At 37.8% G+C, this 71,663-nt stretch overlaps 5 protein-coding genes and 1 long non-coding RNA gene across 7 annotated transcripts; 3 read left to right on the forward strand and 3 right to left on the reverse strand.

The window, feature by feature from the left end:
• Positions 1 to 5,670: 5,670 nt before the first annotated feature.
• On the forward strand, positions 5,671 to 7,687 carry LOC130710873 (transcription factor MYB1R1). Of its 2 annotated transcripts, none has more exons than XM_057560258.1 (3): positions 5,671 to 6,055; positions 6,178 to 6,386; positions 6,951 to 7,687. In XM_057560258.1, exons 1-3 carry the CDS (start codon positions 5,803 to 5,805, stop codon positions 7,353 to 7,355), a joined length of 867 nt encoding a protein of 288 aa, XP_057416241.1. In that variant the 5' UTR covers positions 5,671 to 5,802; the 3' UTR covers positions 7,356 to 7,687. The 2 variants fall into 2 exon arrangements, with proteins under 2 accessions (XP_057416241.1, XP_057416242.1); XM_057560259.1 differs by having other exon boundaries at positions 5,671 to 6,025.
• Positions 7,688 to 10,245: 2,558 nt separating this feature from the next.
• On the reverse strand, positions 10,246 to 11,295 carry LOC130714111 (uncharacterized). The gene is made up of 2 exons (XR_009011160.1): positions 10,917 to 11,295; positions 10,246 to 10,785 (listed from the first exon to the last, which is right to left on the reverse strand). It is a non-coding gene; the product is annotated as an uncharacterized LOC130714111 (long non-coding RNA).
• Positions 11,296 to 27,312: 16,017 nt separating this feature from the next.
• On the forward strand, positions 27,313 to 27,897 carry LOC130713044 (F-box/kelch-repeat protein At3g23880-like). Its single transcript, XM_057562847.1, has one exon. It carries the CDS (start codon positions 27,313 to 27,315, stop codon positions 27,895 to 27,897), a length of 585 nt encoding a protein of 194 aa, XP_057418830.1.
• A 583-nt stretch (positions 27,898 to 28,480) lies between these two features.
• On the forward strand, positions 28,481 to 28,978 carry LOC130713045 (uncharacterized). The gene has a single exon (XM_057562848.1). It carries the CDS (start codon positions 28,481 to 28,483, stop codon positions 28,976 to 28,978), a length of 498 nt encoding a protein of 165 aa, XP_057418831.1.
• An 8,195-nt stretch (positions 28,979 to 37,173) lies between these two features.
• Positions 37,174 to 40,766, reverse strand: LOC130713638 (serine/threonine-protein kinase AtPK2/AtPK19-like). Its single transcript, XM_057563418.1, has 5 exons — positions 39,965 to 40,766; positions 39,728 to 39,848; positions 39,355 to 39,528; positions 38,671 to 38,778; positions 37,174 to 37,630 (listed from the first exon to the last, which is right to left on the reverse strand). The coding sequence occupies exons 1-5, from the start codon at positions 40,546 to 40,548 to the stop codon at positions 37,346 to 37,348; spliced, it is 1,272 nt and encodes a 423-aa protein (XP_057419401.1). The 5' UTR covers positions 40,549 to 40,766; the 3' UTR covers positions 37,174 to 37,345.
• A 2,407-nt stretch (positions 40,767 to 43,173) lies between these two features.
• LOC130713637 (transportin MOS14) lies at positions 43,174 to 55,563 on the reverse strand. Its single transcript, XM_057563417.1, has 27 exons — positions 55,215 to 55,563; positions 54,823 to 54,900; positions 54,646 to 54,708; positions 54,434 to 54,481; positions 54,173 to 54,319; positions 53,783 to 53,914; positions 53,627 to 53,667; positions 53,166 to 53,257; positions 52,443 to 52,570; positions 51,957 to 52,032; positions 51,672 to 51,792; positions 51,480 to 51,579; positions 51,062 to 51,143; positions 49,531 to 49,613; positions 49,114 to 49,233; positions 47,781 to 47,832; positions 47,482 to 47,637; positions 46,788 to 46,911; positions 46,609 to 46,690; positions 46,433 to 46,521; positions 46,237 to 46,311; positions 46,061 to 46,115; positions 45,578 to 45,697; positions 44,703 to 44,795; positions 44,473 to 44,618; positions 43,921 to 44,098; positions 43,174 to 43,811 (listed from the first exon to the last, which is right to left on the reverse strand). Exons 1-27 carry the CDS (start codon positions 55,335 to 55,337, stop codon positions 43,533 to 43,535), a joined length of 2,883 nt encoding a protein of 960 aa, XP_057419400.1. The 5' UTR covers positions 55,338 to 55,563; the 3' UTR covers positions 43,174 to 43,532.
• Positions 55,564 to 71,663: the final 16,100 nt, after the last annotated feature.

The following is a 71,663-nucleotide window of genomic DNA, read 5'->3' on the forward strand; positions in this document are numbered from 1 at the left end:
AACGCTTCCTTAAGATCGCCGCCATGATCACTAGCCCTGGCGGACTTTACAATCATGTCGTCCACATACACCTCCATATTCCTGCCCACTTGTTTCGAAAAGATTTTATCCATGAGCCGTTGGTACGTAGTTCCTGCATTCTTCAAACCAAAAGGCATTGTCTTGTAACAATAATTCGCCTGATTGGTCATAAATGCTGTACTTTCCTCGTCCGAGGGATGCATCATGATTTGATTGTAGCCCGAGTAAGCATCCATGAGACTTAAAATTTCATTCCCGGAAGCTCCATCCACAAGCTTATCAACATTGGGAAGTGGATACGAATCTTTGGGGCACGCTTTGTTCAAGCTTGTGTAATCCGTGCACATCCGCCATTTCCCATTGGCTTTTTTGACCATCACAACATTGGCGAGCCATGTTGGATACTGCACCTCATGGATGAAGCTAGCCTTGATCAGTTTCTCAGTTTCTAATTGTACAGCCTTGTTCTTTTCTTCACTCATTCTTCGCCTTGGTTGGATGATTGGGGTCGCCCCTGGTCGTATGGCCAGTTTGTGAATGATCACGTTGGGGTTAATCCCTGGTACGTCATTGATGGTCCATGCAAAGAGATCCAAATTGTCACCCAGCAGGGTGATCAATCTTTCTTCTTGCTCCTTTGTTAAACTGCTGCCAATTTTTAAAAATTTATCCTTAATTTGTACTTGCTTGGTTTCCTCCAAAGGTTGTGGGCGGAAATCATCAGCATCGTCTCTTGGATCCAAACTAAATCCTTCTTGTGGAAAGATTTCCGTGATTCTGTGACTTTCTTTGGCGGCCTTACGCCCATAGAGCGCCACACTTCTTAAATAACATTCTCTTGCTGCGTTTTGGTCCACATGTAATACCCCAACCTTTCCATTGCAGGCTGGATATTTAACAGTCAAATGAGCAGTTGAAATGACCGCACATAGCTTGTTGAGGGTGTCTCACCCTAGGAGTACATTGTAATTGGCTCTGCACGCCAAGACCAAGTACTTCACTTGAAATTTCTTTACAAACTCTCCTTCGCCAAAGGCAGTTGGTATTTCCACATATCCCCGCACAGTGACACGGTCCCCTGTAAATCCTACCAAGGTTCCTTTATACGGCCTTAAGTCTGATTCTTTTAGCCCCAGGCGATCAAAGGCATCTCCATAAATGATATCCGCCGAAGACCCTTGGTCTAAAAACACTTTCTTCGTCACATAATTGTTAACCCTGATTGTTACCACAATTGGATCGTTGTCATGGGGAATCACATGCGCAAAGTCCTGAGGGGTAAATATGATAGGGGAGTGATTCACCCCACACTCGCTTTCGCTTGCCTCATGTACTGAGTGTACTGCCGCCACATAGCGTTTTCTAGCCTTACTTGAAATTGCACCCCCGCCAAATCCTCCTGCAATAGATGAACATTCCCCAACAGGATCACCCAACTCTTCAACTATCTCCTTGCCTTTGCCTTTGTCCCCTTGGGTGATCCTAGCGACCTCTGGCGTTGCTGTGTCTTTAACGAAGTTTGCCAAATGACCAGCCTTAATCAAACGATCAATTTCCCGCCTTAAGTTCCAACAATTATCTGTCGTATATCCCAACGCTTTATGGTACTCGCACCACCTATTGGTATCCACATTAGCTGGCGGCCGCCGTGGTGGTGGCGGATACTGTACAACGTTTGTCTGCCCAACTGCCCTTAAAATGGTACTCAAGGGTGCATTCAACTTAGTGAGTGGCGCTGGAGTTGGCGGAGCACCATGCTGACCGGTTGTGGCTGCCGTGGGACCTTGAGAATTTCTGTGCCATGTATTCTGAAATCCGGGTTTGGAGTTTTGATATGGTCCCGGTCTTGGTACACGGGGGGTTTGCGCTACCCTGGTTTCCTTCCCCGCCTTGGGTTTCTCTTGTGAAACACCGCCAGATTGAGACTGCTTGCGTCCTTCCTCTCTTTCTTGTTTCTTCTGATCATCTTGTTCAATCAATATGAATTCCTGAACACGAGCACGAAGATCCATCATATCCTTCGCCGGTCGCCTAGTTAGGTCTCGATTCAGATCACCTGCCCGAAGGCCATTTTTGAAAGACGCTAGGCAAACATCCGAATTGTCTTCCTCCAATTGAACCGCCATTTTACTAAATCGTGCCATGTAGTTCTTGAGCTTCTCCCCTGGCTGTTGATGTATGCTGATAAGATCAAACATTGTTGCCTTGGTAGTTTTATTGGCGGAGAATTGAGTTAAGAACTTTGTGGACAAATCAGTAAAATTGTTGATAGAGAAGGACGGTTGACGGATGAACCATTGCATCGCCATCCCCTTGAATGTTGATGGTAACAACCTACACTTCACCTCATCTGTTGCTCCTCCAATAACCATTTTCGTATTAAAGTAACGCAAGTGTTCCATGGGGTCTGAGTCGCCTGAAAAGGCGTCTAAAGCCATCGTTTGCAGATGCTTTGGTATGCCCACCCTTGTGATGGCGGGAACAAAAGGCTGGAACTCAACAACGTCTTCAGCCTCGAGCCGTTGTTCTTGCTTATAGTCTTGTCGCTGGGTTAAATACTCCACCTGGGCTTGCAATTGTTCATTCTGACTTTGCACTTTTTGCAAAGTATCCAACATTTGTTGCAAGGCCACCGGAGTGATTCCCGTCACTACTTTTGGTGCTTTTCTCGGAACGCTGCTTTTGTAGTCGTCCAGATTCACGTATTCAGGCGGTGCTGATCGTCGCCTGACTCCTGGATCTGATCTAGCGATCAGATCTGAAGGTTTTCCCAGAGCAGCCTTCACCAACGACACCGGTGATTGTGCCACCGAGTGAACTTCTTCCGACGAAGCCTCCTGCTCCGGCTCTTGTGGTACTTCGTGATTGTTGTGTCGTCCGCCGCCGCGGCCACCGTAACGACCACCCCCCCTCCGGCGATGATCTCGGCGGCCCATGCCACACGAACGGGTTTCCATGGATCTTTAAGCTCACCGTCTACGTCAAGTTGTAGATCGAGGTAAGACCCACAGACGGCGCCAATGTTCTGTACTAGGGAGATCTGACGTCGGAAACTGACAGAAAGTAAACCCTAGCAGAGTACTAAAAATATCACAAAAGGAATATTCTCATTAAATGTTCAAAAGGTACTTTTTACAAGGGGTTGCCCTCTCCTTTTATAGAGGGAATGATCATAACGTGGACTTTCACTGTACTTGGGCCTGACAACCGGGGCCCAAGCCTCTATACATATAAGACAAAACTAAAGGAATCTTCCAGCTGGCGCGTGGACCCATCCAAAAGAAGGGCGGGCTTCGACGTTGTTTCACCAACCCCGCCATGGCTGCTCTCGTTCATCTAAATGCTCGATTTGGGCGGGAATAAGGGATACTTATATCCCGCCCAGTCCAATAACCCTGCATGTTTAATATTTGATTGAGGAAAACAAATTGAACTCAATTGAACATTTTGCATAGAAACCGTTTGTTATTGCTTACCTCATGAAATAATCACTTATTTATTTAAAATAATCACTTATATATTGTTTAAGTTGTTTCAGTAAGCTATTGAAAAAAGCAGAAACCTAATTATCTATTTATGTTATTTTAAGTGTGTTTGTTTAGATTAAAACATATTAACTTTTTACTATAATTTTATGTAAGAGATTTTAAGAAAAGCATAAGTTGATTCGTGTTTGACTACTCTAATTAAAATCACTTTTTATTTTTTATCTCCTCTCATCTGTCATCATAGATTTTCATTATAAGCTAAAGTAGCTGTTTTAAATAATCTGTTTTCAGCTTCAGCTTCAGCTGAAACAAGCACAAAAAGTGATTTTTTGATTTTAAAAGTGATTTTTTGATTAAAAAGTGATTTTTTCAAAATAAGTTGAATCAAACGCGTTCTAATTGGTTCGTTTATCATTGCTTACAAAAACTGATTTTACTTTTGAAAAAATAATTGATTATATTTTAATTAAGTTGATTCGTGTTTGACTACTCTAATTAAAATCACTTTTTTATCTCCTCTCATCTATCATCATAGATTTTCATGATAAGCTAAAGTAAATGTTTCAAATAATTTGTTTTCAGCTTCACCTGAAACAAACACAAAAAGTGATATTTTGATTAAAAAGTGATTTTTGATTTTAAAAGTGATTTTTTGATTAAAATGTGATTTTTCCAAAATAAGTTAAATCAAACGCATTCTAATTGGCTTGTTTATCATTGCTTACAAAAAGTGATTTTACTTTTGAAAAAATAATTGATTTTATTTTAAGTTATTTTTTTGAAAAAGTAGATTTTCATTTAACTTTGTCTACAAAAATAAGTGCTTTCAATTTTAGAAGTGATTTTAAACTGTTTAAATACATAAAATTTTAAATATAAATTAGGGGTATTTTTGAACTTACAAAAGTTTTAAGAGAGTGTTATGTTTCGTTCCCTTCCGTTCCACCCTTTTCCACGGAACCAAAGTGTCCCGTTCCTCGAGCCTTTTGTCCCGTTCCGTTCATCTTAAAAACATGACAAACACAGAACGGAACCCATGTGTCATGTTCCGTTCCCTTCTCACCTGTCTACCAAACGCTACCCTAGTGTTTTTCAATATTGGTATTCAAGGCATGAAAGTCAAGATGTTATCTTTCTTGGTTGAGCTTTCACAATCTATAACTTATTTTTCTGAAAACCAATAAATTATTCTAAACCATTAAGTAATATCAAGGTTGTGAATATTCTCCTACTCATACATCACATTCACCGGGGAGAGTTGATGAGCTACGGAAAATGAAATGATTTGCAGGATAAAGGTCAGGTTCAAACCCTAGCGAATGAACTAATTTACTAACAATTAACAACTAATATTTTCCTATAAAAAAATCGCATTCACATATTGAACAACATCCTAGACACTCTTAACATATATTTACTTTTTTGTAGTTTCTTGGGTAAATTCACCTAATGAGTCAACCACTTTATTCATTGAAAATATGAGACAATAGCGCAAAAAATGATTGCTTTAGCATAATCATTAAACCTTAAACTCATAACCAGGGTTTTAAAAATCAAACTAAACAAGCGATTCAATTATTTAGACCAGAATTGGGTCCATGATCGATTAGATCAAGATTGTGAAACAATTCTGCAATAACCGATCCAACCAATGTCAATTGACTCAATATCTTCCCGTAATCGCAATGACCCAATTGCAAGAGCGGAGCTCTACAAACTGAGCTATATCCCTCGAGCCAAGTGGAGCATGCATGAAAGAGTCAAGTCGGTCTTCTATTCATTTTTCCTTGGCGCAGCTGGGCCATCTGGACTTGAACCAGAGACCTCGCTCGTGAAGTAAATCATCGCACCAATATCTTGATTGAATCAATGACTAAGCCGATTTTTAAAACACTTCAATAACTTTAACCCATCAAATTCTTCCACCACGAAACACAAATATGACTTTGAAATGTGAGTCAACCCAAGAAAAACCATAAGTCCACAACAGCAACAAATGAACCGAGGCTAGCATGCCACGTATGAAATAACACTCACAAAATCCACGTATTTTCTGTTAAAATTCAAAATAGATATTTGATATTTTTATTGAAAAAAATTCAATCTCCACATGGTTGCCACCTCATCGCCGTCTTCGACCTATATTTAACACCACCCACTCTCCCCTCTCACTTTCTCTCTGTCACATTTTCCCTCAATTTCTCTCCCTCTCTCTCCGAGTCACTGACTCACCTCGTACGGACTCCGATTCCCCGATTCCGAGTTGAGTTCACCTCAAGCAACGCGCGATCCGATGATGAATCGTTCCTCCGCCGCCGATGACTCCGCCGTCTCCGGCGAGATCATGCTGTTCGGAGTCAGGGTCGTGGTTGATTCGATGAGGAAGAGTGTCAGTATGAACAATCTCTCACAGTACGAGCTTCCTCAAGACGCCAACAATAACAACAACAGCAACAACAAAGACGTTATCGCCGCCGATTACGCCTCCGCCGACAACGCCGCTCCTCCCAGCTCCGGTAAGCAGCGCGACCGCGAGCGCAAGCGAGGTTTGATTAATAATCTCTTCGATTTTCACGCTTTTGTTTTCAATCTCAGTAGATTCGTAATCGGTTGAAATGGAAATACGATTGTTGATTTTTGAATTGATTGGATGGATGTTGTTGTTCAGGGGTACCGTGGACGGAGGAAGAGCACAAGCTGTTCTTGGTGGGATTGCAGAAAGTAGGGAAAGGTGATTGGAGGGGAATCTCAAGGAACTACGTCAAAACGCGAACTCCAACGCAGGTTGCTAGTCATGCTCAGAAGTACTTTCTCCGGCGAAGTAACCTCAATCGCCGTCGCCGTAGATCCAGCCTCTTTGACATCACCACCGACACGGTAACTCCATCATCTCATCTTCCCTCTCTCTGGTTAATTTCATTCCATTTTTTTCCCTTGTGTATCAATTAATTTATCAGCAATCTCTATATAGAAAAACTGAGAATGCTTTTTTGTGTGAATTATTGTTCAATTAGTTTTATTCCTAATTAAACTGAGCATTATGGTTATGGTCTTTAAAAAATGACATTGGATTTTCTCTGGTTTTTCTTTGACTTCTAGGTTTTAATCAATAGTCAAGGTGAATACTAATACTTTAGTAATATTGGGGATTTGTAAGAAAGGAAAAAAGGAAAAAGAAACATCAAAATTGAAATGAAAACTTCTGATATTATGTGTATCTTGTTATGAAATAAATTCCCTTGGGTAGTTGAAGATTAGTCTGGCAGAACTAGAAAGGGGTGATTTAAGGTTATTGTTCCCCGCAATTTAAGGTGATTTAAGGTTATTGTTCCCTGCAATTTAAGGTGATTTAAGGTTTGCCAAGGGTTAAAAGTTATTGAAACCTGAATTGGAGAAACAAAATTTTATGATCTGATTTATTTATTTTTGTGTGTTTATCAGGTCTCTGCAATTCAAGTGGAGGAAGAACAGGTCCAGAATCAAGATACCATGTTTCATTCACAGCCCATGTGCCCTGAAACTAGCAAAATCAGTGGATTTCCTATGATGCCGCCGGTATATCAGTTCGGTGTTAATGAGAGTCCAATGGAAGAACTCTCTCTGGGACAAGGAAACATGAAACCCAATGTGCCAACCAATCTATTCCATCCAATTCCTGTTGCCCCAGATCATAAATCTCCCGCCATGTCTGATATCACATCCAGTTCGAGTTCCGCTGTTGAGCCGCCAACACTCTCCCTCGGGCTATCCTTCTCATCTGATCAGAGGCAGACATCATCAAGACATCCAGCTTTACATTCAATGCCGCGTTTCAACAACGGAGATAGCATCATAAGTGTTGCTTGATAAAGATGAAATCATGAAATGATCATGATCCATATCTAGATCATCTTTGTTTCAAAGATTACTTATCTCTAATCTCATGTCACCGACCTTTTTTGGTGGGAGAAGAGGAAGAGCTTGAAGGAAAGGGCGATGGATTAGAGAAGGCAAGCTTAGGTGACTGTGTTTGATGATCCTTGTACAGACCGGGGACATGGTCCTGTCCTGTTTCTTCTTCTTGTTTGGTTATGTTAATGCTATCTATGACTTGAGATTCTTGTTTATTTGGACTTTTATGTTTGTAGTTGATGGATGTAACTGGAAATAACAAAGTACTTTCTGTTCATTGCTGATAACATTGGATGTGGACTACACAGATGTGTGGTTTGAGACACTTTTGGTGGATAATATCAAGTTGGGTTTCAATTTAAAGGTTTGGCAGCTTGAGCCATTCTTGTTAGGTGTTGGAGGAGGGCACGTTTTTCATTTGTGATGAATGAATATGACATATCTACGCCTACCCACTAATGGACGGTTGCTGTAGTAGCATCATAGTTGTCTCTTGTTTATGAACCATGAAAATATCCGGTTTGTCCAAACACCAACTTTGTTTATGTCGTTCTTGAGTTGCTATCTTCTGGTGATTTGGTGGTAGTCCTATGCATTGATCACTGAGAACGATGTTTCTGGTCTAAGAACCTTTGATCTATACACGTCTTTATTATAAAGGGACCACCCTGCATTAGTGATGCCAATTGCCATCAAGGAAAAAAAGAACATGCTAACTACCCAATTCCTCCTCCACAGAATAGAATTATAGGAATTGAAGTGGGGAGAGAATTATATGATAAATCATATGATAAGAAATGAAAATATATATGAAAAAAACGCGTGGAAAGGAAGAAAAAAATGTATGTGAATTAATCAAAACTCTGGCCTCTGCCATCTACCGGTTCCACTTGGCATATTTTTCATTTCGTTCGAAATTTAAGGTTTCTATCCAAGTTTTTGAATCGACTAATGCTATGTTTGACATGCCATTTCAGCTAGCTTATAACTTATTTGACTAGCTTAAAGCTTATTTGATAAGCTTAAAAGCTCTTTAAAAATGTTTGGTAAATGAGTTTATTTCAGTAGTTTAAGGCTATGTTTGGCATGTTTAGCTTATAAGCTAGCTGAAAGCTGAAAAGCTAGCTGAAAACTTATAAGCTAGGTGATAGCTAAAAGTTGATAAGCTAGCTGAAAGCTGATAGCTGAAAAAGCTACGTGATTAAAACAAAAGTGTTTGGTAAAACTAGGTATTAAACAAGCTGAAATTGTAAAAGGACATAAAAGAACATACTTGTATAATTATTTTTAAATTTAACATTACTTTATTTTCACATTAATACCTATATAATATTAAAATTAAAATTATTATCACTTTAAATATTTTTATTAACTCAAGTTATTTATCATCTTAAAAATATAATATTAATTTTTACTTGTTTTTATTAATATAATATTTTTAATACTTGTGGTGCGCAGCGGTGTGGTGAAAATGGTGGCGAGAGCTGCATACGTTAGTGTGAGGGAAAAATAAGTTTATTGCTTTTATAAATATATAAGGGTAATTGTGAAATTTTAATAAAATAATAAGAATAAAAATGAGAATAAATTTAATAAGCTATAAGCTACCTGAGATAGCTTATAGCTTAAAGCTTTAAGCTACTGAAATAAGCTCCTTCACCAAACACTTTTGAAGAGCTTTTAAGCTAGTCAAATAAGCTATAAGCTAGCTGAAATGGCATGCCTAACATAGCCTAAAGTTTTTTCAATAAGCTAGCTAATGTAGCTTATAGCTTAAAACTTATTGAATTTATTCTCTTTTTTATCCTTATCTTTTTAATAAAATTCTATCATGACCCTTTTATATTTATAAAAACACTAAACTATAATTATTTTTATTTTGAAATAATTACTATTCAATTGTTAATATAAAATTATAAAAAATATTTTGTTAACTTAGACAAATATACGCTTACTTTATTAAATTAAAATATAAAGTTATTTGTTTTATTCTATTTAAATTAATAAAAAACAAAAATAAATTAAAATTTAATGTTATTTTTTCGATGATAAATAATTTTAACTAAATTAAAATATTAAAAGTCTTAATTATTTTAATATCATATATGTATTGATGATATTTGCGTCCTGTAGTGGTCATTTTGCTGCTGATGCATCCAGGTTGTTTGTAATCTTTGCTTGAGTGTAGCTCTCAAGCTTGTGCTAATATGCTAATATATTTTCTCCTTTCTTAAATAAATATCATATATGTATTGATGTGTAAATAAAGTAATGTTAAATATAAAATGAATTATACAATACTTTTTTTGTCATTTACAATTTCAGCCTGCTCAACAGCTAGTTTTACTAAACATTTTTTTTAATGAGGTAGCTTTTCAGCTATTAGCCTTCAGTTTTCAGCTAATATCAACTTTCAGCTTTTAGCTAGCTTATAAGTTTCAGCTACCTTATCAACTTTTAGCTTATCTCCAACGAACACGATCTTCCTTTTGTGGAAGCAGAGGCACCACAACATTCCATATTTCCTCCTAAACTTGCATAGGGAGTGTCTTGTGTGTTAGCTTATCTAAATCATTCATGTAGTCCTTATCCAACAACTTAACCTTTTAAAATAATTGAGTATTTGACATGGTATCTAAATCTCTATACCAAGTGGTTCAAATTCCGATCTTTACCGCCTTCAATTCTTCTAATAAAACGTTGAATTAAAGCACATAATAGATGAATTCCATGCTTCTCCACACTCATAGATTAGTTATCAAAACAAATTTATTTGATTTGGTATCAAATATCAATGCAATCCAGTAAACAAAAACATGTTGGTCCTCTTTCTCCAAATTCATGCTTGGGCTTTTTAACAAAAGAAGATAATTTATTCTGGCGTTCCGTGAATCACAACAAATGATCAATAGTTCAATACAATTAATTTCAGTCCTGATGTTTGGATAAAAACATCAGCACGTGGTTTTGTTTTAGATCCGAGTCTCGAGAAAATAGACTACGTCTTTGGTGGGTCAGTTAAAAACTGACTCACGGTGCTACACATAAAATTTTAGATGTAGTGACAATAATACCCTCAATTTATTTATTCCTTGGACAATATTATCCTCATCTTCTTCACTGGTTTTCTGCACTGTGCTAGCAAATCTGAGAAAATCTGCTTCTTTTTCTCAACAGCTTATCCTTCTGACTTATGTGGATGATGATGACCTCATTCCAAAACCAGGTGATGGAGATGAATCTGATGGTGGCTTAGAAAACATAGATGAAGAAGAACAACCCTCTTTATTTTTTCTCATCCTTTTCTGTGATTCAAGGGATTGAACCAACTGCTCCAACTCCTTCATAAAATCTATTGCACCCCAATGATTGAAGCTTGGTCACCCTGTTTCATGAGAGAAAAAGGAAAAAAAGATTGGATTTTTAACATGAATAAAGCAAAAGAAGGGGATTTGAAAAAATGGGTATGTCAATTTGACTCCATATTTCAAGAAAGATAAGAAAATAGTTGCATACCCTTTGAATATATTGATTCTCCACATCTTCAAGCACCTCAAACCTCCCCTACCCAGATCCTCTTCCATGAGTCCCAAGAATCAGATCCAAAAAAAGCACTGAACTGAGCAAAAGTTTCAATTTTTTGTTTTAGTTTGGCATTCAGTTTGAGTGTTTTTTAGGCAAATTACCAGATTAAGTGTTACTAAGGTTGAGTGAGAAGATCAACACATAAGAGAGAGAAAGAGACGCGCAAGGAGACAGAGCCCAGAAGAGAGAGGAGGGTTTGTTGATGACAAAGATATTTTAGTAAATTCAAATTTCTACTAACTTTAATCTCAACCTGTCAATTTAAAATTAATATATCCAATGGTTGTGAATAAACTGAACTACGGTGGTACAGTTTTTAAGTGTACCACCGAAGCCAATACCGAGAAAATACGAATTTTTACTTAAATCAAGGAATGGGATTCACAGTGGGATTTTATCTGGATCTGACATTGAATTGTGAGCCTGCTGCCTTAAAGCAATGTGCTATGATCATAGAAGTACCATGGGAAAATAGTCAACCTCCATCAAGATAGGACATGGTGTTTCCACTCCGATTTTAATAAATAAATTATGTTATGTCAATAAATATATATATATATATATATATATATATATATAAAAGGACTTTTAATTAACATGACAAAACATGAAATAAGATATCAATTAGGGATGAAGAGTGTTAGTAACACACTATTTCAATGATCCACTTGGGTTTATATTCCTCTAATTCTCTTTTCTTGAAAAATGTATTGACTTTGAAAAAATCAATCACAATAAGTTGTCGGAGTGTGTCATCAAAAGAGTGTGTTACTAGCATTTTTGTTTGATGGAATAAGATTTTAATCTAGAATGAAGATAAATAAGTGATATGATATGTGATATAATTGGAGAAGAAGAAAGAGACGGAAACAGAAAGTGGGTGAAAATGAGATGGAAAATGAAATTAAGTGTATATACGATGACCCAATGCATAAGATAGTCAAACATATAACCTCCGAGATAAATGATCTAGAAATGCTCGTTGTTCTCTAATAGTGAGCCATTTGAATTCGGACTCATTGATACTTATCGAATATCGAAGCTTATTTACTGAAAAGAGCATTACATAAATTTTTATAAGTGTTCTTTGTTCCGTATCCAAACAAACTCAATGTGAATTACCATTAATTATTTGGGCCATGAACAATGGGAATAAAATATTTCTCTAGCTAATACTCATAACAATTCTATTTATTTTTTTGCTTCATCGGAAATTCTAAGTTTTATTTATAATTCAACTTTATCTAATTCACGTAAATTAAGAAATAATTATTAGTCTTAAATTTATTTAAAAAATATGTTAATTTTCCTAAACTACACCTATTATAAAATTGAGAATTTATCATTGAGGGTTAGAGGATTAGAGATGAAGCACTAAATATAAGGGTAAAATTGAAAAAAAAATAAGTTCCATAGATACTTTAAAGTCTCAAACGTTTAATCATATCATTTATTATGTTTTGAACGATAACAATTTTAAGGGCATAAGTGGAACACTAAAAATTTCACATTTTAGGAACACTATGGTAGCGTTTGGTAACCGAATAGAACAGGACAGAACGGGATGGAACGGAACGTAACATGATGGTACAGTACAATAATGTTCTGTGCACTGTGTTTGGTAAACATAGCACGAAACAGGACCATTAGATAGGTAAATTACATGTATATCCAAATTCAAAATTTTGCAAATAATTAATTAAATTGAAATTAAAAAACTCGTCCCCATTAACGTGGAAAAAAATTTGCAGATGCCCAGAAAAATTCTACGCTTCTCTCGTTTGAAATCCATAAAGTTTTCAAATTTTCTATCCCCAAATCCATAAGATTTCCAAGAAAACACGTTCTAAAAAAAACGATGCAACTATACAATCCCAAAAGTTCTTAAACCCAAATTCTCCTATGCAATTGTTCTTCCCCTTTTTTTTTTCAACAGTGCCAGTTAGAAGCCTCCTTCATCACCGTTTGCGAGAAACAATTCCACAGGAAAAAAAGGAGTTTGCGATTTACTTAATTGTGTGTGCTGCTAAATCATAGAGAAAATGAAGCACAATTGGAGATGGTAGAATGATTCAACGCAGAGGACAAGATTGGAGCGTATGAAATTTTAGCATAAACCTAGGGATAATTTTGTTAATATAAATACTTTTAAAATGTGTTCCGTTACGTTCCCTTCCGTTCCACCCTTTTCCACGGAACCAAATTGTCCCGTTCCAGGAGCTTTTTGTCCTGTTCCGTTCTATCATAAAAACACAACAAACACAGAACGAAACATATTTGTTCTGTTCCGTTCCCTTCCCACATGTCTACCAAACGCTACCTATGATTCATCGTCTATGCACACTTTGTTCTATCCCAGCCAAAGTATATACATAGAAGATAGTTCAATTGCTGAGAAGAAACTACAATTGAGTGTTCATCGTCTATGCACACTTTGTTCTAGAAGATAGTTCAATTATTTTCTAACCCAAAGTGATCAATGGAAGGAAAAGCAAGAAGACCGTAAGTCATAACAAATTAACAAAACATCAACACAAATTATGATAAATGTAAATCAAGAACAAATAAGTCACTAGAAGTTATGTGAGTGAAATGAACGGTTGTAAGATCAAGTTTTGATCTAGTAGTACAACTATATCTTTTGATGATTACAAGTTAACCTTTTGATATGAACAATTATGGTACTCTAACGTGTTTTTCTGAGTGTGCTATTTACAGGCTCTGACCTCTATCTTATCTCACACAAATCAGAAGCACTATGCTTAAAGAGTGACCCAAGCAACGCTTTCGCATTCTCCATGTTCAGTCTGAACAGTGGAAAAGCTTCAGAAGATCTGAAGTAAATCAAGCTCTGATAAGGACTCAGCTCACTTGAAGCTCTGATGATCCAGAAGATCTGACAACCAAGAGACTATGAAGGCTCAGAGGCTCTGATGGTGTAGAAGACTCTGACGATCCAGACTCTAAAGAGTGAAGACTCTGAAGTCCAGAAGCAACTGGCTCTGAAGACCATGTACTGATCCTCTGAAGTGAAGATCAGAAGGTACAACGGTCAGAGGGTCCAAGCTTCCTTCTGACTCTGATCAATCAGCTTCACAAGTTCCAATACGAAGCGCTCCTCTGATTAGAAGTCTACGAGGTTAAGGTCAAGTCACTATCCAAAGTACAAAAGCAAAATGTACTATCCTGACGACCTACCTAACATCCTCAGCCACAGCAGAAGCTGGAATTTCCAGAACTGCCCTCCAACGGTAGCATTTCCATGCAACGTTCAACCCTAATCCTTGGAGTATAAATAGAGGCTGAAGATTGAAAGAAGCGGCCAGAAGCACTTACACACGCGCAAGAAATATTCAAACCTTCTAAGCTTTCTTTCATCTTGAATTTCATTGTGTTTACTATAAGCTTTTTAGAAGCATTTTCTTTGTAAACAAGAACTTCATATACAGTTGTATAGTTTGCCTTTAGGAGATCAAGGTTGATCGGATCCTAGAGAAGACTAAGAGAGTGAATCTTAGTGTGAGCTAAGCCAGTGTATTGTTAGTCACTTGTAGGTTTCAAGTGCAGTTGTAACACATACCTGATTAGTGGATTGCCTTCATTCTAAGAAGGAAGAAATCACCTTAACGGGTGGACTGGAGTAGCTTGAGTGATTTATCAAGTGAATCAGGATAAAATCCTCGTGTGCTTTTCTATCTCTTATCTTAAGCACCTCTTGAGTCTTGAAAAGATTTGTTAAAATCTTAAGGTGGAAGCTTTATCTTGAAAACGTTATTCAAACCCCCCCTTTCTACCGTTTTTCATACCTTCAATTGGTATCAGAGCGCAAGTTCTGATTACCACACCTAACAGTGTTCAGTGATTCGGGCCGGTGTGAAAAACAATGGCTACCACCAGTGAAACACAGAAAGATGGATACAATGCAAAGTCTCCCATGTTCGACGGTCAAAGGTTCGAATATTGGAAAGATAGACTCGAAAGTTTCTTTCTGGGTTTTGATGCAGATCTCTGGGATATTATTGTGGCTATGAGCGTCCAGTTGATGCAGAAGGCAAGAAGATCCTAAGGTCAGAGATGACTGCAGATCAAAAGAAGCTGTACTCACAACATCACAAAGCAAGAGCAATTCTTCTAAGTGCTATCTCTTATGAAGAGTACCAGAAGATTACAGATCGTGAGTTTGCAAAAGGCATCTTTGAATCCCTGAAGATGTCTCATGAAGGAAACAAGAAAGTCAAAGAATCAAAGGCATTGTCTTTGATCCAAAAGTATGAATCCTTCATCATGGAGCCAAACGAGTCCATTGAAGAAATGTTCTCCAGATTTCAGTTGCTTGTAGCTGGAATACGACCTCTCAACAAGAGCTACACTACAAAAGATCATGTCATAAGGGTCATGAGGAGTCTTCCTGAAAGCTGGATGCCTTTAGTGACATCAATAGAGCTAACGAGAAATGTCGAGCATATGAGTTTAGAAGAACTCATCAGCATTTTGAAATGCCATGAGCTGAAACGTTCTGAGATGCAAGATCTGAGGAAAAAGTCTATAGCCTTGAAATACAAATCTGAAAAGGCTAAGGCTGAGAAGTCAAAGGCTCTCCAAGCTGAAGCAGAAGAATCTGAAGAAGCATCAGAAGATTCTGATGAAGATGAGCTGACTCTGATCTCCAAGAGACTCAACCTCATTTGGAAGCACAAGCAAAGCAAGTACAGAGGCTCTGGAAAGGCCAAAGGAAAGTCTGAATCCTCAGGCCAGAAGAAGTCATCAATCAAGGAAGTCACATGTTTTGAGTGCAAAGAATCAGGGCACTACAAAAGTGATTGTCCAAAGTTGAAGAAGGACAAGAAGCCAAAGAAGCACTTCAAGACGAAGAAGAGTCTGATGGTGACCTTTGATGAATCAGAGTCAGAGGATGTTGACTCTGATGGTGAAGTCCAAGGACTCATGGCTATTGTCAAAGACAAGGAAGCAGAGTCAAAGGATGTTGTTGACTCTGACTCAGAATCAGAAGGAAATCCCAACTCAGACGATGAAAATGAGGTATTCGCTTCTTTCTCAACCTCTGAATTGAAACATGCTTTGTCTGATATCATGGATAAGTATAACTCCTTATTGTCTATGCATAAAAAGTTGAAAAATGACTTATCTGCTGCTTCTAAGACTCCTTCTGAACATGAGAAAATTATTTCTGATTTGAAAAATGATAATCATGCTTTGGTAAATTCTAACTCTGTGCTTAAGAACCAGATTGCTAAGTTAGAAGAAATAGTTGCCTGTGATGCCTCTGATTGTAGAAATGAATCTAAGTATGAAAAGTCCTTTCAAAGATTCCTGGCTAAAAGCGTAGACAGAAGCCTAATGGCTTCAATGATCTATGGCGTAAGCAGAAATGGAATGCATGGCATTGGCTATTCTAAACCAATTAGAAATGAGCCTTCTATGCCTAAAGCAAAATCTTTGTATGAATGCTTTGTTCCCTCTGGTACCATATTGCCTGATCCTTTACCTGCTGAAGTTGCTAAACTCCCTCTCAAAAAGGGATCCTTCTCCATGTCTAAATATCATGCAAAAATTCCTTTACATTATCATGTTGAGAAACCCAAGGTGATCAGAACCTCTGGGGTAACTAACAAGAAAGGACCCAAAAAGTGGGTACCTAAGGACAAGATTATCTATGTTGCAGATATCCTTGATAGCTCCACTGAAACACCAATCATGGTATCTGGACAGTGGATGCTCGCGTCACATGACGGGAGAAAGGCGTGTGTTCCAAGAGCTAAAACTTAAGCCTGGAGGCGAAGTTGGCTTTGGTGGCAACGAAAAGGGTAAAATTGTTGGTACTGGTACTATTTGTGTAGATAGTAGTCCATGCATTGATAATGTGTTATTGGTAGACGGCTTAACTCATAACTTATTGTCTATAAGTCAATTAGCTGACAAGGGTTATGATGTTATCTCCAATCAAAAGTCTTGCAGGGCTATAAGTCAGATCGATGGCTCTGTTCTGTTTAACAGCAAGAGGAAGAACAACATTTATAAGATCAGATTATCTGAGTTGGAGGCTCAGAATGTGAAGTGCCTTTTGTCTGTTAATGAAGAGCAATAGGTATGGCATAGACGGTTAGGGCATGCCAGCATGAGAAAGATTTCTCAGCTGAGTAAGCTAAACCTTGTCAGGGGCTTACCCACTCTGAAGTTTTCTTCAGACGCTCTTTGTGAAGCATGTCAGAAAGGCAAATTCACTAAAGTCCCTTTCAAGGTAAAGAATGTTGTTTCAACCTCAAGGCCGTTGGAACTTCTGCATATCGACCTGTTTGGACCAGTGAAGACTGAGTCTATAGGTGGCAAGAGATATGGGATGGTCATCGTTGACGACTATAGCCGCTGGACATGGGTAAAATTTCTATCCCGCAAGGATGAGTCTCATGCTGTGTTCTCTACCTTCATAGCCCGAGTGCAAAACGAGAAGGCTTGTAGGATTGTGCGTGCCAGAAGTGACCATGGTGGAGAGTTTGAGAATGACAAGTTTGAGAGTCTGTTTGATTCCTATGGAATTGCACATGATTTCTCTTGTCCCAGAAATCCTCAACAAAATGGTGTTGTTGAGAGGAAGAACAGAACTCTTCAGGAGATGGCTAGAACCATGCTCTAAGAAACTGGCATGGCTAAGCACTTTTGGGCAGAGGCAGTAAACACAGCGTGTTACATTCAGAATAGAATCTCTGTGAGACCAATTCTGAATAAGACTCCTTATGAATTGTGGAAGAATATAAAGCCCAACATTTCTTACTTTCATCCTTTTGGTTGTATTTGTTATGTTCTCAATACTAAGGATAGATTGCATAAATTTGATGCTAAGTCTTCTAAATGTCTATTACTTGGTTACTCTGATAGATCTAAAGGTTTTAGATTTTATAATACTGATGCTAAGACTATTGAAGAGTCTATTCATGTTAGATTTGATGATAAGCTTGACTCTGATCAGTCAAAGCTAGTTGAGAAGTTTGCAGATTTAAGCATTAACGTTTCTGACAAAGGCAAAGCTCCAGAGGAAGCTGAGCCAGAGGAAGATGATCAAGAAGAAGAAGCTGGTCCCTCTGATTCACAACCTCAGAAGAAAAGTAGAATCATTGTATCACATCCTAAGGAATTGATTCTGGGCAACAAAGATGAACCAGTCAGAACCAGATCAGCCTTCAGACCTTCTGAAGAGACCCTGCTTAGTCTGAAAGGATTGGTGTCTCTAATTGAACCCAAGTCCATAGATGAAGCTCTTCAGGACAAGGATTGGATTCTGGCTATGGAAGAAGAATTGAATCAATTTTCTAAGAATGATGTTTGGAGCTTAGTGAAGAAACCTCCAAGTGTTCATGTAATTGGAACCAAATGGGTTTTCAGAAACAAGCTAAATGAGAAAGGAGATGTAGTGAGAAACAAGGCAATGCTAGTTGATCAAGGCTACAATCAGCAGGAAGGAATTGACTACACTGAAACATTTGCTCCAGTAGCTAGACTAGAAGCAATCAGACTGCTGATCTCCTTCTCGGTGAATCACAACATAGTTCTTCATCAGATGGATGTGAAGAGTGCCTTCCTAAATGGTTATATATCAGAGGAAGTCTATGTTCATCAACCCCCAGGTTTTGAAGATGAGAAGAACCCAGACCATGTGTTCAAACTGAAGAAATCCCTCTATGGTCTGAAGCAAGCTCCCAGAGCATGGTATGAGAGACTCAGCTCATTCCTTCTGGAAAATGAGTTTGTAAGGGGTAAAGTAGATACAACTCTCTTTTGCAAAGCTTACAAAGATGATATCTTAATTGTGCAAATCTATGTTGATGATATAATATTTGGCTCTGCTAATCAATCTCTATGCAAAGAATTTTCTAAGATGATGCAGGCTGAATTTGAGATGAGTACGATGGGAGAACTAAAGTACTTTCTAGGAATACAAGTTGATCAAACACCAGAAGGAACATATATCCATCAGAGCAAGTACACTAAAGAACTTCTGAAGAAGTTCAACATGCTGGAATCAACAGTGGCCAAGACTCCAATGCATCCTACATGCATTATGGAGAAAGAAGATGCAAGTGGTAAAGTGTGTCAGAAGCTCTATCGTGGAATGATAGGATCTCTTCTATACTACATCTAAGCCAGATATTTTGTTTAGTGTTCATTTATGTGCTCGTTTCCAATCAGATCCAAGGGAAACCCACTTAACTGCTGTTAAGAGGATCCTAAGGTATCTGAAAGGTACCACTAACCTTGGCTTGATGTATAAGAAAACATCAGAGTATAAGCTTTCAGGTTACTGTGATGCTGATTATGCTGGAGATAGAACAGAGAGAAAAAGTACTTCTGGAAATTTTCAATTTCTGGGAAGTAATCTAGTCTCATGGGCAAGCAAGAGGCAATCAACCATTGCACTATCCACTGCAGAGGCAGAATATATCTCAGCAGCAATATGCAGCACTCAGATGCTCTGGATGAAACATCAGCTGGAGGATTATCAGATCCTTGAGAGCAATATCCCAATCTATTGTGATAACACTGCTGCAATTTCATTGAGTAAGAACCCTATCTTACATTCAAGGGCAAAGCACATTGAGGTAAAGTATCACTTTATTAGAGATTATGTACAGAAGGACGTACTTCTTCTGAAGTTTGTTGATACTGACCATTAATGGGCAGATATCTTTACAAAGCCCTTAGCAAATGATAGATTTAATTTCATTCTGAAAAATCTGAATATGGACTTTTGTCCAGCATGAAGATGGATCAGAACCTCTGACTATGATACTTCTTTATCAGAAGATGTCTAGTCCAGAAGGTAACTCTATCAGAGTGTATGTACCCATTGGTGCTGACTCTGAAGCTGAGACAGTAAACGTGTGTCAGTATCTCTGATGCATAGTTCCTTGTGCCCTTGTGACAGTCTGTCGTAATGAGTGTTGATGTGCTTCTCTCCTGCGTGTGATATGTGTATTAACTGTTACTATGATGTCTTTAATTTTCAACCGTTGATTTTAAATTGCTTTTTTGATCAACAACGGTTATTTTTAAAAAATCCACTATACACACACGTTCTCCTACACTTACGGTTTTACATTATCTCTCTCAGTTTTTCAAACCCTTATCCCCACGATCTCTCTCTCTCTCTAGTCATCATCTTCTTTCTACCCAAAACCTCCAACCGCTTCAAAAATGGTGAGACAAAACAGAAACGAAGCTGCAGATGCAACCAGGTTTCCAGTAATGGTAGTTGGTCAAGCTACAGGACAGGCAGGTCCTGAGGTTCAGAGAAATCAAGGTCAAGCTTCAGAGAAGATGATTCCAATTGCAGAACGGGGCTGTGTCGTTCACTGCGTTTATGCTCCGGAAGAACTCCAAGTACTTGCTGAATGGAGATTCGACCTGGATAATATAGCTGCAAATGGGCATGATCTCCGTCCCGAAGTTCAAGCTCAGGGATGGGAAGAGTATTTCAACAGGCTTAGAGGTCCAATTTATGACAAATTGGTCAAGGAATTCTGGAAGCATGCCGACTGCGATGATACTCAAGTGGTTTCCCACATTGCCGGAAGGAGGATCATCATCACTGAGAAGTCCATTGTGAATCTTCTGGGTGCACACACTGGAACTGGGTATAGATTCCAATTGACAGAATCGAAGTTGAAACCCAGAACAAAGGAAGAAACCAACAAGGCTCTTTACACTAACTACAAACCTGGCAAGAGCGACTACAAAGTGATGGATCTTCATCCCAAGCTCAGAATCTGGCACAAGATTCTGCTTAACTGCATCAACCAGAGGTCAAAGGGTAGCTCTCCTGATTACATCAACTTCTGCCAGAAGGCAATGCTATTTTTCATTCAGGATAAGACGACGATCTGCCTTCCTTTCTTCCTGTTCTCTTACCTGAAAGAATGCATCAGGAAGTCAAGAACCACTGCCTCCATCAAGTCTGCCATTAAGTACATCCCCTTTGGGAGATTGCTTTCAGATCTCTTCATTGAGAGTAAATTTGTAGAAGATCTGATCAAGGCAGGATGCACAGAGGATCTGTCCACAATTGTCAGTGATGTCTTCACATCCACATCCTTGAAGAAGATGGGATTGGTCAAGAAGAGGATAGACCCTGCTCATGAAGATACTTCAGATGAAGTCAGAAGAAGAAGAATCCCTCTGAATGACTATCCTTTGTGGACCCAAGCAGACAACCCATAAGCTATCAAGTGCTACATTGATGATCTAAGGATGCAAGGCTTTGAAATTGATGTAGACGAGTTCTTCAGGCGATTGCCACCAGCTCAAGAGTTTGACTCTCCTCCCAAGAGGAAAGTTCAGAGAAAAATGGTCTTGGAGGAATCTTCTGAGGAGTCTGATGTCCCTCTTAAGAAGAAGAAGAAGGCTGACAAGCCTAAGAGGAAGCATGATGCAACCATCAAGCCTGATGATGGTGATGATGGTGATAATGAAGATGGTCCTTCTCCTCCAAAGAAGAAGAAGAAGCAAGTCAGAATCTTGGAGAAGCCTACCCGTGTGGAACCAGTTGCTCAAGTGATCAGAATGATTGAAACTCCTTCCAGAGTGACTCGGTCATCAGTGCGATCATCAAGTAAGTCTGTTGTTGATTCTGATGATGATTTAAATTCATTTGATGCACTCCCCATCTCTGCTATGCTCAAACAATCTTCCAACCCACTCACTCCTATTCCTGAGTCCCAACCAGCTGCACAAACCACTTCTCCACCAAATTCACCAAGGTCTTCATTTTTCCAACCTTCCCCTCATGAAGCACCTCTTTGGAATATGCTCCAGAACCAACCTTCTAGACAATCTGAACCAACCTCTCCCATTACCATCCAATACAACCCATTAACCTCTGAACCTATCATTCCTGAACAACCAGTTCTTGAACAACCAGAACATGAACCCAGAACGTCTGATCACTCTGTCCCTAGAGCATCAGAACGTCCGGTTGTTAGAACCACTGATACAGATTCCTCAACTGCCTATACCCCTGTATCATTCCCTATCAATGTTGCTGATTCCTCACCTTCCAACAACTCTGAGTCACATCGTAACTTTATGGAAGTTAGGAAAGAAAAAGTGTCTGCCATTCCAGAGTACTACCTTACAGTACCAAGCCCTAGGAGATACCCTGGACCTAGACCAGAACGTCTAGTTGACCCAGATGATCCTATCCAGGCTGACCCCTTGCATGAAGCAGACCCTTTAGCCCAACAAGTTCAACCAGACCAAGTTCAACAAGACCCTATTCAACCAGAACCAGAAAACTCTGTGTCTAACCACTCTTCGGTTAGATCACCACATCCTCAGGTTGAAACCTCTGAACCAAACCTTGGAACCTCTGAACCAAATGTCCAAACTTTTAATATTGGTTCTCCTCAAGGTGCCTCTGAGGCAAATAGCAGCAACCACCCAACCTCTCTTGAAACCAACCTATCCATTGTTCCCTACATATACCTCAGACCAACCTCTCTCTCTGAGTGCATCAGTGTTTTTAATCATGAAGCTTCACTGATGATTCGCAACGTCAAAGGTCATACTGATCTGAGTGAGGATCCTGACTCTGTTTCTGAAGAATGGAATCGTCTGAGTACTTGGTTAATTGTTCAGGTTCCTGCTATGATGAGTCTTCTCACTGCAGAAAGGGATCAGAGGATAGAGGCTGCTAGGCAGCGGTTTACAAGAAGGGTGACTCTGCATGAACAACAGCAAAGAACTAAGTTACTTGAAGCTGTTGAAGAGGCCAGAAGAAAGAAAGAGCAAGCAGAAGAATCTGCCCGTCAAGCAGCTATACAAGCTGAAAATGCAAGATTAGAAGCTGAGAGATTAGAAGCTGAAGCTGAAGCTCTTAGATGTCAAGCTCTTGCACCAGTAGTTTTCACTCCTGCTGCTTCTGATTCCACTCCAGATCATCAATCTGCTCAGAATGTTCCCTCTAGCTCTGCACAGCCAAGTTCTTCCAGACTTGACATCATGGAACAACGTCTAAATACTCATGAGACTCTGCTGATGGACATGAAGCAAATTCTTCAAGAACTTCTGCGTCGCTCTGACAAGCCTTAGTTTTAGGATTTCTTTCGTTTTTCTTAACTTTTTTATTTCTATTTTATTTGCTTTACTTGCTATGTTTTGCTTAACTAGTAGTTTATCATTGCATATATATATATCAATGACTTTGTGCTTGCAAAACCTTCTTTTCTTTATTCATATCAATTATGCTTTTACATCATACATTTCTTTTTCCCTATACTCTAGAATGGAGGATCCTTCCTCATTCTTCTGCACTCCCGGCGTTGCTCTGCTCTTTCCTTTTCCAACCGTTCAAGCGCATACTCTATGTTGCTAAGCTTGATGCTAAGCTTGGTTCTCTCCAGACTAACTTCTATAGTCCTGAGTCTTCCTACCACTGAATCTCTTTCTCCTAGCAAATTCAGTTCCCGCTGGCTGAGTTCCTCCGCTTCCTTCACGAAGTCCAGGAATTCCTTCAGATCTTTCTCCAGCTCTGGATGAAGATCTTCCTCAAGCAGTGTCTTCGTCAGCTCTCGTATCGTTCGTGTACCATCAGGGTGCCGGATGTTAAGGAACATGTCTTCCTCGAAGGCCTTCCTTCTGAGCTCTTCCAGTGCAACCATGTATGAAGCCATATTCTTTTTATGGTATTGATCAAGTTGTGAAGTTTACTCTATTCTAAATCTCTTTATATAGGCTTCACTCTCTCTGACAGTTAATGCTCCTGTAGTTTCTCGAGGTTAATTCATTGGTAACTGAAGCTTCTCTTTACTCCCGTGGCCGGTGGTAAACGTTCTTCTTTTGCATTAACTCCCTTCTTTAATTCGCGTAACTCTCATTCATGCATCGATTATTTCTCCATCTTTTGAAACTTAGACCTTCTCTAAGGGGGAGTACCTTGTACTTCAAGCTAAGTTTTTCACACCCCATGCTTTTTGCTTATGCCAAAAAGGGGGAGTACACCCAGTTTTTGATGTGTAAGCTGTGTTAGTGTGATTTATTTTTTTTCTTTTGGAGAATTTAAGAGTTCCACCTTTATGACCATAGATGTGTCACTAGGCAAATACAAGGAATACATTTCACTTCTTCTGAAGTGATTTTAGTTTGACTCTGATACCTTGTCCGTTGACTCTGAATACTTATGCGCTCTGATTATTCCAATTCATCTATGTCATAAGTTTCTCACTCTGAACTCTTATATTATTTAGCTCAGAATCTAGACTTTACTAACGTTTTCATCAAGTATTAGATTCAGGGGGAGCTAAGCTCAGAATCAAGCAGTGACTTGAATTCAGAATGAGCAAGATAAACTATTCACATCAGGATAAGTCTTATTCTATATCTCTAAACTCTGAGTGAATTCAGTTTATTGTTTAAGAATTGTTCATCAAAAATCTTAGTTTTGTCATCATCAAAAAGGGGGAGATTGTAAGATCAAGTTTTGATCTAGTAGTACAACTCTATGTTTTGATGATTACAAGTTAACCTTTTGATATGAACATTACAAGTTAACCTTTTGATATGAACAATTATGGTACTCTAACGTGTTTTTCTGAGTGTGCTATTTACAGGCTCTGACCTCTATCTTATCTCACACAAATCAGAAGCACTATGCTTAAAGAGTGACCCAAGCAACGCTTTCGCATTCTCCATGTTCAGTCTGAACAGTGGAAAAGCTTCAGAAGATCTGAAGTAAATCAAGCTCTGATAAGGACTCAGCTCACTTGAAGCTCTGATGATCCAGAAGATCTGACAACCAAGAGACTATGAAGGCTCAGAGGCTCTGATGGTGTAGAAGACTCTGACGATCCAGACTCTAAAGAGTGAAGACTCTGAAGTCCAGAAGCAACTGGCTCTGAAGACCATGTACTGATCCTCTGAAGTGAAGATCAGAAGGTACAACGGTCAGAGGATCCAAGCTTCCTTCTGACTCTGATCAATCAGCTTCACAAGTTCCAATACGAAGCGCTCCTCTGATCAGAAGTCTACGAGGTTAAGGTCAAGTCACTATCCAAAGTACAAAAGCAAAGTGTACTATCCTGACGACCTACCTAACACCCTCAGCCACAGCAGAAGCTGGAATTTCCAGAACTGCCCTCCAACGGTAGCATTTCCATGCAACGTTCAACCCTAATCCTTGGAGTATAAATAGAGGCTGAAGATTGAAAGAAGCGGCCAGAAGCACTTACACACGCGCAAGACATATTCAAACCTTCTAAGCTTTCTTTCATCTTGAATTTCATTGTGTTTACTATAAGCTTTTTAGAAGCATTTTCTTTGTAAACAAGAACTTCATATACAGTTGTATAGTTTGCCTTTAGGAGATCAAGGTTGATCGGATCCTAGAGAAGACTAAGAGAGTGAATCTTAGTGTGAGCTAAGTCAGTGTATTGTTAGTCACTTGTAGGTTTCAAGTGCAGTTGTAACACATACCTGATTAGTGGATTGCCTTCATTCTAAGAAGGAAGAAATCACCTTAACGGGTGGACTGGAGTAACTTGAGTGATTTATCAAGTGAACCAGGATAAAATCCTTGTGTGCTTTTCTATCTCTTATCTTAAGCACCTCTTGAGTCTTGAAAAGATTTGTTAAAATCTTAAGGTGGAAGCTTTATCTTGAAAACGTTATTCAAACCCCCCATTTCTACCGTTTTTCATACCTTCAACGGTGGTTGTGAATGCAAGAATGAAGATAGATTTTGTTGAAAACCCTAAATTGGTGGTCAAATGTCTGAAATGCTCTTGTAGAACTCATTTTTTTGATATTTCAGACCTAGTAAACTAATCTCGTGGTAATCTCGCAATATTAAAAGAGATTAAGAGATATCTCTAGAGATCACCCGAGATACTCGAGATATGAAAAAAATTATTATCCCCTGCTGATCTCGTTTTTGGTACCTGATATCGTAATCTCGTAAGAGACTAAGAGAAATCTCTAATGATTGACAACCATGAGTATTAGTAATACCCGAACCCGACCAATATAATGTCTTTGTTGATTTTGATTAAACTTTTTTTTCTTGATTCTCTCATGATTTACATGTTTTATTGCTCTGATTTTAATATTCTATGATGGGAGTGTAGATTTGAATAGATTTGACATTTGTTTGTTAGTCAATAATTTGTTTTTGGTTAGTTGCCTAAACCATATCATTGTTTTATGAGTTCACAATTTCTATGCAACTAGATGTAAGACTATTTATTTTTTTAGTAAAACAATATTTTTTTAAAACGTAAATGAAATGTTTAGAATTATAAAATGGTAAGATAGCATATTAATTGTGTTAATGTTGATAGTATTTGGTAATAATTAAAAGTTTACTTAGAAATAGAAATAACGATAATTTATGCAACTGGCTTAACTACTCATACTAAATAATTGTAAATTATTATAAATAAACTTAATTAGTTAATAAGAATTGTAATGAATTAAAAATATAATGTAATTATTAATTTTACTAAGTATATCAATAAAAAATATACATTTCATTAAATATTATGAATATTTGAAGTAACATTCTATTTTTAAAAGTTTCGAAATTCGAACACTCAAATCGCTCTGCCAAAAAAACCTAACGTAACACTCTCGAGTCGCCGTTCCTCCTCATCCGACCGCAGCTCCTGCTCTTCCTCCTCCCGCAGAACCAGCGGGTCTCAACAGAGACTCTCACTACTCTCCATTGCCAACACCAGTTTCTGCTTCCTCCTCCCAACTCTCCCATTTTTGCACTAATCCCATCTTCCAAATTGCAGGCACATCATCTCAGAAGTGAAAAGTCTTGCTGGAAAAGTGAGAATTTTCTTGGTTTCCAATTCGATATTCCCCTGTGCATTGTCCCTATCACTGCTACTGTAGGTAACCTAATGGCATAAGATTGTGCGAGTCATCTCCGCCACGAAAACGACAACGACCCTCTTCCAACGACTCACCCCCAGCGGCGTCATTACCGGATGACCTCGTCGACGAGTTACTGTGCTACCTCCCCTTAAAGTCGCATTATGCGATTCTCCCTCAGTTCTAAGCCCTTGGGTTCCCGTATCTTCGACCCCGCACTCGCCAGAATGCACCTCTGCCGTTCGCTTATGGACTTCACCCGCCACCACCTACTCCTACACAACACCACCTCCTCGCGCGAACACGTTTACACGGATTACCCGCTCCTCTCATTTTTGAATGACGTCATGTCTTCCCCCACCCCACCGCACACTTCAAGCGCGATCCCAACAGTTTTGATTCATTCATTGGCTCCTGTGATGGAATAATATGTTTGTATGCGGATTATATGAAGTCTATGATTGCATGGAACCCTTCCACCAGAAGATTCAAGATATTGCTGCGTATGCGAAATCTACGGGGAGTCCTCATTTATGGATTTGGTTCTGTTCATCTCTCCAACGCTTACAAAGTAGTAGCACTTGACTTCTATAATTGCAATAATCTTCTGGTTTGCGAAGTAAAAGCCCAAGTTCATACCTTGGGTACTGATTCTTGGAGGGCCCCTCCAGATTTCCCTTCATGTGTGCCTCTGATTAAAACAAGAACATATGTGAGTGGCCATGTGCATTGGTCAGCTATGGATTTTGATACAAACTGTTTTATAATTTCTCTTGATTTGGGTAATGAGACTTATGGGAAACTTTTGTGTCCTCCTTACCCCAGAAGAAGAGAATTCGAGACACTTGGGGTGTTGAGGGATTGTTTAAGCATCATTTATGAGGACAATCTAGGGACTTGTAGTGTCTGGCTTATGACTGAGTATGGAAATCAACAGTCTTGGGCAAAACAATTCACTGTCCCAAGTGATATATTCCAATATCACAAGACACTTTGTCCACTACATTTTCCTGAGGATGGTAAATGTGGGTGAAGATTGGTTCAAAGCTATTTCTTTACAATTCTAGAGATAGAAGTGTGGTTATTACTGAAATTTGGAATATTGGTGGGATGGTGCTCCCAATGGTCTATGTAGAAAGTTTGATGGACATTTGATATTGGGAATAAGGATGCAAATGGTGGAACTTGGGAGGGGGTGAATGATGACCAGTGGAAGATTTGAAGCTGATAGCAATTACATTTGATTAGAACATATATTTGCTAAACTTTTAGAGTGTCTTATTTTTTTAGTTTTTTGCTTTGAAGCTGATAGCAATTACTATTTGATTAGAGATTTGGTTAGAACATAGATTTGTTATGTGAAAGGTGAATCCTCATCTGGGTTTTGCAGTTCATGCATTTACATTTGATTTGCTTTTGTTGGTTTTTCGTTTTGTGTGGAACTGTGTTGAATAAGAGCAATGTGTTGGTTTTCCTTGTCAAAAAAATTATGAATATTTGAATATGTATATAAACACACACACACACACACATATATATATATATATATATATATTAAACATGTATTGTATGTTGGGTTCTTGGACGGCAGCGACGAGATTGCAGATGAGGTGCGGATGGCAGCAAGGTGGGGACGGCCGTCAGAGGGCAGTGTGTCTTTTTGCGTTGATGGTAGCTTCCGATTGGATCCCAGGTGCATGGGTTGGGGAGGAATCGTGCGTGATTCTCAGGGGTTGTGGCAAGATGGCTTTCACGGGTACATGATTGGAGAAAGTGCTTTCATGGCTGAAGCAATTGCTCTTGAAAGAGGTCTGCACTTTGTGTGGGACAGGGGCTATAGACAGGTCGTTTGCAATGTTGATTGCAGAAATTTGCTGCAAGCACTAGGAGATGAGGAAAAATGTCAGCTTCTCCCCATCCTAGGTGATATACGAGAGTTGCTCCAAAGGAGGTGGGTGGTTTCCTTGTCATATGTTGGCAGAGATTGTAATGCGTCGGCGGACTGGTTGGCCAAACGAGGAGCGTCTTCGCCGCTGGATCTTGAGTGCTCGCTGGATTCTCCGCCCTGGGAGTTGGAGGTCCTTATTTTGAGGGACCGTTTAAGCTCGTTGTAGTTGTTTTTTTTTTTCTGTAGTTTTCCGAAGGATCAAAAAAAAAGAAACAAGCATTATAAGTGTGTTATATAATTTTTTGTCAAAAAAAAAAAGTGTTATATAAACATGTATTGTATGTTACCTGAATGAAAAAAACTTAGACTCTATGAGATAATCTAGAAGTGTCTTGATATATTTTGATTTTATATTTATAAATATGTAAAAAAATAATTTACATATTAATAATATATTTTTATAGAATAATTATCAATAAATAGTATTGTGATTAAATAATTTTTCAATCAAACTCTGGAAAACTAATATATTAGTGTTTCAATCAATTTCTTGTCAAAGTTAGGGTCTTGGTCGGTGTGGATCAAAATTTGAGTTTTAGTCGGATTATGATCGATTTTAGAACTTTGGGGTCGATTTTAAGGTTTCAAACTGATTTTAAGGTTTCAGGTGATTTTATGGTGTCGGGTCGGGTTTTAATGTTTCAAGTTGATTCTAGGATTTTTGATATCGTAATCTCGTAAGAGATTAAGAGATATCTCTAGAGATTGACAACCATGAGTATTAGTAATACGCGAACCCGACCATATATGTTAAAATTATAAAACTACTATTTATATATATATATATATATATATATCATATTAGTGATTAACTAATCATGAAAAGTAAGTATCATGTTTTTTTCAAAATGATATAAAAACAAAATTTTCAAAACAAAATAGCATAAACTGTGTTTTGTTTTGAAAAAAAAACCTATGCATCGAGTTAGGTTTAGGATATGTGTTTAAAGCTACAATAAGTTCAGGTAAACCCAAACCCGATGGATTGAGTTTAGGTATAGGAGTTCAGGTTTGGGTTTGGAAAATGCATACTCAAGTCTGACCTGACCCGTTGTCAACCTATGTTCAGAATATTGTTATGTGGTTTATATATATTGCTTCCAAACCAAATCAACTGACTTTTTTATAAAATAAAGTTTCACTCAATAGAAAGTTATTGTTTCTAAATCTCTAAGAGTTATTTTAGTAAAGAGCTAGGTAGCTACCTTAATTAATTTGGCAGAAACATAGATTTTATATGAGATTACTTTGGACATCTGAGTCCCCGAAGGATATAGCTCAAGCGGCAAGAGCTAGGGTCATAAGGGTTTGGTGAGATGAAGGGTCAAGGATCAAGGGTTCGAACCCTGAGGATGACTAATTTAGTAACAACTAACATTTTTCTATAAAAAATAACTTTAGACATGTGATAATTGTTACGTGGCTTTCTATTTTCCGCATCACTAGCTAATGATAGAATATTATAAAATGATACTGAAACAATAGTTATTTAAAAAAAAAATGTACCCAAATCATTTTTTTAGAAAGCAAAAAGGTGTATTAATCAAAGCTTTGAGAACAAAGCTAAAAAGGAGACATAGCAAGCAAAGGTGATTAGAAACAACAAAACCCAAATCATATAAGTTAGATGATAGAAACTAAAATAAAATTTAGTGTAAAATGAGGGACTTAAAACTTATTGAAGCCTATTTTAAAAGGACTTATATACAGGACATAAAAAACTAAAATATGTCTAATAAATAAGAGCATGAGTACTAATTAGGAAACAGTTAAATCATTTTTCTATATATTCTGGTAAAAGATTGTGAAAAGAGTTGACAAAATAATTGACGTGTTTCCAATTGGCTCCTAAGAACAAAGAGAGCTGTATATTAAGTTGAGATTTAAGAATAATGGATTCTTTTGTCTTAAAATTTCACAGTAACATATGGTATAAAAACTTTCGGTCTCTGTTTATAAACAAATATTTACAGATTTTATTAGAGCTTCATTTATTAAATAATTATAAAAAAAACAAATTTTCACACGACTTGTTCATGTGAAATTTTAACCTTAGGAAGGTGAAAAAGAAGTCCAAAATCAATAAAAGTGTGAATATGAGATGGAAGAATCAATCACACAACTGTAGAACAAAAATAATAGTATTGTTAAAGTTTCACATTAATTAAAGATATGATCAAAACTCAATATAAAAGGAAGTACTGCAAAAGCTAGAGCTCGGTCTAATCCTAAATTTAAGAAGTAATGTGAGCAAATGATTAGAACATCAGCTGCCATCATACCCTGATGTAATGCTTTGCAACTTGTTCACATCCTGTGCGAGATTTTTGTTCGATATTATGTACTTTTTTTTCTGGTCCAACCGCTATTAAGTACTCGAGTTCACATTCTGATTAACGACAACCTCTCTATCCAGTTCAAAGGCATAAGTTCCTCTTTTCCTTTTCAGCATAATATGCCTTAGGCATAAGCTGCACATGGAATATTTGAAGTGTTTAGTTTAGCTTTTGCAAACCAGTTCAAGTCCCAAAATCAATTATAGGCTTCTAGCACAATGTGTAGTTTTTTTCCTAGAAGTGCGCGCATGTCATATATGCTTGTTTATATAGGTATGAATCTTCTCATGTGGCTTATAAAAAAAAATCTTCTCATGTGATATGAAGTCTAGAATTGAACTTAATGTGACTCCTAATAAAACCATGGAGAAATCGAGCCTCGCTAATTTCATTGTTTTCTCACACGACCCAAAGTGAAATTATTTACATATATCATGACATTGTAAAAAAAAAAAAAATTTGGGGAAGGAGAGGGAATTTTTTTTCTTGCTTCACCCCCTTTGGGAGGCGCTTTCTTTTTGGAAGACTTCTCCTTCTCCATGGTAGGTTTTCTTTCCATAATAGATAGGTTCTCTAGCTACCATATTAGTTGATTTTTCTATTGGTAGGTTTTTTCTTCTTTTAGTGTGGTTTTGCTACTCTTCTTCCTTCCTCCATTGTCACTGTAGCCCAGGGCCGGCCCAACACCAAATGAGGCCTAAAGCGAATTTTAATTTTGAGAGCCTTGAAACATGTTTGATCTAATATAAAATTTTGTTAATTTTAATTTTGGAGGCCTTTTTTACTTAAGAAAAAAAATCGGAGGCCTTTTTTACTTAAGAAAAAACAAAAAAAATTGGAGGCCTAAAGCCCTTGCTTGGGTGGCTTTACCCTTGGGCCGGCCCTGCTGTAGCCACCTCCACCATAACCGCCGCGGCGCCGCCTGCGCTCGTAGCCACCAGCTACCTCCATTGAAACTTGCGCCTGAGACCACATACATCAGCCACCATGACACCACTCTCGACAACTTCACCTTTGTCCACAACCACCAACCACCACTCGCACCCTCCACCCACGACCACCACTATCTATCTTTGGGCTATCTCATATGAAGTTTAGAGTGCAATGACACAATTAATTGTTTGCTACCATGAAGCCTACTAACATAGCTACATGATGCCAACTAATCTCATAGGATAATTGTCATGTTTTATAGGGGCTTATAACATACTGGTTTGTGCTGTAATGTGTTTCTGTGTGTTCTGCTGTAGTGTTCTCTCTACGGTTCGATTCCCTTTTATCTGTATGTACCGCTAAGCTTGGCTTTTGACTAAATCTTACGTAACTTTGTAAGAAATGAAGATAGTATCCCATTTACTCATGTAGTTAGTGTTGGGAATTCAAGTGTGAGTAAGAAGTCACACATTAGATGATTAGGGAAGTAATGAGTACTTTATCAGTCAGATGACTCGTACACCTAATATCTTAAGGTTTTGTGTGAAAGATTTGGTGTTCAATCCACTTGTGATTTGCTCTTGTTAGCCCAATTTGATGATCCCTCTGAGTTTTATGCCTCGTGCGACCCAACAGTGGTATCATAACCAATGGTTAGTGCAACCATGGCGGCGACTCCTCGTGTCGAAAGTCCTCCTAGCAATGGTGGCTAGGCGGCGTGTCCTGTTGATGGAGATTCAATGACGGTATAAGTATTTTGAGGCTTCCGCTAGAGATGGACTCACACTTGAGAGAGAGATTGTTGAAAATTTAAGTGTGAGTAAGGAGTCCCACATTGGATGATTAAGAGAGTGATGAGCACTTTATAAGTGAGATGACTCATACATCTAATACCTTAAGGTTTTGAGTGAAAGATGTGGTGTCCAATACACTTGTGATTTTCTCTTGTTAGTCCAATGTGATTATCCCTAGAGTTATATGCCTCTTGCGGCAGTTAGTTAGAAAGCAGTTACATTGATTGCTGTTAGCTTGGTTGTAAGAGCAACTCCAACGCTGGTTTCTTGAACCAGTTGGAGTTGCTAAGAGTTGGCTCTTAATTTTTTGCAGCATTGGAGCTTGCTTAGTTGGCACTTTGGTTCCTTAAAATTAAAGCAGAGTTCCTTCCACAAGGAACTTTGCTTTTTGGTTCCTTAAATTAAAAAAAAACAATATTTTCTCTCACATCCATCAACAAGAAAATGATGCAACAATAACAGAAGTGAAGAGAAGATGAGAAGAGACACAAAACCAACAAAAAATTCATCCATTAACAACTAAAAATCACAATTTCATTACATAAAGGACGCAAATTTCTCAAGGATTAAATTTTTATAGTGAAAAAGAAAACAATATAGCTCCGAACTGAGGTCTTCTGGTCTTGCATGTCACTGATCTGCTACTAGAAGTTCCGATCTACAACTTGAACCATTGATCCGACCGTGGGAACCTCCGATCTGGCCCTAGAAGACTCTAATCTAACTGTGGATATCTCTGATCCGGCTTGGGACCTCCAATATGTTCTTAGCCCCCCTCCAACCATGAGAAGAATGAAGGAGAGGGAATTAGACCCGGCGGCGAAGCCTAGGGACTCGACGACGAAGTCCGGAGACGAGGCTAGATTTTGTGAAGGAAGAGGGAAGGGTTTTGTGGTTTCATGGAGAAGGGAGAGGGAAGGCCGAAGTGAGAGGAGGAAGAAAAAGGTGAGGGAAAGAGGAAGAAGAACCGAGAAGTGAGAAGTGAGAGGAGGAAGTTAGGGAGAGAGGAAGAAGGTGAAGTCGGTGGCTGGTGCGATGTAGAGAGGGAGAAGAGCTAAGGTTTCATGTGGAAGAAGAGAGGAAATGGAGCTTTTATACCCAAGTGATCGGTTCACTTGATTTTTTGCCCGTTTAGGCCCCTGGTTGACCGACTGGAGCCGGTTTTTGACCATTTGGGCCTTTTTTTGACCGGCTTGGCCGATTTTTTGGCCATTTGGGCTCCTCTAATCGGCCCACATTTTTTTTTGAAATTTCAACCCAATTATTACTATTTAATTATAGTATCAAGGAAATTAAAAGAAAATAATTTAATTTAATTATAGTATTGATTTAGTATTAAATTTCAAATCTAAATTGGGTGAAAATAAATATTATAAATTAATATGGTATGGTGGGACACGAGTGAGACCCTTGTAATAGTAATTTAAGAAACTATGGGTTGGAGCAAAATCTGCTTCAGTTTCTTGGGAGTTCTTTAAATCTAATGTGGTCGTACGGGTCCACAGGAATAGTGCTGAATATTGTTTAAGGAATCAAATAAAGAACCTTTGCATTGGAGTTTGCTTTAACAGTAAACTGAATTGGTTAGTCTCCAAGTCATGTACAAAAGATATCTCTCCCTGTATATTTTGGATAGATAAATTAATATCAACAAACTTCATTTCTCTCAATCTCTCTGAGTTCAGCAAAATACTAAGTGTATGTGTGGAAACTTGATAGGTTTTACATTGGGACAGAAATGCTCTAAAAGAAGAAACTAGGAGTAGCTTTAGTGAGAGAAGTGGTTCTGAAAGATTTCCGCGTAAAACCAAAGATGCCGCTAAACCTATTTTGAGTGAAAAGCAATGGCTGACAAGTTAAGTATAAGGCACCAAATGTAGTAGGCATCTCTTTACAAGTATCTAACTTATGGTCTGCCAGTTTATCTGTGTGACAATGTTGAAATATGAAAGGACTAAAAGCTTCATTTTTGGGGTACCTTGGATCAGGATGCTCTGCAACTATATTCTTGAACAACTTGTTCACGATTTCTTGCACTTTATCTTTTTATCGACATACATATGTTGGACCACCACTATGTAACACTCAAATATTCGGTTTTATTAATTTCATTACATGCCATCTATATACCTTATTCATTTTTTCCTCAATGAATTACATCTCTTCTGTCTAGAACCCAAAGAGAGTTTGACTAAAAAAAAATTGTATAGAACACATTTTCTTAAGCCAAATGAACTCATTACTCATTAGTCCACATGTTGGAAAAATATCATCCATAGACCAGTCTACATGTAAAATACTTGTCCATCCAGCAAGGTATATTAAAGAAAGCATCAAGAAAAGGTTAAATTGGGTCTCATCATAAACAACCATAGCTTCACCTTTTTAGCAAGAGACACAATGTTTGGATTAGCTTCAATTCTCCACAAAGGTGATTTAGACTTCATAATCAATTTAAGCAAGATTTCCAAACATGCACTATGCTTATTGCAGCGACATATGAAAACCAAAACAGCTAAGTAGCATTTCATATATAGATCACATAGAATTAGCTAGATAATAGTTAAATTGCTAAAGGTGATACACAAGAGAAGGCTTCCATGTATCTTACAAACCACGCCCAAGCTTGTTACGTATCTTACTGATATAGTCAGAAGCCAATCCATCAACACACTGGTCTTTCTTTGGACTAACCTTGTGAACTCTCTCTTCATGAATCACATACCCAGTTGATCCATTGCTCCCAACAGACTTGATAACATACGTGGGGTTTGCGCGGCTTTGCGGCTGTTGTGACCTTTTGCTTGCAGGAAATTGATCAGGAACCTGCTGGTGTTCCTTCTCTGGTTCCATATCAGAAAAATCAGATCCTGAAAGGTCCTTCCCAGACTTTGATCTAGTGGTGGCTCCAAGAGTCCTCTTTGCAATAGAGAAAGTGGATAGCCTAATCACATTTACTACAACCTCCATTGATTTCTCACAGAGAGACATCTCACTCTTGGACTTGACTCTCTCATTCATGGTCCTTGGCTCTGCTCCCTCAACAAAATAGATGTTTGCAACATAAAAGGCAAGGAAGGTTTATTTATAACCGTGAGATGTAGTAGATGGGTGAATTGGTCTTTTTGGTCTCTTCTGGTTTCGTGTAAACTCTCATCCAAAATATACTAATTTCTTTCGGAGATCCTTTAGTGGGTGGATCCCTTGCTTATTCAGTTAAATGAAGGATTTTTTTGTAAAGAATGGAACCCACTTAACAAAAGACAGAATCTTATTGTTTTCCTTATCTATTTGATGTGTGAAACCATGTAGTAGAACACGTGCCTTTAGTTATTGCTTTGGTGACTTTGGTCCCTGGTTGTAAAACTAAAGTAGATTTTAATGACTAGTGTGTATATGGCTAGAGATTGGGGCGATGGAATTTACCCTATGCTTCAATCAATCACCTAAGCCACATGTTACAAGGGGTTTATGTCTGTGTTATGCTTAGTCTAAAGTTGGGGTGGAACAAGATTCTTTGATACCGCTAATCTCCTATTTGTGTGTTTCAGAATGCTTATTAAATAATGATTAAGTCATTTTCTCTTGCTCTCTCGCCTAACCTGCGGAATCCACTCTTCCTGACTCTATTTGTCAAGCATTTAGTGATGGAATAAGGAAGCTCGTCGACACACCAAGATATGCTCCTTGGCAGATGAGACAGATAATTTTCTAATCACCTCAGCAAGGGAACGGATCTTGCCAACCAAAGCTCGGCAACATGCCAAATATCAATTTAATTGGATGAGAGAAACGGGGAAAAAGTGTGCATCTGTAGAGGAAGAGAAACAAAATCTAAGTGCGTGTTTAGATATAAATTGAGTGCTACGTGAACAAACTTTCATCAACAATCCAAAGAAGAATTTCCTTCACTTTTTATCCTAAAGTGTGTGGTAAATTCGTTTACACAAGTGTCAACGGCTATCAGAACATAGCCAAAGACATCAAAGCCACAGCCAACTATCGTTCTTCTAGATTTTATAACCAGAATATATGATAGCTACATCTTCAAGAGCTCAAAGTTGTATGCATAAGAGGCCACAACAAAATACACCAAGCTAACTGTAAAATATAGGACACGTACCACAAATTGATAAGTACAACTCATTTGATAAACAAGAAAGACGACATGCTATTCCCACAACCCCTCCTTTGTTTGGGAGCTGGTTAGTCAAATATGTTAATGCTGACATGAACTTAACCAATCTGAACAAATCTGAAAGCCACTAAACATTCTCTATTTATCTATGGATGGGTCATTACAATGTTCATTTAAGAACAACTTTAAAAGATTGGGTGGCACCTTATGAGTGAAAAATCGAGTTACTTACATGCTATGAAACAAGCTTACAATGAGTAAGCCTGCCTTCTTCAGGTTAATTTTTTATCCATCCACATATACAAATTTCCTTGGATTTGAGAGCCTTCAGTTTATCCAGAAGAAAGCCAAGGGTTTGGTGCCTCATAAGTATAGCCCTGGAAATGGTCACCTGCTGTAGGTGTTGATGCAGGTGAGTCATCAAGAGGCATCGCTGTCCAGCATTTGTCAAAATTAGCTGTGCAGTCTTTTCCAGACACATCTGGTTTGAACTTTGGCTTCAGTTCTCTTGCCTCCAATTTCTTCCAATTGATTGACCGAAACCATTTATGACTTTTGATCTGCTCTTCTCCATTTGGTCCACTGCCTAACCTTGTAGTTGGATCCTTTTGCAGCAACTGTGTAACAACAGAGATGTGCAGCTTTTAGCATTGGATATCTATGTTTTCTTGCTAGGGCAATGTTTTTATTTGTATTCTCAAATACATAATTTTATAACATGAATACTATACTACCTTCAAACTTGCACTTGAATAATTTCCTTTTTGAACATGATGACCATATCTTTTGATGTGGTTATTTACAGGGCAACTTTGAAAGGTATTTGAAAAAAAACAAGTCACTGTTTTCACAAATAATCGCAGGGAAAGTGCCGTAATCTTTTTTACTACTAATTTTGGTTAGAATATTAACGTCACTTAAGAAAAGATAAGTGACCAGGTATATCAATATTGGTCATCAGGCTCCATTTAAACATGCATGTAATAAAACAGATTTGCGTTAAAGTTTGAAAACATATTAAATAAACTATAGGTTCAATTTGGACAAAGTGAATTATGCACTCTTAAATAAGGATTTTATAATGGTTACCAGAAGATATAAATTGCAATGTGCGCCTGAGTATGGAATTTGTGAACATACATTTATAAATGTGAAGTTCATGTTTTAATAAGTCAATGCAATATACACATCAAATTTAAGTTCCTTCACTGAATAGAATTATCCAAATAGAATGTAGATAGGACCAGTCTTGGAGTAAGGTACTAATTTCATTCAATAAAATTAAAATAAGAGCAATGCTATGCTATATCCTCCAACAAATATTCCTACAAATCCTCCTACTACTGTATAAAGAATATATTAAATGAAAAAATAAATGCATTTGATATCTTGGAAATATAAAGAGCACTCAATACTTTCTTCAAAGAGTAAGTAGGGGGATTTGTAGGAGGATATAGAATTATTCTTAAAAGAATCTTTATGAAAAAACACTGGCATAAGAAAAGACCAAGGCTGTGAATGCAGAAATCAACAATATGGAATCTTTAAGCAATATTAAGGAAACAAACATAATATACTTGTAAGTATATTGTAACAGGATGGTAGGGAAACAAAAAAGGACCAAAACCAGGAATAAGGTCGTTTACAGTTTACTTACTCCTTTGAGCAAAGAGTGAGCTTCAGTGGTAAGGAATGGTGGAAGTTTGACTTTCTCTTTAATAATTTTCTCCTGAAGCTTCTTCCTGTTAGTGTGTATAAACGGTGCCTGTCAAATGACATTTAAGAATCAGGGGAAATAAATGAATGTAAATACTCTGTAGTCTGTAATATGCAAAAAGCCAAAAAAAAAACCCTTGTATTGAGTATAAGAGATTCTATAGTGGTGAGTGGTGACTAAAGTGTATGAACTCCAAAAAGTAGGTAGATGTCCTAGAGAGCCGTCAAATGCTGATAGCACCACCTTGTGGTCTTATACACACAGATAAGAAGTGAAATATAAAAGCTTCCTAAAAGCAAAATTGACCCTCAATATTCAATAAGGTCTTAAGATGATACATCAATCCCCAACTTTCCTTTACCATACAACTTTAACTTAAATCAAACTCGCCCCTAAGAGGTCATGTTTAGAAAAATTCTTGTCATGAATCACATGCATCTTGCAAACTCTACACTGCTATCTTTTTCACTCTTAGTTGTATAAGCGACTATGTCCAGGACAAGATTTACCTAGTCAAGACTCCTAATGTTCTAGACTAGATTGTAAGAGACATAATTGTATCTTACGCACATACCCACACACATAAGTAGTGATAAACGAAACAAGAGATGGGCATGTCATTACCTTCCCAGATAGCATTTCAAACAACAGAACACCCACACTCCACCAATCTGCATCCTTGTTATGGCCTTTACCCAGAAGGATTTCTGGAGCCATATATTCGGTCGTCCCACACAGAGAATTGGATCTTCCAGATTCGTCAATTTCTTTAGACAGCCCAAAATCAGTTAGCATCACCTGCACATGGACAAACACATCAAAGTTGAAAAACACATTGCAATTATTCAAAGCCAAAATGAACTCACATCACAATAAAGATTCTCAGTTGCCAATAGTACTAAACTAGGAACAACATAACATAACAGCACATAGTCCTTCAGCAAACATTAAATCAGCAAATTCCTTCCATTAACAAAAACTAAGGCATTAAATTTACATGCCCATCAGCATCCATAAGTATATTTTCAGGCTTAAGATCCCGGTGCACGATGCCGTTGCTATGAAGATGTGAAACAGCAGATACAATCTCAGCAGTGTAAATCCTTGCCTGATCCTCACTACCCAACAACAACAACACACACGAAAACCAAAGCCATGATTAAAACAACACTTCAACAACAACACAGAGATTGCAATTAGTAATATTTACAGTGATACAGCACAAGAACCATACCTAAAAATCCTCTGACGATAGAGGTGAAAGAAGAGATGACCACCATTGATGAAGTCCAAAATCAAATACAACTTCGATTTGGTTTGGAAAGAGTAGCGAAGCTGAACAATGAAAGGATGAATAAGCTTCGTGAGAATGTCTCTCTCAGCTTTCATGTAATCAACGTGATTCTTTTTTATAATGGTGTCTTTCCTCATGACCTTCATTGCAAACACGCCGTCACCGTCGCCGGAGGAGTCACCGGAGGAGTCGCCGTTGCCGTTTTTCTTCCTGACGAGGAAGACCTTCCCGAAGGAACCTTGTCCGACGACTCTGAGAATCTGGAAATTGGAGGGGCCGAATTTGACTTTTTCGGGGATTAATTGTTCTTCTTCATCGTCACTGCTGGTGCTGTGGAGATCGAGTTCGTCGATGGTGAAGATGTCGGAGTTGGAGGCGGGGGCGAAGCGCGGGGAGGGGCCGACGAAGGAGTGGGACCTGCTTTGGATGATGGCGGCGGTGGACGGAGATGGGTTGACGGCGGAGAAGGAGGAAGAGGAAGAGGATGAAGGGATGGTGAGACTGGTGAGGTGTTTAGAAGCCATGAGAAAGAGAAGAAGAAGAAGAAGGGTTTTGTTGGTTCTTCTGAGTCTCAGATGTTGAATGAAACAAGCATCGAATTGCGGAGTGATTGGGTTGGATTGGATTGGGATCGGAGAGGGTGTTGCAGGCAACTTGCAGTGGAAGAAGAGAAGAGCAACTACGAGCGAAGGAAGAGCACGCGCTCTGAGCTCTTTCCTGTCACAAGTAAGAATCACTTGGACATCAAATAATTACATGATGTTTACTGTTTACTGTTTGGGGTTGTATATCAAGTAAAGTAATGATACATTTACACGTCACTTGTTCTTTGTAACATTTTTACATTTTTTTTTTCTATCTCTCTTCATCGAGTGGATTTTCAGGATGCGTGGCGGTGGAATCAGCGGCCTGATGGTTGTTATTTTGTGGCTTCTAGTTACTCTTGGCTATGGGATCAGAGTCATGAGGGTGTGGAAAATCATATATGGACCAAGTTGTGGAAGCTTTCACATTCCTGAGACGTACAAGTTTTTCTTATGGCTTTGTCTACACAACTCCCTTCCGGTGAACGAGCATCGTTTTGTTTGCAAGCTAACGGTTAGCCCAGCTTACCCCCGATGCTCCAATGCGTCAGAGAATGACCTTCATTGCCTCAGTGACTGCCCACATTCAAAGGAACTTTGGCTTCGTACGAGTGGCACTCTTCCCCCAAGTTTCTTTGTTAGTAATCTGTGGCTTTGGATCGAAGACATGTTGAAGCACCCAGATGTAGAGTTCTTGCTCCATGTCCTCTGGTGGGCGTGGCGGTGGAGAAATAATATGATCCTTGGAGATGAGGTATGGACTTTGGACTATGTCACACGTTAGGTAGTGAGTTCCAGACCAAACCCAATTTGGTCGCATGGTAGCGTTCAGCCTCATCAGCTGACTTTGAGCTTTGTTCCTCCTCCAACTGGTTGGGTCAGTTTACATGTGGATGGCAGCTTTCATCGTTCTTCGTCTACCATGACCTGTGGTGGGCTTCTAAGGGACCATAATGGTGCATGGGTGTTGGGTTTTGCTAGCTTTGAGAAGTTTTCCTGGCTGAATTACTTGCTGTTATTAGAGGCTTGTCTCTAGCTTGGGAGCGAGGATTCAGGAAGCTTATTTGTGTCTCTGATTGTGAAGACGTGGTGAAGGCCTTAACTGGTTTAGGGTCTTTCATTTTATATTCTTGTGCAGCTTATTTAGCAGAGGCCAGAAGCTTGCTCCACCAAGATTGGGAAGTGTCTATTCTTCATCACACTAGAGAGAGGAATAAGCCTGCAGATGCTCTAGCTAAATTGGGGATGTGTCTGAGATTGAACTTTATTACTTTGCTAACCCCCCCCCCCCCTCCCCTCCCCTCCTGAGATTGTTCATCTGGTGGGGTGTGGATAGTTTTGTTTGTGTTTTTGCTCTTTTCTTTGTTTGTTTCTGTTTCCCATGTACAAAATAAAATATATCACTCATTTCTATCTTTGCTCTTCCTATATGCATAAAGTGGACGTGAAAATGATGTGTTTACTGTTTACACAACATTAACGCTGTGTACCAAAGCTTTAACATTATGAGCTTAATGTATATGCATTGCTGGTGTAAAACAAATCATAGCATGTGAAGAATAATTACTTTCATTTTAAATCTTAATTAAAGTAAAAATATGTTTTATGATATAGCGAAATTCAATTAGATATATGTGCAAAATTTATTTTACATTTGACAGTGCACACTTCTTTAATACAATATTTATTTTGATTTGTTGAACTAATTGATATTATGAATTTTATTTTGTAAAGTACACTCTTTTTCTTTTTCTTTTATGATTGGGGCGAGCTAAAGCGTCCAAGAAAACAAAAACTAAAAATTGAGCAGAACACAAGTTAGGTGAAGCATTAAAAACTTTCAAAGGGACGTCTAAATCAAAACTAAATTTGGCGAATAAATCTGCAACTGAATTAGCTTATCAGAAGACATGCTCGGATGCTCCCACTCAACCTGGGAGAAATCCACACCAATGCTTTAAATCTGATTGACCAAGGAGGCACAAGAGTGAGAGCTAGCACATCTTGCATTCGAGAGATGAACAGTGCAAGTTGAAACAGAATCAATTACTACCTTGCTAAAATCATTTTGCCGAAGCAGACGAAGACTCATTAATCTCTTTATCTAAAATAATGTTAAATTACTTTCTAAGTATATTCCGTATTTTACTAACCAAAGTATCATACAGTTAATAGTCGGAAGTAAACGCATTAAGCAGTATGGAGCTGGTCATTGATATAACTTATTTGGTTATGATATATGGACACCAACAAGGTGTTGGTCAAGGTAAAAAAAAAGGTGTTGACATAGGGGTAAGTACACTAAACCTCATAACTCATAAGGATAGGATAAAAGCACAAGTGGGAAATTCGCAAAATCTCTTAGAAGCCTTATACGATCATGATTTAACTTTATTCTCTTGTCTTCGACTTTTCAAGTGTCTAATCCGGGATGATTAATCCATTTTAAATTTGATATTGGAGCCACAAGTATCCAATTAGAGCTTATCAATCACAAATCGGTAAAAATGGAACCCAAACCCAAGTCAATTCAACCATCTTATGATCTAAAATGAACAGCAAAGATTCTAAAATCGACATTCATTTAAAACTAAAATAATTGTAGCATTGTACTCTATTTCCCCCCGCTTTTTTCCTGTTTTCCTTAAATTACAATTGTATACCTTGTAACCTACGCCCCCCCAAAAATGACAACCAGGATAAATGACACCACTCACCAAACCCACAATAAAAAGATACAGCACCCCATTCAATTTTAGGGCCAACACAGCAGAATATGGAGGGGCAAATTCTCCTAAAAAATTGGAGAATGATGGATAAAAAAAATTGAATATAAGATATAATACACAACCAACTAGCCTAACCAGCAGACTCAGGACCTTAACAAAATGGCCCTCCCAGAATAAGGCATTTTTACCAATCCTCTATGATACACTCACCAAATTCAGCTCCAGTGGTCTCAAAGCTTCTTGAACTATTTCCTGAACTGCTCTGTTGCGCCGGCAGACATCCGCAAGCTCTTCAATGGGAACAGATAGTCCATTAGTATCACCCCCAGAAGCCACATCAGAAAGTGCTTTTAAGAATCTTGATCGTTCCACGTCTGTGGCAGCTGTTGATGGAATTAAAACAACACATTTCTTTGCCCATTCCACTGCTTGCATCCCATATGATCGAGTTAATGACAGTAATGTGTACGCTACCTGAGAGACGTGCAGGTGCATACAAATTAAGATGTAGTTGTACCTCATCCAGCGGAATATTGTTAATATATAAGAAAATGAGACAGTTTATATTGACATGAGAAATTACCACATCAACTCGAGATTTCGGAAGTGCTCCAGTTAATGAAGCAATCAAAATTCTGGTAATGCTGGGACCTCGAGGAATAATTACACTATCTCTGTAGGGTATAAATTGCTCCCCAACAGTTGAGTTTCCAAGATCAAAAATATCAGCCAAGAAATGCAATATGGAATTGGAAGCCTCTCTGCAAAATTCGCAGAAGGTAAACAACCATACTTCAAAGCGCTAAAGATACATCGCAGTACAAAGAACATGTGGCAAAGCTAATATACTCTCAATAATCTAATTCAAACTCAACCATAAGAAAAAACAGAAATAGAAATTGTAAATTGCCAACAATTATGCGGGCAGGGAGGAACTGAGACAAGCAGCAGCACGAAAACTTGCCACAGGATTCCTAGTATCTCAAAAATAAACAATAACGAAAAAAAAAAAGACTAAGAATGCACATAATACCATTTTAGAAGAATGGAGGAGGATTCTTTCATCATTGTGTGTACGGGTGTGTGTTTGTGTGTGTGTGTGTGTGTTAGAGAGAGAGGGAGAGAGAGATTATACCTATGCTGTACTGTGATCCCAATCATAGAGCAATCAACTAATGAGGGAAAAACAGATGAGGGAATAAATAGCTGAGGACAGTAGCGAATACACCTTGAAGCCAACAGAAAACAGTCATCTGCTATATCAGGCCGGGCTGTGAATTCCTGCAGGAAAAAATGTGATTAAACATTCAAACACTAATAATAGATCTAAAAGGAAGTGCTGAAGCAATGTCACTTCAATCACACCTGAATATTTGTGAGAAGACGAGTTGTGTGCTGGAATAGTGCCTCAATCAAACTCTTCAGGTAGTCAGCACAAGATGGATCAGAACCAAATATCTGAAATGTAAGATACCAACCACCAAAGTTACAGCAACCTAGTTTAGTAGTCTATTGAGCATAACATGCAATGGAAGAATTCTCTAACGGTGAAGGGATGATAGATCCATAATCTAACAAATGAACTATACAGTAGTAGTCTCCCTAGGTACTGAATCAAGCTTAGATGCTAAAAAGGAAGGGACAACAATGCAAAAGGGAGAGCAATAGAAATATTTTTGGTATTTCTCGAATATTTGAAATAAACAAGAGAAAAGATGAAGAGAGAGGATAGACAAAAACAGCCCTAATGGATTTAAACAAGAAGGATAACCTTCTTTCCAAGGGTGAAACCCTTCCAAAGGAAAATCCCTTTACAAACTCTAATACCCAATTCGCTCTATCCTAACTCCTAAGTAGAGTACTCCTATTTATAATAAACTAATCCTACTAACCTTACTAAGTAAATGACACTGGCCCAACATAGGCCCAAGTCAAAGAATAAAAGCTAACTTAATACCAATGCAAATAACAAAAGCAAACAAATAAACTCTAACCTAGGCCCAAATACAACAGGCCCACTGACTCCAATTTAGAACCCTAACATAGGACAATATCTTTGAAAACACGAGCACTAACCAAATCTAACAAGGCATAGAATGTTTCCTCCTTATTCCAATATACACAAACTAAACAATAAAAATATGACAAAAAAATGTTTCACTTGAGCTAAAACCATATATAACTGGCAATCTAAGGTTATTGGGAATGACAACAGAAAAGGTATAGTAAGATATTCATACCTTTATAACTTCACTAGAAAGATAAAGAAAGCATGGCTGGTGGTGCTGCCTATATAGACTCTGAATCTCTTCCAGCATGGCACCAATTGTGAGCCCCATGAACCTTCCAGAAGTTCTCACCTAGAAACATGCGATAGAGTATTGCTACATAGCATTCAATAATACAAACTAATCTTTTCAATGTTGATAATGCATAGAACCAGAGTTGGGCTTGTACAGACTCTTTAGGAGAAAAAAACCACCTGGGAACTGACATTGAATTTTAAAAAAGGTATCATTCATATGACTGAGAAACAGTCAACTGAAAAGATAGCTTATCAAACAAAGGAAAAAAGGCACAGATAAAGACATAATATGCCAGGATTGAAACCACACAATTGTACAAATAAGGAAATTTAAGATGAGTGCCCAAACCCATGGCATTATTAACTCTTTTCTTCACATCCAGAAAATATAGCAGAGTTAATGGTCTAGATTACTCACTGCATATTTACATGCTCGGCAGAGAGATTCCATTGTTCTCATGTCCCAAGCACGACTGGTGTCAATATCATTATATAACATATCAGACAAATAAGCTTCAAAAAATAAAAATAAAATAACGAAACAAAGAAAAAAGAATAAATGATAGACGTCAGAAGCAATTTGAGACCACTTACAGATCAAAAATAGCTTTAAAAATTGGCCAGAGACGTTGAATAGCATCTGCCACAACTTGAGGATGATTTACATACCTAGAAGCGGATACAGTTACATGTTTAGGATTGTGATTGAAACAAAAAAGATAAGGCCCCTTTGGGGTGTGTAGGCATCAGAATGTAAATTATGGAACACATAAAAAAATATGGGACGCACCTAAAGATGTACGCAAATCGATCTATATGAATTGTTAACTGACGAGACGGTCTTTTATTTAAGACTTCTGGACCTTGATTGATAGCTTCCTGATGTAACAAAATTTAAAAAGCAAAATGACAAAAAAGAAAAATTATAAGAAAAAAAATCTCGGTGGACAGCCAGTAGACCCTAACCTGTAAAGGAGATATGACTGGTATGCATAATGCCTCAAGAGCTCTCTTAGCATCATCTGGAGGGAGCTCAGTAACAACCATACTGCATAGAAATTTATCATGATGAAATCAACTTCTTCATTCATGATAGAATCACTAGCAAATAATCCTACCCCCAAAAATTCCAAGGAACCACATACCTTAATGCTTCAACCAGATGCAACGAGTCCTCAGCAGGAACTTTGAAACTATCTTCCCCATTAACTGACCTATTGTAGATGTGGAATAGACCCTCTAAGCATCCACAAAGCTTTTTCCGGCAGTCTGAAATCAGAACCAAATCATTTGTGTCATGGTTAACTTCTACAGTAGCACTAGCAGAATCTGCAAACTACTGTGGTAACTAACTACCACAAACATATTCTGTTAGGGAAAAACTGATTGACTCATAACTACCACAAAGCTAACTTATGACAGTTACTAAGTAAGCTACGGTACCTATTGCTTGAGTGTGGTTTATGCTTAAACTGTTTGGTAAAAGCAGTTGTAGAAAAAGTATTAAAAAAATCACTTTTTATGGATAATTAGATTCCTGCAATACTTTCTTGAAGAAAAAGTATAACTTTCTTAAACAAATTGCATCCTATCATACAATCACGGGGGTTTTACCAATGTTTATGAAAATGACCGAATCAAATTCACCAGGTAAAACTTTAGTGCTAAGCTTCATAATCGCATCAGAAAATTAATTTAACATAAATTTGGGTGCACAGCAGTCACTCATCTTCACGTTGTTCACACTGAATATTGGTGTAACTCACTGAACTGACACATTCCAAGGGTAAACACTAAATGGAAAGAGCACAAACACACTAAAACAAGAGTTAACTTTACCATCACAGATGTGTCTAAAAGCCAAGGCGGCAGCAGCTGCGCAGTCTTCAGATGTACCCATGCCATTCATTAGGATATCTAACACTGAAGGGAGTATAGACACTCCACAGGATGCAGAATCAAGCCATTTTGAATATGCTCCAATAGTTAAACACACTGAAAATAAGGCAGGACATAACAAGCATTTTAAAAATTAGGTACCAAATAAATTTAAACCGAAAAAGTACCATCTTATCTGTATATAAAATTACAAGGTGAAAATCACTTGACTTTTTCTTCACCAAAAGTACACCCATTACCTGTCTGAAGTAGTTGGGGTTGGTGAGGAAGCTTTGGAAGTAAAGCCATGATCTGTATGAAGAAGAAACAAAAGAAATACATATATAAAATGATCGCCATATATGTGCTTGTAAAAACACGTATTCATGTAGGGACATTGTGTGTACCCACTCACAGACACACTACGACACAAATCAAACATCAGAGTGATCCTAAATTGCATACAACAAACAAATGTACATAGGATAAAAAGCACATTGGCGCTATGTTGAAGTGGAAATGAAGTAATAAGACATGAGTGCCCACCTAAATACCTATTCAAATTTCAAAAACTGATTTTGTAAAACAACGGGCAAATTATCAGTATATCAAAAAGATAGTGAAGTTTAAATATGCATAACAACAACCAAGCCTTTTCTCAATAAGTAGAGTTGATTATATGGATTACAAGACGCCATAATGCCCTACTATGCATTAAGTTAAATGATAGAGATTAAATATAGACACAAGGGGAAATTAAATTATATTCCTAGGGTATGGTCAGATATCAAGAACCATCCTCCAAGTTTTTTATACTAAAACTCACTCTCTTACTGATTACTACAATATTTAAAAAAATATTGTAAAAGGGCATCAATTTTACAGTATGGATACTACAATCTCCTACAAGGCGGAGTCATATGACAAGAATGCTTTCTTATATATTTAATAAAAATATTAAGATACAGGGAGAATTTGAAAAAAAAGAAAAAGAAACCATTGCATCTTTTTTCGTAATGCAAATTTTCATCTGCAGTTGGAGTTTAACACAAACCACATGACATGTCAGGTTCTTTGGCTCTAAATGTGTGCCCAAATATCCACAGATGTCCTAAATGCTGACAGAATTTCATCTATAGCAAGACAAAAGTTAGAAGCACAATGATGCAGGATTTTGTTAAGTGGAACTTGTCATGAACCTGGGTGAAAATACATTAATGGTTTTTATATTATATTTTTAACATGCCACCTTATACAACAGACCATTGAGCTTAAAATCTGGACAATGCACAGGCTCACCTATGACTTACAATGTGCTGAAATTAAACTTTTTAATAGAATAATGGGGACAACAAGGATCAAACTCAAGAATCACTTGGTCAGAGACTCTGATACCAGGTCATGGATCAACTACCCCAAAAGCTTAAACTATTCAGTGAAGACACATGAATGACTTTTTTATTATATTTCTAACAGCACTAAAAAGCAAGAGTCAATTATAATTCAAAAATCAGGGGGAAATTTCAGTTATTTGACTATACTTTTGGGAAGATCAATATAATTCTTCCTACAGATTTAAAGATGTAACAATACCTGAGGCATTACTTCTGCTTCAACAACTGAAACATAATTGGATATAGCCCGAATACAGAACAAAGCAGCCTCTGCTGGACGCCATTCCTTTTGTTCACTATTACCATGGCCAGATACAGCCTAAATAGGGGAAAGGGTCGCTCAGAAACAATGAAGTGGTTCAGGAATTAACATTGACAGTATTCAGGGAAAACAATATCATTTTAGAGGAAATATTACAGGCAACATCCACAACCTACATACTAATATCTAGGTTGATGCACAGGAAGATGAAGCAATAGAGACCAAGAAGTTCAGAATGAAATTAGTGCATTAAAATTAGATTGAACAGATAAGCCCCTTCCACCATGTCAAGAGCCACAAATTAGTAATAGGGTAAGTATATTTCCATTAAACCACTTAAAATGTAATACACACCTCAAGAAGTTTCATGTAAAGAATTCTAAGTGTGGCATCACCACTAAGAACTGATGCTGCATCCGTTAATACATCCGCAACAGCTGAAAGAGCAAAATGCAGTTGACCAGTTAGAAATACCATCTAATTCTGGTTTAAATGAAAATGATAGAGATTTAGAGGTACAAATCATGAAAGAAGTTGTAAGTAAAACATAGTAATTCAGGAATGGGAGTGAAAGAAGGCCCCAGAACCTCCTCATACAAATAAGATCATTGGTAGTTCCAATATTTAAAGAGACTGAGCTCCTCATACAAATAAGATCATTGGTAGTTCCAATATTTAAAGAGACTGAGCAACAAAGCTTAATGGTAAGTAATAGAATGTGGCAAACAGATGCAATGAGCATCTGCTAAGTCCTAAGTCCTAACATCACTTGAATTGACCAGTGAAGTTATCTCAAAACTAACTTCATGTTTCAGACTTCAGTGACTAAAATTGTTTAGTTATAGGTGTGATTGCTCAAAATTTCCCACAGATGAGAAAGCCAATATCACATGCACATGAAAATCACACCGAAAGGAATTCTCTATCTGTTACCTAATATGGCAAACCTCTTATTTTTCTGAATTAAAGACTATTTAAAGAGAAAGGAAACAAATACAGGGGATAAGATGCCCTCCAAAAAGAATTAAAAAAGGACACACATTACCGAGGAAATCTTTCCTCCAAAGATACATGGGAGATCAGGTTGGTCCTCCAAAGATTTTGGGCATCAATATGGCCATTCTTGGCGTGAAATAAGTATCAATGTAGGACCAAATTGATGTCAAAAGTCAAAAGTGTTGTCAAATGGCACCAAAGGCAGAATTTTAGCAACATGCCAAATGAAGGTCATGATGGTGTGGTGATTTTTTAATAGAGGGCAATGGCAGTTCATTGGAAATGGCAACATATGAAAAACGAAAAGAAAAAAGAGATGGATACAATAGACCAAGCCCTTTTCTACCCGGTAGCCCATGACCCACAAAACCCTAACAGAGAAACAGTTGTGCCTCAACTGTCAAACCAGCCCCTCATACTCATTGCTATTTTCACTTAGCCTACCATCTCACCTCTCGTCTTCCATCTCCAGCGACCCCCTGCTCCAGTGATCTCCCTTTCCCGAGTATCTCCCTTTACAGATGAGCTAACAACTGACTTTCTTTTCCTTTGTCAATCTCTCTTTCTTCTGTGTCATTCAAATCCTTTTTCTCACTCTGTCTATCCCTTTTCTCCTTATTACTTTCTCTCTTATTCTATTCTGTCCTGTTCTGTTGAATCTATTCTCTAATTCCTGTCATTTTGTTTCTGTTTTCTATTGTTCTGTTCTCATTGTGATATGTATGGAAGAAAAAAGGACAGAATGAAATATTCCATCCTAAAATAGTGTTGTTTAGGACAATACATGTACCCCTTAGTAGAATCAATCCAGTGTATAATAACAAGAAATAACAGAGGTAAACCAACATATGCATTGCAACACCATTAGCCCGTTACACTAACCCATTACCATATTTAGTCTGCTTAAATTCCTTAAGATCCTCATATGAAAGGTCTTGATAATCTTCAGGATATTGAACCCGATAGCTAACCTGTAAAACATCCATCAAAATATTTTTTTAACAAAATTAGTAACAATTACACAATCTGGTCATAACTGGAAATAAAGAAGAGTAAAAAAAGAGTACTATGTAGGTGAACTGATGATGCAGGAAAAATATTATCTCTTACAATGCTACAACAATGTTGAGAATCATATTATAAATAACTAAAAGAAGAGTGGGTGTTATTTTTATTTAGATACAGATAATAACAAAATAGATTCTACAGTAGCACAATGACATGATGACTTCCACCGATGAACTATTCAGGGGGTTCAATGGCTTCAGATGAAAATTTCAATTCAATTTCCAACCAGGAACACTCACCAGTGAGACAAGCGACTCATAAGCAGGACGAAAAACCTGCAGCCTCCTATTTCTCTCAGCTTCAATGCATGCTTCAGTACCATATGAGATATAGGACTCCCTGTCAGATTATGGCATTATGCAATAATCATTTTTACAATCTGATTGATTCAATTGCCAAAAAGACATTACTTTAAAGAGGAGAAACGTTACTTTTTAGTCAAGTTCAACTGAAGACTATGCCAAAAGTTGAAAGTCATTGAAGCAATATCATATTCAGGATGTGAAGCAACTTCCAACAAGGCCTGCACGATTAACATTGATTCATCTGAACCTGAAAAGTTAATTTATCATAATTTAGATCAAATAGGATCAATACCAATAAGATCAGTGACCAACTTGCCAGAGCTTCAAAGCCATTCAAACAATGAACAAGAAAGCACTTCTGATTCTCAGGTCCAGGAGAAACTGATAAAGATTAGATCTATGTGCACATACCAGTAGCGATTAGTTCCACATAAGAATCACCCATATCCGCAAATAACCTAGCAATCGCCTTCACATCTTCCTCATCCTAAAGGCAGATAAAAGGATCATGAGCACAGTGGAGCTATGAGTAAGAAGTAAAGCATACAAATTTGCTTGAACAAAGAGTGTCACTATCAGATAAGATCATTATGACCACACAAAATGGGATAGAAAAACATAGTCCGTTCACAACTTCACATACAAATAAGAACTGAATTCCTCAAAGAATTTGCAGAAGAAAATTTAGGCTTAATATTATATGATGTTTTTTTTCTCAGAAAGCTCACAGAATCAGTGATGGACAGACAAGTTATATCGAATAGGTGTCAGTGGTCACACGAACACCAGTAATGCACAGTACCCAAACACACAGTCACAAAGACTTGGAGTACTGTTCTAATCAAATAGACAATCCCTCCTGCCTCAGCAGCAGATTTGGAACTCAGAAGTGTTTACCTTTGTAGAATCACTAAGCTGTGCTTTCAGATTCATAACTTGAGGTACAATGACTTGAATCAAGGGCATATTTGCAGAAACACCATCTATGTTTGCCACAGCAGTGTAGTGTATCAACTCCAAAATCACTGCATAGAGGGTGCAAAACAAAAAATTAAAAGAAACTCACATTGTCAAATTAAAGATACGGAGAAAGCAACCCCAAGATTGAATCCCAAGTGATAAAATTACATTCTAATACTAACAAATATGGAAACTGAAGGCAGCTTCAATACTTAGAAATAACAACATTCATGAAAATAAGAAAAGGAAACACAGCTACTGCTGCTGCTGAAGTAAGGAAGCGGGAGAGATGGGACTTTAATTAGGAAGTCAGCCCAGTACAAAGTTATACTTATACTTCCAAAAAAAAAAGACATTTGTTGGTACATTATACAGGTTAATCACATATCCTTAAAAAGGGTAGGCAATCCTCACCTCTCTAAGCTAGCTTTTGGGGTAAAGTTAGGTCTACCCCAAATTCTAAGAGGAACTAAATAGTCAAAACAGCATAATAAAAGATAGAATCCTATGAGAATGAACATGAAGAACAACAGCAGCTTTTTATCCAAATATAATCATACAATATCCTCCCACATAATACCTGGATACAATATCCATTTCAATTTAAACAGCATACAGATATTAGAAAAAACTGATATGAATATTTTCCCAGTTTCCTACCATTTACAGAAGCCTCTGACAGTAAATCAGAATTTAAGCTTGACAGTGCTGTCAAGACTAATGGATGAGAACTAAGAACAGATCCGGGAATCCTGAAAAAACGGAAAAAAAATCATTTAAAGCTGATAGAATAAAATGATTTCACCCCACCCCATTTCCCAATTAAAAGATTGAGAGAAAAGCAGCCCAAAATATCAGTTTTATAAAAGATAATATTTAACTTAAGTAACCTATCTAAACCTCATTAAGTTGTAATGAAAAGCTACAAAATCCTTAAGCCTCTTCATCTATTATTACAAATGCTGTACTGAAACCCATCACCTAGCATGTGAATTGCTTTAAATTGAGTATGATGCCCAAACACTTGTTAAAAAATAATCTTGATGAAGAATAATCTAAAAATGCACTATTTTATAAATTAAATTTAGTTACAGGCCAAAACAAAGAAAAAAAATATGTACCCATGCTTTAGGCGAAGCCACGAAGCAAATGCCTCAAGAACCTGACATGTTAACATGGAAGCATCACCATAAGACCATATCAATAAACCTGAGTTCAAATATCTCAAAAACAGCACATAATTGACAGTAAATAGAAAAACAACAGTAACTGCTCACCTGCTCCTTAAGCTCAGAAATAGCCAAACAAGCTGTCAAGATATTAAGAGCAACCTCCAATTGAGAAGTAAGCTCTTTTTCAAATTGACGGCGCCTTTCTGGACGAGCTGCTATCTTATAGTTTAATACTTCCTGGTTATAAAGTCAAAATAAGTAAAATATAATACGTAACACAAACAAACAAATTGCTAACAAACTTACTAAAATTGAAATATTTTTAACAATCATTAATAGAAGAATAAATGAGTCGGATGACGTTAAACGACTATCCGACAAGCCAGCATCTTTGTAAATGATAGCAGCTTGGAATTTAGTGACTTGAAATTTAGACGTTTGCGTAATTAATATGGAAAAAGGTAATGCGTGTTTTCCGCGTATCAGCAACTATACCTCCGGTAAAACTGTAAGTAGCTCCAAGAATCCCGGTATATATTCAGGATGGGAATCCATCTCATCCCTAAGCCATTTCACTATACCACCATCCCCCCAGTCTTCTGCAGGCACGTGGACAGCCAATGCAGCCACTGCAATGCTAATCTACACATGCAGAAAATTTTGAACAATAAATCTCATTACATTAAACTTCCACGAAACTAGCCACAAGCCTACTGCAAAGAAAATACAAGGGTGCAAGGAACTTCTGTACGACACCTGAGTTCTGACTTTTGGAGGACCCTTATGAAACTTTTTCAGCAAGTTCTGCGTTCAAAACAAACATGAAGGTAAAGATTTAAATGATCATGGGTGGTGGCTGATGAGAAAGACAGGAGCATATCAGTAATCCATTTTAACGATGAATTAAACTTACACATTACATCCCAAATGAAAACCCTAAAATTACATACATAGATCTACTCACTCACATTTAATGAGTCGCGCAAAGGCCGGAATGCTGTCGCAGGTAGTTCCTCAAAGTCCCGTTGAACCTAACTCATACATAAACAACTCAAAAACTAAGAAAAAGAACCCTTCTAGGTAAGAATTTCGCAGTCAGAAATCAACATTCAACATTCTTAAGCATTAACAACTTCAGAGCTTACCTTGCTTCGTAAAGTCTGCGAGCAAAATATCAAGGTTTCCAGATTGCTACTGGGATCATGAAGCAAATTATCAGCCACCTACAGAAATCAACCAAAGCACGTTCAAAATTGCGCCTCAGCACTGAATTACCAAGGTCACAGTTCAAAAAGCAAAAACAAAAGCCCTAAGCATCTCATCAAAACCCACAAAAATTGCCACGGAAATAGAAACGGTTCCGTAACACACAACTAGCTAACTTGCAGCAAAGTTCAAAGCTCCAGAATCAGCAAAAAAAAAAAACGATGAAATCAAATTGAGCATCTCGAAATAAAGCAGAAGAATCATCGAATCGGCGTGAAGGGAAAGAGATAAGAACGAATTGAGAAAGCAGAGATTGGATTGAAGAAAGCACCTGCCACGCATCCAAAGTTCGCTGGAATTCCTGGAGGTAGCGATCGGCTTGCATGCGAACGGTATCATCAGGGTGATGGTACAGTGCATTTAGGGCTTCTTTCACAGTATTCTGAAGCTCCATGGTCAAATCGAAATCGAATCGCGGAAACCAAAGCTGAATCTCTCTTTCTCTTTCTCTTTCTCTCTGAGCTCTGGTTTATCTCTATCTGTTTTGGATTTTGGAATTTGGTGAGTGAGTGCTTCGTCGTCGTCGTGGTTTGAAATGAGTCAGGTTTGTTGATAAAGCGACGAAAGGGGTTTTTGGCGCCCGGTGAGGAAGAGGATGATGATGGCGATCGATCGTTTTTCAGCCGTTTGATGAGTTGACGTTTGGTCAACTTTATTGTGTCTTGCGGTTTCAGCAAAGGGTAGTGCGTTTGATCTGGACACGTGGAGGTCATGCTTCAGGTTCGAGAAGTGGGTGGGACCCAGTTTTCCAGACCGTCTGGGTGTGTGAGTGTGTGTGTCCTCGTTGGACGAGGACGCCTGAACTGCAGTTGTTTTTGTTTTAATTGTCTTTTCACATTGCTTCAAGTTGGAACATGAGTAAGTGTAATTTCCTCTAGTAACAAAAAAAAAAAAAACATGAGTAAGAGAGAATCGGTGTTGTTCAAGGGTTTATGAGAGAGATTTCATGACTTATTGTAGTGTTTGTATTTTTATTAGGGTTGACAGCTTGATTATGATTAAACATGTGGTTAAAATAAAATAAAATAACATAAAAATAGAAGTGTTCGTATATTGGATTGAATGAATTTTGAAGAGAAAAATCATCTAATTCACTCTTATCGGTTTATTATTTTATTATTGAATGAATTTATCAGTAAATTCAAATTCGACCTGGTTCAATATATAGCAGTTTGAATTGGATTGAATATATAGGAGTTGTTATTTGCTCTCTCTCTCTAGAATTATCTCGCTCTCTCTCTAGAATTCTTCTTCATCGTTGCGTGTCATGGGCGGCTCTGGTGCACAACTGGAGGAGGACAAAGGAGGGGGGACGCAGGGCAAGCCTTTGGAGACAGCAACAGAGATGCGTGTTTGAGCATTAACGGGGGTGAGGAGCAAGACGAAGAAGAAATCCCTAAGGAGGGCTTCATGTCTGACTCGGATGACACTGGCACAGAAGGAGATGATGACATCCATCTTGAGAGCCTTGGTAACCCTTTGTGCCCGGTGATCAAACTCTCAAAAGAAAAGCGGAAGGAATTGCGTAAGCCCTGACATAACTCAATCATCATCAAGCTCCTGGGTAAGCGTATTGGACTTGGTTTGCTGAAGGATCGTCTGAATAAGCTATGGCAACCCTCTGGGGGAGATGGAGGTGATTGATTTGGACTTCGACTTCTTCTTCGTCAGATTCACAAACATAGTGAATTATGCTCATGTCTTCTCAGGGGGCCCCTGGGTGATTATGGGCCACTATTTTGTGATTCAACAATGGAGACCCATGTTCATCCATGCGAAAGGGGAATTGACTAGAGTGGTGGTTTGGTTTCGGAACCATGGGTTCCTTGTGGTGTGCTATGATCAGGAAGTACTTTACGAGTTTGCTAAGAACGTGAGCAGGTTCGTGAAAGTTGATGACCATACTTGGAAGACGCTGACTGGTAAAGGTCAGCCCGGGGCAACCACTGAATGAGCTCACTTTGCTAGGATATGTGTCGAAGTGGATATCCAGAAGACACTAGTCTCCAAGTTTGTGTTTGAAGAAGAGGATTTCAAAATTGAATATGAGGGCTTGAACCTCATTCGTTTTGAGTGCGACAAGTTTGGGCACAAGAAAGAGTCTTGCCTTCAGACTCAAGGTGGCAAAGGAAGGAAGGATACTTCACTACTTCAGGTTTGAACAGGGAGGTCATTCCCGGTGATGAACCACTGGGTGTCGATTTCGGTCCATGGATGATAGTAAAACGTGGTTCGCGCACCAATGCTAGGCGAACTCCAGCGGCGAGGGGTCCTCCTAGGGCTATTGGCAGCAAAGTAGGAGGTTCTACGTTTTCAGTCCTAGAGAATATGGAAGTTGACGGGATTGGTGGAATTTCCAATCATGGAGTTGTTTCCCCCGAGATTATTGCGCAACTTCCTAATTTAGCACCGAAATTGCAACAACGAAATATCCCTGCCAATGATGAGGGAATTAATGCACCCAAGAGGGGCCCACTGAGTCAATGCAGTCCAATCATGAGCTCATCATTAGCACTCGTTTGGAAAGTGCGGAAAGTAATGCAATCATTCCAGACGTTGAATCCAATGATTGCGAGCCCATTAATACTGTCCAAGAGTCAGTTATTGCTCCCCAATCCAACGTCGCGGTTCGAAACCAGGGAAACTCTTATATTATTGAGACCCTAATCAAAACGAAGATTGACGTTATCTCAAGAAATAACTTTACACCGCCAACTCAGCAGAGGAAGGTGGGACCCGTTTCTTTGAGGAAAACAAAAAATAATGCTCGTCTTCCTCAACGTGATGTACTATTCAATGATATTGAAGGAAGCCTCAGTAAGAATACCCAAGGCAAGAAAGCTCCTGGAGGAAAACCTGACGGACCTTCAAGGGAGCGCGAAATGAGCCTGTCTCCTAGAGGCCACATAAGCTGTTAGAGTTCTTCCTTCCCCTGAATTAAACTGTTATTTATGTTTTACAACATAATGAGTTGGAACATAAAGGGTGTTGCATCTAAGGGTGTCCCTCTACTCCTTAAGGATGTTGTTTTGAGACATAAGATTTCTTGTGTGGCTATCTTTGAGCCTAGGGTTAAAGTGACAAAACTTTCTGTCATCATGAAGACAATGGGTTTTGATGGTTCTTTTGTGGTAGAGGCAGAGGATTTTTCCGACGACATCTGGGTTATGTGGTCCAAGCAGTGGGGATCAATTGATGTCTTGTGTTCCCACCACCAGCTGGTTCATCTGCGTGTTATCCCCACAGATGGTTCTCCTAGCTGCCTGATTTCTTTTACTTACGGAAGTCCAAATTTTTCCATTAGAAATTTTCTCTGCGCCGTATTGTGTCAAATATTTGTGAGCCCTGGGTGGTTATGAGAGATTTTAATACCTATCTTAAACGATCGGTGGTTTTTGTCCTTCCCGGAGGCCTCTATATTTCATCTCCCTAGGTTAAAATCAGATCATAAGCCGCTTCTCATGCAGTTGGGTTCGGATGCAATCGATACTTCGCAACGTTCCTTCCGCTTCTTGGCGGCTTGGCTCACACACACATAATTTTCGCGGTTGGTTGAGCAATATCGGCAGACTCATGATACATGGTTACCGACTTCTACAACGCTCCAAGAGGATGCGGTGACTTGGAACAAGCAGGTATTTGGAGAAATTGGTAGAAGAAAAAGACAACTCATGAGTCGACTTGAAGGGATTAATAGAATGTTGAGATTCAAGAGTGATTTAGAGACTCTCCTACTTTGAGCTCTCTAATTTTCCTAACTGGTGATATCAAAGTATGAAGATTAAAATGAAAAAAAATGTGAAAATCCCTGAAGATTTCAAAATGCGAGAAAATATCATTTGAAATATTGAAGCATTATTTTGATTAGCGAAATTCTTCATATGGAAGAAGTGATTGTGATTGGCATATGATCGGTTAGACCATCCCGAGTCTTATGATGCGAAAATCTATTTCTCAGATGTTGTTCTCAAAGCCAAAAATTGAAATTCTGGCAAAATAAGGAGGAATCTCTATGATTCTCGAATATATTTGATGTGAGACATGTGCACATATTCAGTGTTTATCGATGCATTGACCTTGATAGAGTGAAATTTCCAACCTTGATCAAGTTGGTATGTGACATGGTTTTGAATGTCGAGTTGCACATGTTCATATTTAAAATGATCTGACAAAGATATTTAGCTAATACTTCTTATTTATAGCTAGACAATTATTAAGAGAACAAATGTCCTTATCTTTTTGTGGACATGTGATGTTGCTAGTAACAACATATATATGCATCAAGTCAATGAGTCATTATAATTCTCTCCATTGCAATTGGTTCATTGTCAGGAACCTAATGTATCTCATCTAAGAACATTTTATGTGAGCTATGTGTTCTCTGCTGTCCAGCAGACAACACTTAGATGAGATTAAAAGAAAGCTAAAATTATACTATGAATTTGAGTTATTGCCATAAGATATTGCATATCTTACTTATTGTTATTTCTCGGCATCAAGGGGAGAGAAAAACTAAGCAGCTCTGAAAATTTGTTTAGAATGCATATATATACTAGCACACTATAATGTGAACCTAAAGTTAAAAAAAAAATCATTCTCTGACCTAAAAGGGATTTCTAAATTCATTTATGCTGCAAATATTCTTCTCTATTGAAATTTTATTAGGCTAAGACATGCCTAAACTTGGTTCCAAAGATAAACCTTAGAGAAGGAAGATGGTCTTGTTACGAGGAAAATTATCATGAAAAGTTTAGATATTACAAAAACTGTTTAAACCTCCTAAAGAGGTTCAGGTACTTGTGATTATCGATACAAAGAGATCTCAATCTATTATATCTCTACAAGTTGAAACAAGGAACCAAGAACTTGAAACATTGTTGACAGATGAAGTAGCGCTCAATATTATAAGTGTGAGAATATTAAACTCATATTAAAGGGTGTGGTTGGCCAACATATAAAGAAGCAATTCATTTGCAAAAATACAAGTTTTTGGACTTGAACTCTATACCCCAAGGTGTAAAAGGATATTGCATAGTTGTTTGGTTCTGAATTATCATTGATTGACAAAATGGAACATGCTTTTAACTAGTTCCGGTTTTATTGCCCAAATCTGAATATGAGAAATTCTATATAGGAGATTTATGCATCACCTTGCAGACAACACAAGGCTAAAGAAGTATATTCAAAGGAGTTATGATACAACTTGAAGTCTTCATCACTCACGAAGGCTCTTTCGGCAACAACTTTTGAAAGAATTTTACGAAATATTGAAGTTTGACGGCTCAAAGATTGTCAACTATATTTCATTGCACTCTTTTTTCCTTAGCTAAGTTTTTTCTCATTGGGTTTTTCTTTGTAAGGTTTTTTAATGAGGCAATGTTTAGTGATATACTTTAGAATGTTGTATTCTTTCTCCTTCACTAGGTTTTTATCCCACGGGGTTTTTCCTATGAAAGTTTTAATAAGGCACATTCTTAATATATGGTCATCTAGGGGGAGCAGGGGCGAATTCACCGCCTGGCCCAGGCTCTAAGAATTTTTTTTATTTTTTCGTTGGAGCAGGGAAGTTTTTGTGTAAGACCCCATTTTAGGGCATATTATTTTAATAATAATATTAAATAGTATTATTGAATTGTTTGTGTTATGTGCGATATGATGCCTTTATAAATGACAATTATTGTATTTGGGACATTATTAGACCTTAATAATATCTAGATGACAATGTACCCGTCATTACGGTCGTTTTGACTGTAATATTGCTAGGGTTATTTCCGACGACTTTTAGGTCAAAATCGGCCCGACAGCGGCGATGAGTTGGCGAATCGAGGCGACGATGACAATTTTGTGGGCCACACCTTATGGAGAGGTCCTGGGCATGATTTTAAGAATATTCAATGAGGGAATATTCCTTTGTTTTATTTTTTGAGGTTTTATTTAAATAAAATGTATTTAATTATTTTTAAACCTATGGTTTATTAAATAATTAATTCTGAAAAATATTTTTGAGTTATTATGAGAGTGGTGCACGAAATTTTGGAGCCAAAACCATTGGTAAAGTTTTTGAATTTAAATTTGAAGTTTTAATGCATTTAGAAGGGAAATTGTGTATTTAATGCATTAATTATTTTGGGTTTTTATTTAAATTATTATTTTAAATATTTTTTTGAGAAAAGCTTAGCATGGTGAAGGTGGTGGACGACCAAGGCATGAGGAGGAGGAAAAATGAGTCTTTTGCAAGTATTTTCCTTTTCTGGCTAAGTTTTATGAGTGAGAAATTTTAGGGATTTTGATTCCTTAACTTTCAATTAATGAGGGATCAATATTTGAGTTTTTTAAACCTTCAAGGATCTTCTCATATCTCATTGAAAACATTTTGGATTCAGATTTTTATATTCTAAAAGATTAAGGATTTAAATCATAGTTTTAAAAGAGATTTAATTAGGAAATAAGCCAAATTTCGAGGACCGAATCAAGGAAGGTTGGAAGAGTCTAAAAACACTAAAATGGGCTGGAAATTTTGTGGGTTTGGGCTTCTTCTTGGGGAGAACGAAAAGCATTTAATGCTTGGCTCTCACCCCTTACTATAAATAGAGTCTTTCCCCTCTCATTTCTTCACACCAAGAGCTCTCCTCTCCTCTGCATTTGTGTAAGCTCTCTCTCCCTCTCTTTATTTTCATTTTATTTTCCTTGCTTTATTTTATTCTTTGATCAAGGTGATGTTGGTCATTCTGAGTATGCTATGTGGTTGCAGTATAAACTGATCTGCCACATCCAGAAAAGAATGATCATTTGATTGAGTAGTCAAGGAAAAGTTTGTGAAAATGGTGTTTTTCTTCAAAGTGTTCTTATGATGTTCTCCCATATTCATAGAAAAGTTGTGAGAAAGAGTCTTTGATCTAGGGAGGATTGAACCTATGCGAAAATTATGTTTTTCTTCGAAAGTTCTTCAAGTGTTCTTATGATCTTCAAGCAAAATGTTTTAGAAAAGAATGTTTGATCTTATGAAAGAAATGGTTTCAGATTTTCAAGGTTTTTGAGGGGAATTTCGTGATCAATAAGGGGATGGGCTTATGATCGATTCGATTGTCCGATTAGTAACGTTACTTTGTCCGTTCGTTGGTAGGAAATTTCCAAGTGTATACCTAGCTTCAAGGAGCAACCCGAGACTTCTAGGGAAGCGTACCTTTGAGGTAAGGGCACTTCGGCTATGATTGATTGTGATTGTATGATTGTGAAATGTTAAGGACCTTATGATTTTCGAATATGCTAGTAAGGTCACTTCGGCCTCGGACTAGATAAATTGGTTGTGATTGTGATTGTTAGAAAGCATGATGCTAGGACTATCGATGATATATGTGCTAGATATGCTATATTATGATGATGCAATAAATGTTAGCTAGTGTTATTATGAACATGCCTATATGCCTAGGATGTTAGCTACTTTTATTGATATGCATGCAAGTTACTATGTTACGATATTTTGTTCATATGAGATGAACGTGATGGGTTTAAGGTCTAGTGATGATGACTGACTTGCATGGCATGCATTTGTGGGCCAATTTACCTGGACTGGGCTTGGTTGGCCACGACTGGTGACCTGGACTGAGCTAGTCAGTGGTGACGTTCAGGGGATGAACCTGAACAAAGGACGAACGTGAAACGGTAGTGCGTTGAAGAGGTCCAACCCCGATCATCAAGCTGTTGGGCAGCGGTGCGTTGGAGGTGTCCAACCCCGATCGTGGAGTCGCGTTCGTTCTGCCTTTCCATGAGGGATTGGCTTATGGATATCCAAAGCGTCTGCATACATGTGCACAAGCATTGACTAACAATAAACTATGAGATAGTTCCCTATACTTGTGAAACTTAGAATTATGAGATAGTTCCCTATACTTGTGAACCTTAGAACTTAATATAGTTCCCATATTTGTGAATGTTAGCTTAGTGAAGAACTTGTGATTGATAGGGTAGTATACCCTACTTATGATATGTGTGTGTTAGAAGTTGACCCTTGCTTGTTTGTTGTTTGTTGTTTGGGGCGCTTAACGCCTAGACAACAAGCATGCGTGTGATCAGTCGAGATGTGGCCCTATACCTTCTTGATGTGGACGACGACAAGGCTCGAGACATCGACCGCGCGACTGATGGTTCAGCTATGGGATTGGCGAGAGCAGAGGATGCGAGGCGATGTGATGTGAGTGTTGGAGGAGGTCTTGGAGGGCACGCGGCCTATGAGTCGGGTATTGAGTGTGATAATTGAGTCTGTACTTGGGGGTGAGCCGAGTTTATTTATAGGGTTCGAACCTAACCTAGAGACCTTCTTGTTGTGTTGGCTCGGGGGCGGTCGAACACTAGTTTAATCATTATGTTTTAATTCGAAAGAATCATTGTACGCTTCCAAAGCTTTTATTAATAAAATGAATTATTCAGTCTATTTCTCCAGTTACTACTTCTTTATTTGTAAGCTATGTTTCGAAAAGGTTTTTATTTCGGCTAAAATTTACCCACGTTTTCAAAAAAGATTTATAAAGTGACCCCCGAGATTTAGGGATGTTACATTTTGGACAAAAAACAAAGAGAGAAAAGGGAAAAATTTAGGGAGACAGACAGGGTTGTGTCATTGAGGGTGAGGGAGTGAGGAGGTGGGGGTGGGTCATGGGTGAGTGAGTGAAGCGATGGGTGGGTGAGTGAGTGAGTGAGTGAGGCGGCGAGCGATGACTGAGTGAGTGGGTGAGACGTGGCTCCTTGGATCCTCAACAAATTTACATGTAGGGTTTCCTGCACTGGGAATCGATTACAGGGCAAGGGCAGACTTGATTTTGGTTGAAGCATTAGAGGTAGGACTGTTCATGGTTCTCTGAGAACCGAAGCTAACCAAGAACCGAACCGTTTAAGAACCGAACCTTTAAGAACCGAACCGAACTCGAACCTAAATTGAAAAACCGGTTCGGTAACCGAACCAAAATATCAACTACCAGTTTATGTTCGGTTCGGTTCGAACCACAGTATATCGGTTCGAACCATCTATAAATATGCATGTTTTACCGAACTGGTTAACCGAAATTTAAAACCGGTTCGGTTCGGTTCGAACCATACTATATCGGTTCGGTTCGGTTCTCTCGAACCAAAATTTTGATTCAGGTTCGGTTCGGTTCGGTTCGGTTCAAGAAAAGAACCGAACCATGAACAGTCCTAATTAGAGGGTCTCTTCTCTGAATTGGTTCTCTCAAAGGAGTTTTTCACCTTACCCTTTGTACCACTTTTCCCTTCATCATCTGTCCTTCAATTTCTAGATCCAAATTGCTCTGTTCAGCCCTGAAAAAACACACTTCTTGCATGTAGATCTCAGCACAACCTCTTCTCATAATCTTGTGTGTAGTTCCGTAGTAGGTGAAGACGTGAAGTAGCTGGTGGTCGGCCACTGTGGCTCTGTGAGGGATAATAGAGAAAGAGGAAAGTTGTGTAACATTGGGGACGCAAAAGTGAGAAGCTGATGTGGGACTTGGGTAAGATGAAGAGAAAGACAACATACAATAAGAGAATTAAGAAAGAAACATAAATCATCATTTAATTTGTTTCAAAAAAGAATAAAAACTTTGTTCAAAAAAAAGAAGAATAAAAACATTAGATGACAAGTGTACTTAGTTTGGTAAGAACGCGTAGTGTTTCCAGTTGTTAATTCTTTTGATCGCTGATTCCATTTAATATATTACTAGTGTTTTTCCCCGTGCGCTGTACGGCGAAGTTTACTATTGTATTTGATTTATCAATAAATACTTTGATTATAAAAGAACAATCATAATGAAATGTAGATATTAAAAAAACTTAAATTCATGCACTCAATTATAGTGTTTTGTTCTCATACACTGATTTAACCAATCTAAAGATTTGGGGAAAAATAAATTAACTAACCAAATTCTCCAATTCTCGACACATGTGATTATGTGATGTATAAAAGAGTTTTGCCTTGAAGATTAAAAAAGTAAACTACATATATTTGGATCTATTAGGATGAGGACTTACAAAGTGAAACCAAAACACACACACACATATATATATATATATATATATAATTACTCCTAAATTTATTTTACAATTATGAACAATGCATTTAAATTATTTGAAAATGATTTTTTCTTTTAGCTTTAACATGAAAATGTTTTCATGCAAAATGTTCTTAACGGTGCACGGTGAGGAGAAGATGTTGGAAGAGAGAAGAAAAGAGTTGGAGTGATTTCAAGATGTGATGATTGAATAAAATACTGGCAAAAAAGAAGGTAGCAATGCAACACACATCACGTAACATTTAATTCTCAATATTCAATTAATTTCCAAAACATAAAGATTACATATAAAATATTGTTGTAAAATTGTTCGCCTTAGTGAACATTGAGCTCAAGGTAGTAGAAATCCATATATAAAAGAGAACCAATGGATTAATTCTTTAAGATGCATGCTAACAGTTTATGAAGGGATGATTTCCATCTTTCCCTTACCTTTTTTATACACTGCTAACTTCCTAACTAAAACTTAATAATGTACTTAAAGAAAGTAAAAACTCATACAAAATTCACAGCTCACATAACACAAACATATTAATTTATCATAACTGAGTATCACTCAATCAGCCCCTATAAAATGCACCTCACTTCAAATCTTCTACACATCAAACACATTATTTCACTTAATTATCATATCCATTCACTTGCAATTAATCCTCTGAAAGGAACAAAGCAATTTCACTTTAGACCATTCAACAACAACTTGCAGTTTTCAACCGAAAAATGAAGCAAGCTTTAATCTCTTTGAACTCATACTTTTTTCACCTTGCATTGAAACACAACACCAGCACAAACACCTGTATCAGCCTCGAAAAAATCAATTAGAAGGTTTAAAAGCATCTGGAAGAGAAATACTACTTAAGATAGCTACAAAATTAAAGAGAAATAAATCCCTAAAAGCTTTCCTCTCCACAATTTGTAATAGTTTCTCTTTCGTGGTCCAATCAATATTGTCACTCTCCACACCACAATCAGCTACCCTGTGCAAAAACTGACACACATAAGAGGATCATAAGCAAATGTAGCAGTATGAAAAATACCAAGTAATTAAGAAAATCAAGAGAAGAAAAAAAATAGAACCATATTGCTAGCAGAATTTGATAGCTTAAGTAATAGAAGAGAACATATCTCCTAGTAAGTCCCCTCATAAGTATTCCCACATGAGCACCCATAGTTCACATAAGTATTCCCACATGAGCACCCATAGTTACCTGTAACATCACTTTACCATTAAGAAATAAAGAAAAAAAAACCGTTAAACATACAAAAGGTTGAGCAATTCCCATCCAACAAAGTAACCAACCAAGAAACCATTCTCTTTCCATTAAGACACATGGAAAGAAAGTTATGCAGCTATTCTACATGGAAACATAGTTGCAAAACTTAAAGAGGGAGCAGTAACAAAAGTAACTTTTAAAAGGTATAATGAGAATATTTTCTTCTTAGATAGTAGAATTGAACAGTGTGAGGGTTAATGGGTAAAAACGTTGGACAAAGAAATTAACATAATGGAAACCGTTTTGCAACAATTAAGCAAAAAAATGGTTATAGAGTACTACAACAAAAAATAGGGACCTAGGTTAGACTTCAGAAAGAATGGCTATAGAGTGCCTTGATGCCCATTGGCTTTGCTTCCTCTTTAGCAATCCATAGCAAAGAATCTCAATAACCTTTGGTCCAAAAGAAAGTTTGTCTCACCCAATGATTTGGAAAAGAAATAATAAACTATGACAAACTCACATGGCAAGAAGCTGGACCGTGCCTTTGAAAACTCTTGTTTTGATTCAATAGTTCCTCACAGTAAGTGATCATGTATATGAGACTTGTTGGCAGTAAATTAAACCATGACGATTCCTCCACTACAGTGTAAAAAAACTAAATTAAAAAAGAATGCTTATATGGTTGGCTCTATGAATGAGCACGTAAAATACTAAAAAAATTGAAAAAATGATCAGCAAATTTAATCTGAAAAAATAAAATTTGAAATACAGATCAAGACTAAAACAAATCTTTAGTTTCTCTCAGGTGATAACGCTGAAACTTGATTGCAACCCTATGATAACATGAAATTTTCTAAATAATACTGATAGCATACAGAATATGGAAGTAACCAATAACTATGATAAAGGAAAGTAAGATTGGAGCACCTTAATCACTTATGCTATTTGAATTCCCACAATCAGGTTCAAGCACATTCACCAACAAAAAATAACCTGAAATTACATATCAACTAATTCATCGAAAAAATAAAAGTATTTTCGTGAGCAATTTTGGGGCAAATGTTGTTTTTGGAGTTCAGATTAGATTAGTACCTGCCTATAACTTTGAAGGGGTAAAGGGGAAATTGAAGCCAGGAGAGGAAGAAACATGTTCGAGAGAAGTGCAAGAAAAACCAGGAGGATGGGGAATACCGCGAGAATTTGAATTGTCAATGAAACCAACGCCCCATCTTCGTCCCGACGCTGATCCCATCGCTCCCTTTCCCTTCTTCATTCTCTTCTAATCTCTGATTGTTGATTCGAATTTTCTTCTTTGTGTCTTCTTCTGCTACTCGAAGTGCAAAGGGTTATTCAGTGTAAGATCAAGGTTTGATCAGTGGTTGCATCTCTATGTTTTGATGATTACAATTAAGGTTTGTGATGATGAACAATTGTGGTACCCTAACGTTTGTCTCTTTGAGTTGTGACAAACAGGTTCTGAATCTGATCCAAGCTAGTCATTCAGAAGAAGAAGAACCAAGGGATACTAAAAAGAGAGCGCTAAAAGCCTACCATGTTCGTTCAGAACAGTGGCAAACCCTTCAGAAGTTCTGAAGATGAAAGCTCTCAAAAGGCTCTGAAGAACCGGAGTCAGAAATTCTGAAGACCAGATGTTCCAGTGGAACGGTCCAGAAGTAGAAGACTCAAGTTCTGAAGACCTGAAAGAAGTTGGCATCTGAAGACCAAAGCTATTCTAGCTCTGACGTTCAGAAGTTCTGAGGAACTTGTTCAGAAGCAGAAGTTGCAAGGTCAGAGGATCCAAGCTTCCGTCTGACTATGATCAGAAGCTTCATCAACGTTCATCTGAAGCATCCCAGATTCGAAGTCAGCTGGTGAAAGGACAGGTCGCTATCATAGTACACACTGTACAGTACTAGCCTGCCCGCCACCTACCACGTTCAGTCTAGCAGTCTGATATTACAAGATTGCCACTCCAACGGACAAAACCCTAGCAACGGCTACATCATATGCCTTGGAGTATTTAAAGGCTGAAGAAAGAAGAAAGAAGCTAAGAAACTTTGCTGAAACCATTCATCTTATTTGAACCAATCTCTTAGCATTATTTCTTCATTGTGAAGGTATGAAAAACGGTAGAAAGGGGGGGGGGGTTTGAATAACGTTTTCAAGATAAAACTTCCACCTTAAAGATTTTAACCAATCTTTCGAGAACTAAGTGCTTAAGATAAGAGATAGAGAAGCACACAAGGATTTTTATCCTGGTTCACTTGATAAATCCCTCAAGCTAATCCAGTCCACCCGTTAAGGTGATTTCTTCCTTCTTAGAATGAAGGCAATCCACTAATCAGGTAAGTGTTACAACTGCACTTGAAACCTACAAGTGACTAACAATTACACTGACTTAGCTCACACTAAGATTCACTCTCTTAGTCTTCTCTAGGATCCGATCAACCTTGATCTCCTAAAGGTAACTAAACAAACTGTTTAAGAGAGAATGTTTACAAGAGATTTGCTTCTGAAAAGCTGATAGTAAACACAATGAATTCAAATGAAAGAATGCTTAGAAGGTTTTTGAATATAGCTTGCGCGTGTGTGATTCTTCCAACCGCATTCTTCAAACTTCAGCCTCTATTTATACTCCAAGGATTATGGTTTGAACGCTGCATGGAAATGCTACCGTTGGAGGGCAGTTCTGGAAATTCCAGCTTCTGCTATGGCTGAGAATGTTAGGTAGGTCGTAAGGAAGGTACATTTGCTTTTGTACTTGGATAGTGACTTGACCTTTAAACCTAGTAGACTTCTGATCAGGGGAATGCTTCATGTTGGAACTTGTGAAGCCAGTTGATCAGAGTCAGAGGGAAAGCACAGATCCTCTGACCGTTGTATCTTCTGATTCTGAACTCAGAGGGAAGTACATGGTCTTCAGAGTCATCTTGCTTTTGGACGTCAGAGTTTCCACTTTTCAGCTTCTGGATCTTCAGAGTCTTCTACACCTTCAGAGCATCTGAACCTTCAGAGTGTCTGGGTTGTCAGAACGTCTGGATCTTCAGAACTTCAAGTAACTGAGTCCATATCAGAGCTTGTATGACTTCAGATCTTCTGAAGCTTTTCTACTGTTCAGAGTGAACATAGATGTTGCGAAAGCGTTGCTTGGGACACTCCATAGGCACAGTGCTTCTGATTTGTGTGAGATTGAATTGAGGTCAGAGCCTGTAAATAGCACACTCAGAAAAACACGTTAGAGTATCAAAATTGTTCATACTAAAATGTTAACTTGTTATCATCAAAACATAGAGTTGTACTACTCGATCAAAACCTGATCTTACACATTGTTCTTAAACATCTGAGTTTACTATTAGCTTTTCAGAAGCACTCATTGTAAACCCGAAACCTTTTACAAATCTTTGTAAAGTTCCTTAAGAGACCAAGGTTGGTCGGATCTTAAGAGGACTGAATCAAGGTTGATTCAGTGTTTTGCTAGTCTTAAGGAGATCGGTAGATCAGCGTCTTAAGAGGATACTAGTGAGAAAATCAGTGTATTGTTAGTCACTTAGCAGGTAGCAAAGTGCAGTTGTAACACTCATTGATTTTAGTGGATTGCCTTTATCAGAAGAAGGAAGAAATCACCTTCGCGGGTGGACTGGATTAGCTTGAGCTTTTATCTCAAGTGAACCAGGATAAAATACTTGTGTGCTTTATTTCATATCTCTTAGCACCTAGTTCTTATCTTTAAGTTTGCCAAAAACTTGAAAAAGGAAAACGTTTAGCAAAAACTCTATTCAAACCCCCCCTTTCTAGTGTTTTTCGCACCTTCATTAAGATTGTGGAACTCACAAAGCATGAAGCACGTGGGAGCAAATTATTGCAACTGAAGATGGGAGAAGAAAATAATGAAGCTCCGTAAATATTTTTTTGAAAAACTGGTGCATTGAGAAGATTTTATCATTTGAAACAAATTTCATATGTTATTTATAGGTGAACCCTCATGAATCCTATAAAAAAAAATATGTGATAGAATCTATAAAATTTAACTCAGATTTTTAAATCATGTCTAGCAAATATAGATTATGCATGAATGTCATTGAATTGATTTTCAAGGCATGATTCTATAAAAATTAATTAGATTTGAAATTCTCTATTTCTTAGGGGTCAGATTGGACGGCATCCATTGAAAAAGGATAGGCACCTTTTTTAAAAAATAAAACAGAAAAGGAATTAAAGAGTTTTTCAAATAGAGATTGAATCATTGGTTATTTTTTGTGGTGGTTTCAAATAGAGATTTTCAAAAAAAAAAAAATCTGCTAAAACGGGATTGGTATAGTGGTAGGTAGTGGGATGAAAATTCGAATTGATATTTAACGTTAGATATATTATAGATTAAAAAAAATCAAAATTAAAATTAATTAGATGGCATATTACATGCTTACCCTTCAATAAAATAGTAAATTTTTTTGACAGCATAATAAAATAGTAAATATCAATTAAGCCATGGCAAAGTTTCCAAAAGTGGAGTTAACATTTTCATTTAGAATTATTTTAATCTTGGGAAAATCCTTGAAACCTATCCTAATGATTGTCAAGTGTCAAAACTTACCTTCTTTTAACATTTCCTTTATATTGTATTTAGATATAATGATTGTTTAAAAAATAAAAAACATCTAACATAATGAGGAATTACGGTCTTAAAAAAATGAGGAATTACAAAATTATTTTAAATTAAGTTCAAATAACATGAAGGGATTGGAAACCGAAGCATGCAAATTGAGGATTCCCAAGTTTTTTTTTTTTTATTTTAAAGTCAAGTACGAGACATTTTATTCATGATAATAATCAAATGTGTCTACAAAGATTGCCTCTGCCAACGCTCTAGGGGGAGCATCCCACCAAATTTTTGAGGGAAAATCATTGGCCATGGAAGCTAGAACATGAGCAGCATTATTTGCTCGTCTATTAACATGCCTAAAGGCTATGGAAGTAAAACCTGAAGCAAGGAGTCTGCAATCTGCCATAATAGGTTCAATGTCTGGCCGGCTACTCTGTGAATGAATTGCCCGAATAATAATCTGTGAATCAGATTCAATTATTGCATCTTCAATGTGCAACTCCTCTGCTGTTCGTAGACACCAACGTAGCGCCATAGCTTCTGCCAAAGTAGGATCCATGCGGTAGTGCTCAATGTTCGTAGCTGCAACCATCAGCAATGAATCATGCGATCGAGCTACCAATCCGAAGCCCGTGTAGGAAGGTCCTGTCCACCCTGCGTCAATGTTTATTTTGATGGTTCCCTCAGGTGGCGGCTCCCACTTCCTTCTGCAGCTTGTGCTTTCTGGGTCGTTGTTGAACCCTTGAGCTTCTTCCCACTCGGCATAATTCTTAAGACTTTGTTGCATACAAACGTCTGGAAGCGCTAATTCATGGTTGAAGATCTTCTGATTTCTAGCTTTC

This window comes from Lotus japonicus, chromosome 4 (genome assembly GCF_012489685.1).
Source record: "Lotus japonicus ecotype B-129 chromosome 4, LjGifu_v1.2".
Lineage (NCBI taxonomy): Eukaryota > Viridiplantae > Streptophyta > Magnoliopsida > Fabales > Fabaceae > Lotus > Lotus japonicus.

Bases quoted from the DNA above. Each gene is read 5' to 3' on its own strand.
- LOC130710873 (XM_057560258.1), top strand. From the start codon at position 5,803: ATGATGAATCGTTCCTCCGCCGCCGATGACTCCGCCGTCTCCGGCGAG. The intron at 6,056-6,177 runs GTTTGATTAATA...GTTGTTGTTCAG, and splicing joins CGACCGCGAGCGCAAGCGAG to GGGTACCGTGGACGGAGGAA. The intron at 6,387-6,950 runs GTAACTCCATCA...TGTGTTTATCAG, and splicing joins TTGACATCACCACCGACACG to GTCTCTGCAATTCAAGTGGA.
- LOC130713044 (XM_057562847.1), top strand. From the start codon at position 27,313: ATGAAGTCTATGATTGCATGGAACCCTTCCACCAGAAGATTCAAGATA.
- LOC130713045 (XM_057562848.1), top strand. From the start codon at position 28,481: ATGGCAGCAAGGTGGGGACGGCCGTCAGAGGGCAGTGTGTCTTTTTGC.
- LOC130713638 (XM_057563418.1), bottom strand. From the start codon at position 40,548: ATGGCTTCTAAACACCTCACCAGTCTCACCATCCCTTCATCCTCTTCC. The intron at 38,779-39,354 runs GTAATGACATGC...GTCATTTGACAG, and splicing joins TTGAAATGCTATCTGGGAAG to GCACCGTTTATACACACTAA. The intron at 37,631-38,670 runs GTAAGTAAACTG...GTTGTTACACAG, and splicing joins CTCACTCTTTGCTCAAAGGA to TTGCTGCAAAAGGATCCAAC.
- LOC130713637 (XM_057563417.1), bottom strand. From the start codon at position 55,337: ATGGAGCTTCAGAATACTGTGAAAGAAGCCCTAAATGCACTGTACCAT. The intron at 53,258-53,626 runs GTACATATTTTT...CCGTTTTTTCAG, and splicing joins TGGCTTCGCCTAAAGCATGG to GATTCCCGGATCTGTTCTTA. The intron at 51,580-51,671 runs GTAACGTTTCTC...ATAATCTGACAG, and splicing joins CAGTTGAACTTGACTAAAAA to GGAGTCCTATATCTCATATG.